Genomic DNA, 72089 nt, shown 5'->3' with positions numbered 1-72089 from the left:
ATTCATTTATTGAGTCAAATTGACATTATAGTATCAGTAAATTTCTAAATTCTATTAAAAAGTATTTTCACAAATAATTCTTCCTAAAAATTAAATATTCCTATGTATTACATACTATGTTGATTATCTAAATTACATGTTCCTATACATTATTCATTCTGTCAATTATCCAAATATTAACAGAAGTTGCAGTGTTATTTTGGTATACAGTTGGCCCTTAAACAACACAGGTTTGAACTGTGCAGGTGCACTTATATGCATATTTTTTTCAAAAGTAGGTACTACAGTACTACATTTGAATACATGGATGCAGATTGAAAACATGGAGGAACCGCTGGAGGAACCACTTAGATGGAGGGCTGACTGAAAGTTTTCTGCAGATTTTTTACTGCAAGGAGGGTGGGTGCCCCAACCCCCTCATTGTTCAATGGTCAACTATACATGAACAAACTTAAATTGATTCTTGAGCTATATCTGTCTCTAAAATTGTATGACTGGATTTTTCCATAAAAAACATAGTGTTCAAAATATTGTCTTATAGTTTTCAAATTTTTTTTCAAAAAATTTATTGATTGATTTCAAATTTGCATTTTAAATAATGTCCAATCGATTCTTTTTATAATTTGACAATAATATTTTTAATTCCTCTTTACAAGTGCTGAGATACCTTGTAAACTCAGCAAAGTCTGTAAAGTGGAGGATAGTATCAGTTCTAATATTGTGTTTTGAACTATTTAAACATCCCAGGCCAAATATTTTCACATGTACTGTCTTTTGCATCGCTGCCAGTACCCTTCAACAAATATTTTAACACAAATAACTCATTAAATAAACTGTCTTTATATCTAACATGAAATACTACAATATCATAGATCTAGTTCATTTTAAATGAATAACCTTAACAAAATAAAAATAGTAGTTCTATGAAAGAATGGAAAGAATCTGAAAATTCTTTCTACAAATAGAATTATCTCAAAGCAAATTTGTAGAATAGCATAATTTAAACTTTGATCTCTTAATTATTTATTTCATGCAGTTCTTCCCTCATGTTTGTAGTTATAAATTTTAGTTTATTGCTCTTTGGAAACTTTGTTTTCAATAATTGGAATTGGCAAAAAATTTTATTGCTGATTTAAAACATTTTTCTATTCATTGAATACTTTATAAATTTCTACTGATTTTGAGCCAAATGCTACCGAAATTTAGAAATCTAATTTACAAAAATGTCTAAGATCATTTGATTAACAATGCAGTTATTCAAGAGTAAAGCTAAAACATTTAAATAATCTAATTAATTATGTGAGAAAAACAGAAAGCACATGTTCATATCTTTCATGCTTAAGATTTTTAAAATTTATTCCATATCATGTCACTGTTATTTTAACTCTGTGATTAAGTACAAATATACATTTGCAATTTTAATAAGCACAGATTATATTTTTATTTCAACTAGACTGTCTCAGCTTATTTGGACATTTTTAATGAATAAAGTGTGTACCACAACTTATTCCAAGTATGTATTTATTAATTTAAAAATAACATATTTTTTACTATGATACTATACTATACTACAATTTACATCCATATTATCACTGCAAGCACAAAGATTAAATATTTTATCTTTAATGTTGGACAATTTGATTTTTACAAGAGCATTCACAGTAATGTCTCATGTTCCAGATTCAATAAAATAAACTTTCTAAAATTTTATTTTGGGGAAAAATTGAATTGGATAAAACTTTGAACCATTATTGGAATTAACTAATATCCTATTTGAAACTCTGTTAATTAAAATGTTCATCATTTTGCTTTTTAAGAAAAAATAAAAAAGATTAATTTAGAAACGTTATTTAATCTAAATGTGAAGTCATACTTCAGAGGGTGATATGTTAACTACAAATTGGCACTTGCCATCTGTCCCTAAAATGATTAAATCATGTGCTGCTGCAGCTGCTGATTTTCAACAACCCCCTGAAAGGAGTTCAGGGTGGAGAGCAGAAATGAAGCACTCTGTGCTCTGGAAAAAACTGACAGAACAGGTCTTCAGATAGATATTTTCAGGAGCCAATTTTATGAGCCCAATTCTTGTATCTCTTCATATCTAGAAAAGCACTAAAATCCTTCATGGTGACATGTACTCCTCATGACTAGCAGAAACCTTCTGCAAAAAATATGTGCTTGATTACAGGTACTCCCCCTTCACCAAAATCACATATATACTGACCTTCCCCTCTACCTCTATGGAGCAGTTTCTCAGAGCTATGTGAAATGCTGTCTTCAGGGCTATAGTCCTCATTTTGCCCCAAATAAAACTTTACACACAACTCTCACATTGTGCATTATTTTTAAGTTAACAGATATGTAAACATATTTTAAAGCTCCATGAAAGATGGTAATTTTTTCCTTAATTATTAATATTTATTAATTAGTTTATTTTTTGCTGCATTGGGTCTTCATTGTTGCACATGGGCTTTCTCTAGTTGTGGCAAGCGGGGGTTATTCTTCATTGCAGCATGTGGACTTCTCATTGTCGTGGCTTCTCTTGTTGCGGAGCACAGGCCCTAGGCGCACGGGTTTCAGTAGTTGTGGTACAGAGGTTCAGTAGTTGTGGAGCATGGGCTTAGTTGCTCCGTGGCATGTGGGGTCTTCCTGGACCATGGATCGAACCTGTGTCCCCTGCATTGGTAGGTGGATTCTTAACCACTGTGCCACCAGGGAAGTCCCAAAGATGGTAAATATTAACAAATATTTTGTGAATTAATCATTGTATACATTATTCAAATAGAGATTCAGTACTTTTTTTCATAAAAAAATGGACTATAGTTTTCTAGCTTATGCTTCTGAATTTATTATAAAGTCAAAATTATTCAAAACTGAAATAAGAATAAAAAGTTGAATATTTATTTTGTGTCATGGATTTGTATCAGTCATGCTAAAATGACATGGCAAAATTGTTCACTAAATAATGTGTCTTACAGCTGGTCTGCTCTCTCTCTCTCTTTCTTGGAATATATTTCCTCATGTTTCCTGCTAACTCAGTTAATTAAATGCAGGTGACTCCCTGCATTTCAGGCCACCATGGCATGAGCCTTAGGACATCAGATTGGTAAACAAGTCAACATCATCAAATACCTTGTCCACCACCACTCAATATGGCAAGAAGTTAGCTGTTTCTAGCCACGTGTTTCTGAGAAAATTTTGCTGTATCAAAGGACGTCTTGCATACTGTCCTTAAAAAGAAGTGTGACTTACTTTGTATATGGTAAAAATTACTGCTGGTAATCTTTCAGATTTTACTCTTACAGCAGGCAGGAGGTAGCTAGATATGAGCAGAGAAATGAGGGCAGGGGTCAGGTGGCAGGAAATCATGCATTTTGTAAACAGTGGGGGGCCATAGGCAGACAAAGAAAGTCAGGACCTCCAGACTGACAGTAAACCACACATTTTGGGTGATAAGTGTCTTGGAAGCCGAACAAAAAAAGTGGGGAAAGGCAGGAATCTCCTGCTTCTGAGTGTAACCTGTTGCTCATTATGCTCTCACATTAAAAGTAGCCTGACAGATAAGAAGTACCCATCACTTCTTTTCAAAGCTAAATAGGACAAAAATTCCTCTTCTCCTGGGGAAGACGGAGGTGGGATGAAAATCAGGGAATACAACCCCCAAACACCTCCTTCCTTAGTGAATATTCTGCCCTTTCATTTGTATATCCCTCATAACCAGCTTGCCGAAGAAACCCAGGGACGCAGTTCCTCACCTGTCTGCCTGCTCTCCCTCTACAAGAGTAGTCTTGCTTAAATGAACTCTCACTTTACTTTCTTAACGTCTCTGCTTCATCTCCAAATTCTTTCACAATAAAAAAAAGAACGTTACATTCACCAGGAACATTACCATATGTTAAGTTAAAAACTATTTTCATTGCATGCGTATTTCATGTAGTAATATATAAGACCATAGCAGAAATTTCAAAATCAATGTGGATTTACCAATCTCAGCTTATTTTAATACAATTAATATTAATAACATTCAATAAAAAATGAAAAATCCAGGGCAACTGCTAAACTAGTTGGAATTTGTAAAAATAGTGAAACTTGGATATGTAGTTACCATACCCTTAATACACCACAATATCACTTATTCTCATGTTTTTATTTTTATTTTTTTGCTTTTTATTTTTATTCAAACAGAAAGTCACAAAAATTATAATCATCCTCATCAGTTCACTCAGTCCCACGTAATTGATTTTTTTTAAATCTTGATCTTTTGTTAACACTTTTATGAATTCATTAGTTTTCCATTAGAGTTCTGAAAATGCTTATTCATTCAGTTCAGCAGTATAGTCAGTTACCAGAAAGCTGTATTGTCAGAGTCTTTTCCATGAATTACTTGAAGATGAAACCCTTTTATAGGAAACTTTTTGCAAAAGCATCCGAGTACACCCAGAACTGTCTGTAAATAAAAAAGACTTAAAAATGACCACGGTTAAAGATTTGATGAAAGGTCCTAATAATGCAATTGAGAAGGAATTTAGTTATTTCTGAGATATACATTTTAAAGTAATAACTAGAATTATGATATAACATTATATCAGAACATATAAGAATTTTAGAAATTTCATGTAATATCTGAAACATTTATATTAACATATTTCTGTACAAATAACCCAAAGAAAGATTAGTATTAGTTCTTTTATTGTTCTTTTTTTAATATACTACAGGTACTTATTAGTCATCAATTTTATACACATCAGTGTACACATCAATCCCAATCGCCCAATTCAGCACACCACCATCCCACCCCACCACGGTTTTCCCCCCTTGATGTCCATATGTTTGTTCTCTACATCTGTGTCTCAACTTCTGCCCTGCAAACTGGATCATCTGTATCATTTTTCTAGGTTCCACATACATGTGTCAATATATGATATTTGTTTTTCTCTTCCTGAATTATTTCACTCTGTATGACAGTCTCTGGATCCATCCACGTCTCAACAAATGACTCAATTGCATTCCTTTTCATGGCTGAGTAATACTCCATTGTATATATGTACCATAACTTCTGTATCCATTCATCTGTCGATAGACATTTAGGTTGCTTCCATGACCTGGCTATTGTAAATAGTGTTGCACTGAACATTGGGGTGCATGTATCTTTTGGAATTATGTTTCTCTCTGGGTATATGCCTTGTAGTGGGAATGCTGGATTATATGGTAATTCTATTTTTAGCTTTTTAAGGAATCTCCATACTGTTCTCCATAGTGGCTGTATCAATTTACATTCCCACCAACAGTGCAAGAGGGTTCCCTTTTCTCCACAAACTCTCTGGCATTTGTTGTTTGTAGATTTTCTCATGATGCCCATTCTAACTGGTGTGAGGTGATACCTCATTGTAGTTTTGATTTGCATTTCTCTAATAACTAGTGATGTTGAGCAGCTTTTCATGTCCTTCTTGGCCATCTCTATGTCTTCTTTGGAAAGATGTCTATTTAGGTCTTCTGCTCATTTTTAGATTGGGCTGTTTGTTTCTTTAATATTGAGCTGCATGAGCTATTTATATATTTTGGAGGTTAATCCTTGTCAGTTGATGCATTTGCAAATATTTTCTCCCATTCTGAGGGTTGTCTTTTCATTTTGTTTATGGTTTCCTTTGCTGTGCAAAAGCTTTGAACTTTCATTAGGTCCCATTTGTTTATTTTTATTTCCATTACTCTAGGAGGTGGATCAAAAAAGATCTTGCTGTGATTTATGTCAAAGAGTGTTCTTCCTATGTTTTCCTCTAAGAGCTTTATACTGTCCGGTTTTACACTTAGGGCTTTAATCCATTTTGAGTTTATTTTTGTGTATGGTGTTAGGAGGTTTTCTAATTCCATTCTTTTACATGTAACTGTCCAGTTTTCCCAGCACCACTTATTGAAGAGACTATCTTTTCTCCATTGTGTATGTTTGCCTCCTTGGTCATAGATTAGTTGACCATAGGTACGTGGGTTTATCTCTGGGCTTTCTATCTTGGTCCATTGATATGTATTTCTGTTTGGGGCCAGAACCATATTATCTTGATGACTGTAGCTTTGTAGTCTAGTCTGAAGTCAGGGAGTCTGATTCCTCCCGCTCCGTTTTTTTCCCTCAAGACTGCTTTGGCTTTTCGGGGTCTTTTGTGTATCCATACAAATTTTAAGATGATTTGTTCTAGTTCTGTAAAAAATGACATTGGTAATTTGATAGGGATTGCATTGAATCTGTAGATTGCTTTGGGTAGTAGAGTCATTTTCACAATATTGATTCTTCCAATCCAAGAACATGGTATATCTCTCCATCTGTTTGTGTCATTGTTAATTTCTTTCATCAGTGTCTTATAGTTTTCTGCATATGGTCTTTTGTCTACCTAGGGAGATTTATTCCTAGGTATTTTATTATTTTTGTTGCAGTGGTAAATGGGTGTTTCCTTAATTTCTCTTTCAGATTTTTCATCATTAGTTTATAGGAATGCAAGAGATTTCTGTGCATTAATTTTGTATCCTGCAACATTACCATATTCATTAATTAGCTCTAGAAGTTTTCTGGTGGCATTTTTAGGATTCTGTATATATAGTATCATGTCATCTGCAAACAATGACAGTTTTACTTCTTCTTTTCCAATTTGTATTCTTTTTATTTCTTTTTCTTTCCTCATTGCCATGGCTAGGACGTCCAAAACTATTTTGAATAATAGTGGTGAGAGTGGACATCCTTGTCCCATTCCTGATCTTAGAGGAAATGCTTTCAGATTTTCACCATTGAGAATGATGTTTGCTGTGGCTTTGTAGTATATCGCCTTTATTTTGTTCAGGTAGGTTCCCTCTAGGCCTACTTTCTGGAGAGATTTTGTCATAAATGGGTGTTGAATTTTGTCAAAAGTTGTTTTCTGCATCTATTGAGATGGTCATATGGTTCTTCTTCTTCAAATTTTTTAATCTGGCATATCACATTGATTGATTTGCATATACTGAAGAATCCTTGCATCGCTGGGAGAAATCCCACTTGATCATGGTGCATAATCCTTTAACTGTATTGTTGGATTCTGTTTGCTAGTATTTGGCTTAGGATTTCTGCATCTATACTCATCAGTGATATTGGTCTGTAATTTTCTTTTTTGTAGTATCTTTGTCTGGTTTTGATATCAGGGTGTTGCTGGCCTCATGGAATGAGTTTGGGAGTGTTCCTTCCTCTGTGATTTTTTGGAAGAGTTTGAAAAGGATGGGTGGTATCTGTTCTCTAAATGTTTGATAGAATTCACCTGTGATGTCATCTGGTCCTGGACTTTTATGTGTTGGAAGATTTTACATCACAGTTTCAATTTCATTACTTGTGATTGGTCTGTTCATATTTTCTATTTCTTCCTGGTTCAGTCTTGGAAGCTTCCCATTTCTTCCAGGTTGTCCATTTTATTGACATAGAGTTGCTTGTAGTAGTCTCTTAGGATGCTTTGTATTTCTGCAGTGTCTGTTGTAACTTCTCCTTTTTTATTTCTAATTTTATTGATTTGAGTCCTCTCCCTCTTTTTCTTGATGCATCTGGCTATTGGTTAATCTTCTCAAAGAACAAGCTTTTAGTTTTATTGATCTTTGCTATTGTTTCCTTTGTTTTTATTTCATGTGTTTCTGCTCTGATCTTTATGATTTCTTTCCTTCTGTTACTGTCTATTTCATCTTTTATAGCTGCTAGCATTTGCTTTTTGTATTGAAGTTCTCTGATGTTGGGTGCATATATATTTATAATTGTAATATCTTCTTCTTTGATTGATCCCTTGATCATTATGTAGTGTTCTTCCTTGTCTCTTGAAATATTCTTTATTTTAAAGTATATTTTATCTGATATGAGTATAACTACACCAGCTTTCTTTTGATTTACATTTGCATGGAATATATTTTTCCATCCCCTCGCTTTCGGTCTGTATGTGTCCCTAGGTGTGAATTGGGTCTCTTGTATACAGCGTATAGATGTGTCTTTTTTTGGTATCCATTCAGCAAGCCTGTGTCTTTTGGTTGGAGCATTCAATCCATTCATATTTAAGGTAATTATCAATATGTATGTTCCTATGACCATTTTCTTAATTGTTTTGTGTTTGTTTTTGTAGGTTCTTTTCTTCTCTTCTGTTTCCCTCTTAGAGAACTTCCTTTAGCATTTGTTGTAGAGCTGGTTTGGTGGTGCTGAATTCTCTTCGCTGTTACTTGTCTGTAAATCTTTTGATTTCTCCATTGAATCTGAATGAGATCCTTGTAGGGTAGAGTAATCTTGATTGTAGGTTCTTTCCTTTCATCACTTTAAGTATGTCATGCCACTCCCTTCTGGCTTGTAGAGTTTCTGCTGAGAAATCAGCTGTTAACCTTATGGGAGTTCCCTTGTATGTTATTTGTCATTTTTCCCTTGCTGCTTTCAAACATTTTTCTTTGTCTTTGATTTTTGTCAATTTGATTACTATGTGTCTTGGCATGTTTCTCCTTGGGTTTATCCTGTATAGGACTCACTGCACTTCGTTCACTTGGATGGCTATTTCCTTTCCCATGTTAGGGAAATTTTCAACTATAATCTCTTCAAATATTTTCTCTGGTCCTTTCTCTCTCTTTTCTCCTTCTGGGACCCCTATAATGTGAATATTGTTGTGTTTAATGTCATCACAGAGGTCTTTTAGGCTGTCTTCATTTCTTTTCATTCTTTTTTCTTTGTTCTGTTCTGCAACAGTGAATTCCACCATTCTGTCTTCCAGGTCACTTATCCGTTCTTCTGTCTCTGTTATCCTGCTATTGATTCCTTCTAGTGTAGTTTTCATTTCAGTTACTGTATTGTTCATCTCTGTTTGTTCTTTAATTCTTCTAGGTCTTTGTTAAACATTTCTTGGATCTTCTCTATCTTTGCCTCCATTCTTTTTCCGAGGTCCTGGATCATCTTCACTATCATTATTCTTAATTCTTTTTCTGGAAGGTTGCCTATCTCCACTTCATTTAGTTGTTTTTCTGGGGTTTTATCTTGTTCTTTCATCTGGTACATAGCCCTTTGCCTTTTCAACTTGTCTATCTTTCTGTGAATATGGGTTTTGTTCCACAGGTGAAGGATTGTATTTCTTGTTGCTTCTGCTGTCTGCCCTCTGGTGGATAAGGTTATCTAAGATCTCTTATTCTCATTTAAGCAGTAGCTCTCATAAGTTCCTGTGAATCATAAATGACATTTCCTTCTACTTTATGTGATGATTCTCCAGTTTAACTGTTAAGGCTTCCTGGCCATGTGACCTCTGCTTCTTGTATTGGTGGCCATTCTCTTACAGCAATTTCTGCTGCTGTCATTCCCTCTCAATGTACCCATGTTGACATTTCTGTAAGCAATCTTCTCTAGTTGCCCAGCTGAAATGAGGAACATATATCTTCCTCCAAATTATGTTAAAATTTATTATTAGACTGGTAAGCAGGGCAGACTCACACTCTCAATTTCTTACAGTGGTTTATTTTTGTAATACCATTCATTTCATTATACTGCTTCACTCTTTAGTAATCTGACACAAATTCCCTGGAGACATAAAGCAAGAGATTATTGGAATGATTCCACTTTCTTATTTTTAACCTGATTTCCATGTACTTGCTTTGGGATGGATACTTTCTTTTACATGAACACGTCCTGGAGATTAAGAGTTAGTTAATAGTTGAGAGAGCCATGAGTTAAGTTTTATTTGGGGCAAAATGAGGACTATAGCCCAGGGGACAGCATTTCAGATAGCCCTGAAAAACTATTCCAAAGAGGTAGTGGAGAGAGTTCAGTATATATGTGATTTTGGTGAAGTGGGAGTACCTGCTATCAAGTACATATTTTTTTTGCAGAAGGTTTCTGCTATTCTCGTGAAGGTACTGCTAGTCACAAGGAGCAGACGTCACCATGAAGGATTTTAGTTTTTTTACTAGACATGAGGAGATACAAGGACTGGGCTCACAGGTGCCCTGGGACTCAGACCCTCAATGTCAAGGGGGCTTGTTGGCCGCATCTGGGGCAGCAGCTGTGGACCCAGGTGGGTGCTTCCCCACCTCTTCTTCCTGCACTAGTCTTTCTCCTGAGCTGTCCCTCCCCAAGGGAGGCTGGCACAGTGAGCACAGAAGGTGCCACCAACAGGGACAACTGGGCCCTCTCCCTGGGGCCCCCTGTGTGATTTCATTGAAGGATGGGCTGAGGGAAGGAAGGTGGGTAGAAATTTGAGGGCCTCCAGGCACTGCTCTGCCCTGAAGTTCTGTACTCTGTGTACACAGGACATCGCAGCCATCATGTCTGGCCCTCTCGTTCCACTTCAGGGGCACAGAGGAGCTGCTCTCCTGGACCTCTAAGGATGATGGTGGTGCCTGGAACATAATCCCAGGAGCTCGTAACCCCACTCTCACCTGTCTGAGGCTCTGCAACTTCTTCCAGGGACAGTTGCATGCGCATGTGGGTTCATTTCTCCTGAGTCCACTCTCACCCCCATGGACCCCAGAGGATCTCAGAGCCTGCCTACCACGTCAGCATGTCTGTCTTGGCTATGATGAGGTCCCCCACTCCCCAGTCTCGGGAGGCCACACGGGCTGACAATTTTTATTATGTCAGAGCTTTTGATGCTCTCAGGGGAAGGTTTTGTATATGTAAAATACTTCCCAAAGGTTACAGTTATTTTTTTTTTTTTTTTTTCTTTTTGCGGTATGCGGGCCTCTCACTGTTGTGGCCTCTCCCGTTGCGGAGCACAGGCTCCGGATGCGCAGGCCCAGCGGCCATGGCTCACGGGCCCAGCCGCTCCGCGGCATATGGGATCCTCCCAGACCGGGGCACGAACCCGTATCCCCTGCATCGGCAGGCGGACTCTCAACCACTGCGCCACCAGGGAGGCCCTATTTTTTTTAATTAATAGTACACTGTTAAAAATCTAGGGAAAAAAAAAAAAAAGAATTAGGCTCATAAAATCGGGTCCTGAAAATATCTAACTATCTGAAGACATGTTCAACCAGTTTTTCCCAGAGCAGAGTGCCTCATTTCTGCTCTCCACCCTGAACTCCTTTCAGGGGGTGTTGAAAATCAGCAGCTGCAGCAGAACATGATTTAACTACCTTGTAGAGGTAGTTGGCAAGTGCCAATGGCAAGTGCCAATTTGTTGTTGACACTTCTCAATTCTTAATCCTGGGGAACAGCCATCCACAAAACATCTCATACTGGACTCTCCAATAAGAGCAATTGATGAATTATACGAATCAAATTTCATGGTAAGGAGACAAACATACCTTAGCAAGATTGAAGTTACAGGGGTTACATGGCTCGAATTGATGACCTGGAATAATCTACCATAAATAATGACAATTCAATATAAAAATGTTGCAATTCCTGTCTCTGTTTCAATGAGAATATAAAAAGTGAGTCAAAGAAAATTATACAGAAAAGATGACATTTGAAGTAGATCATGATAAATGAATAAGAATTATTTAAGTAAATAGAGGAAGGAAGCATATTTTAAGTAGAGAGAAACTACTTTTTAATAAATGTTAAAATTTGTGACTTATTTGAATATTAATGGATGTTTCTGACAAATAAATTGGAGATTTTTTGGCAGGAGGTAATAGGAGTTAAGATATAGTCAAAGAATTTACCAAACTAAGAAATCTGGAGTTTATTTGATTGAAGTAGCAGACAAACACAGATTTGTTAAATAGGTGAGTGGAATATATACTTAGATATAAAAAGAAATAACTTTTATTGCAGTTTAGTTAATGGGTAGAAAAGGGAATGAGTCAGAAACAGGTAATCTTACTAGGAAGAAATTAAAATATTCTAAAAAAACAGGCTTTTATTATGATTATAGATCTCCATGTGCCTGAAGATTCTATTCAGGGGACTGACCACATGTGTATATAACAAGAATATTGGTCAATATATAGTATAATATATAATTATACTAACCTTCCTAGTAAGAAGGTCAGAAAACTACATACTTACAGTATTCTGGGTGAGAAAACCAAGATATCTATCACTTCTTAGTTGGTTTGAAAGAGAGTAAAATGAGTCAAGGTCTAATGTCAGGAAAGGGTAGCAAGATAACTTTTGGGTAGAAAGAAATGAGACTACCAGTTCAACTTCTACAACAAATCAGGTAATCAAGTGGTCCTAGTTCTGAGTCAACAAATAATAGAATTTGCACTGACAGCCTTCTTGTGAAAGCCATAGGTAAGTAAACAAATAGATGTAAAATTTTATCCTGGACACCCTCAACATAATATCAAAGGAACACAGGGGATTTATCCTCCTTTCAACATAAAACAAACAAATTGATGATAAAGAGTCTAAGGACAAGACAGTAGCAAACATACTGACATTTTGGGGAAAAGAAAGCACCCTAAAAATTCTTGGATTATTTATTATAAGAAAGGTTAAGGTGGCATCCATGGAGAAGAGATTCTCCTGGTAACAGGTAAAACAGGGACTTGAACCCCAGGCTTGCAATTTTTTAAATAAATGTGACCTTAATTTTCCCACAGAAGACAAACTGATTATAATGATGACGATATGATAATGATAACAAGAGCTTAGGCACATAACATGGTTAATGTGTACCAGAAACTCTTCTAAGTGTTTAATAAGCATTATCCAATTCAATTTTTTGTCATTGCTTTGTGAATAAACACTCATTATCTTCATTTTATTGTGAAACATATTGATGCTAAAACAGATTACCTACATTAAACAAGTTTTTGGATAAGCAGTTAGATTTATTTTTTAATTAAATAAATCTAATTGATGCTGTTATGCTATATGCTGATGATGTGGTTTTATCTTTAAACCTAGTCAAGTATGGTAAAATAATGATTAGGCCAGCTGAGATCATGAGCTCTCCAGGGAAAATCAAAGCAATCCTTAAATGTGTATTCTCAAACATATGGGGCTTTACTAGCTCTTTGTTTATAGCTTAATTCCACTATGACCAAAGAACTACACTATATGGTGTCAGGCCTTTGGAATTTGTTGAACCTTGGTTTATGACCCAACATATGGACAATTTTTAGAAATGTTGTTTGTGTGCTTGAAAAGGCTGTTTAAATTGCTGTTTCCAATTGTTGTATGTATATACTAATTAGATCAACTTCTTTTTCATCAAGTCAACTATAACATTTTTGTCTGCTTGTTTTATCAAGTGATGAGTACATGAAAAACATCCCAGAGTATCTTGTTATCTTGTATTTGTATATTTTTTTCAGTTCTGCAAGTATATATGTATAATATATCTGTAAATACACATGCACACATATATAGTGAGGTTTGCAATTAATAATTGTTAGATATTCTTGATGAGTTCAACATCTAACATTATGAACTGCTTTTTTTTCTTACTGTAATTGTTTTTTTTGGCTTAAAGTCTACTTATTTTTTGGCTGTGTAGGCTTCCTTTTGGCTGTTGTTTATGTGATATAACTTTTCTCCATTTTTATTTTGTATCTATTTATTTAAGATATTCCTCATGTAAACTGCATATTGTTGTTTTAGCTAGTTGTTGCTTTTGTCTTTTAACTGGATTATTTAGTCAGATTATCTGTCATAGAGTTACAATTTATTTTGTCATTAAATTTATAATTTTATCATTAGCCTTCAATCTGTGTTCTTTATTTTTATTTCTCTCCTTCTGTTATGGCTTAGTGTTTTAAAACATTCCTCTCCAGTACTGGCTTGTTAGCTCTACATAATTTTACTCTAGACACTAAAGATTACAAAACACATTCAGGGCTTTAGAATAATTTCACTACACCTTTTTTCTTTCCACCTTTGATGTGATTACTGTTTATTAAGTCATTATGAGCTTGAAAGGAAGCTTCAATTCAAAACATTTTTGTATTCAAAATAATGGTTATGTGTTGATTTTTTTTTCAATTTATACTCACTGATTCTGTTTTGCTCTACATGTAATACAGTACAGTGAAGGATTATTCCCCTAGAACATAGTATTGACATACACAGTGCAAAGTGCCTGATAGTAAGAAGAGGAACATTGTTGGTTTTCTTTAACAGTCAGAGGGTTAAAGTGTATTTATTTGGAGCCTACTATGTGTTAGATACTATATTGGACTTTGAAGTTTCAATAGTAAGCAAGAGAAACATGTTCACTGCCTTCTATAATACTACATTCTAACCAGGATAAATATATAAATCAAGGAGATACATATGCAACATGATTCCAATTATTGTGAGTTTCATTTGCTTGTTTAAGGAAACAAGGGATACGGTGAACAGCAGAAGTATGGGCAATGTGGATGGGACTAAGGGTTACCACAGAAAGTGTCCCTGACTATAGAACACTTATATCCTTTTCTTAAGGATTAACCAAAGCTAACTATGCAGAAAGTAGGCAAAGTGTGGTCCATTTGAGGGAAGAGAGGAACTGTTGCTTGTATTTCAACCCATGTGCTTGATGATAATCATGTCAAATTTGGATATTGCATGTTAGAAGATGCCACAATTCAACATCGAGAGCTTGGGCTACTGAATAAACACTTGGAAAAGAGTCTTCTCTTTCCATTTGAAAACAAATGTTTTAGATATTAACTGAGCAAGAAATAAAATGCTCTTATACTTGGGCTATTATATATTATAAAGTTTGTTAAAGCTATTTGTAGGACTGTAGCTAATACTCATGGTGAAGAATGTTGATTTTATTCTAAGTGCAAAGCAAAACTATTGAAGACTTTGAGTAATTACATGATATGATCAGACTTATGATTTAACATTACTCTGATTGACACATGGAAAATAGATAGAAGGAGGGCTGGAATGGAAGCAAAAGAACATTTAAAATGTAGAAGAATGTTCCTGGCAAGAAATGATGATGTCCCAGACTAAATATGAGGCAGTGTATATAGGAAGAATGCACATATTTTATGCTATTATCAATAGTAATTTTTTGCTAAAATTTAATAGCTTTGTTTCTAAGGTTTAAGTATGTAGATTAAGTATGTAAAAGGTATTTTCCTTCTTAACACACACAAGAAAATGAACTATAATAGTGACCTGTTAATATGGACCTTTAATACTATTAATTGAAAGATGAGAGTTTCACACACACACGTAAAATTTAAGATGCACACAAACAAAAAGCCTCAGCATCTTCACCAGAACTTTGTATTGTCAGTTTTTTTTTAATTTTCATTTTAGCCATTCTAATGGGTGTATTGTAGCATCGCATTGTGGTTTTAAGTTACATTTATCTAATGGCTAATGAGGTTGAACAGCTTTCATGCACTTATTTGCCATTAGTATATTCTTTGGTGAATTGTCTGTTCAAACCATTTACACATTGTAATTGAGTTGCTTATTTTCTTATTATTTAATTCTGAATATTATTTAAATATTCTGGTTACAAGTCTTTTGTTGGATATATGCTATGCAAATATTTTCTCCCAGTTTGTAGCATGTCTCTTCATTCTCTTAACACTGTATTTCACAGAGAAGATGTTTTTAATATCAATGGATATTAAACTTATCAATGCAAATTAAAACAAAGTGAGATGCCAGTACACACTAACTAGAATGGAAAACAAAGTAAAACAAAACAAAAGTAACATGCTAAATGTTGGCAATGGTGTGGACCAACAAGAATCTTCATACATTTCTTGTGAAAATGCAAAATAGTACAATCACTCTGGAAAATAGTTCAGCAGTCTTTCTTGAAGTTAAGCTTACACTTACCATATAGAGCAACAATACTACACCTAGGTATTTATCCTAGAGAAATAGAAACTTCAGTCCCAAAATAAAAACCTGGGCATGAATATTTATGACATATTTATTCAAAATTGACCCAAACAAGTACCTATCCAAATGTCTCTATGTGAAAATAGATAAACAAACTCTAATAACAGCAATAAAAAGGGACAAACTATTAATATGCACAATAACACTGATCTCAAAGGCATTATGATGATAAAAGAACTTAGTCTCAAAAGATAACGAACTGTATTGTTCTATGTTATGACATTCTGGAAAAGACAAAACTAATGACAGAAACAGATTAATAGTAGGCAAGAGTTTTGAGTGGAGGAAGGTTTGACTGCAAAAGAGAGCATGGCTGTGTTTTTAGGAGTTGAACAAACTGTATCCTGATTGTGTTAGTGGCTACATGAATCTACACAAGTGTAAAAAATATATGTAAAGTAATTGCAACTCTACATTAAAAAATCAATTTTATATATGTAAATATATCAGTGAAAAATGTGCTTTCAAAAAAAAAAAAGAAAAAAACCGAAACCTCAAAATCATTGTCTTTAAGGAATAAAAATAATGGTCCATAAGATGAAATTCAATTTGTTTGTACAGACCCTAGTTCATACATCACTCAGGAGTCATAGACTGCCCTCTATGTTCTTGGATTTTAAAAATATAATTCTACAGAATATTGAACAAAACGATTTGAAAGTTGTATTTATTAATTGTTTATACACAATTTTTAAAAGAGGATATGAGAATTAACAAGAAATTAGAGTCAAAAGAATTTTTAACTATATAAACAAACTCATAATAATATATAGTAACTATAATAAAATTCTTCTTGTAGCTTCATGGGAAACAATTTACAGTCTCAATCAAGGCTCTCTACTGCTCAAATATATATTAAAATTGATTGAAATTTCTATCATATGTCATAATATAATCCATGAGATTAAGAAGAAACAATTATTTACTATCTTACCATACTGGTTAGGAATTTAAAGATGGTGCTAAAGCTAGTATCTCTGAGAGGGCATATATGTGAAGGTTTATATGCAGAGTTGAATGCTGATGTAGGAGTGGCCTTAGATAGGCTCTCATGCAACAAGACGATTTCATTTTCCTGCTTGACATGGCATACAACATAAAGATTGCAGATCTACAGACACATCTACATTGCAAATTATTATCTACATGTTATTCTCTGCTACTAGGTTGTGTGTTTCATGAAAGAGTATTGATTTTATCTGTTTCATTATCCTCAAGACTTCCAGGTATTTTATGTTTTCAATAAAAGTATATTTAACTGAAATAATGAGTGGAGAGGAGATAGATGAATAGATAGATTGACTAAAGAATTAATTGGTTAAAAGAGTAGTGGTTTTCCCCATATCTCACCTTTTGTTTAAAATACCAGCAAGTCAAAATTAATTTAGCTATATTAAATGACATAAACATTGAGATCTATATCTGTCTATCTATATATATACCTATTTATCTAGATAGACAGATATATCCCAGTGTGTATGGCCTATAAGAATGTAATAATTTAAGTCTTAACTTAAGAATAAATAATATTAGTAGGAGCCTTGGAAATATAATTTGTGTTTTCGAAGGCTCCTACTAATATTTATTTTTAAATATATTGATTAAGTCTATATAGGTCATCTTCTGGAACATATCAACAATATCTACAATGAAAGTTCTCTTTCCAAAGCTACTTTAGAGTCACTTCTCTATTTTTCTCTATTTTTTAGAGTATTTTTTTTAAATAAGTAATTTCTTCCCAGGTACAGGTTACTCAGTTTATCTGAATCCAAGTGATTTCAAGGTTCACTCCGGATTTTGCTGATGAGCCTGGCTTCAAACATTGAGTCATTCACTTTTTGGCAGAGGAGGCTCGCATAGTGCCAAGTAATTTAGAAAGCTAGAAGGGACTCCAGTGGGAAGTCAGGCAGGGCAGAATAAGTTGCCAAGTTTTTTCCTTTGCCATCAAATGATAAAGCTGGTAAATGAAAATAATTTTGCAGATCTTTTCCAGTAGGAACAAATGTAATTCAAAGACCCCAAACCAAAAGCTTCTCCCAGGCATCGGGCATAGCATTTTCATAATTCTTGTCCCTAACCTGGTTTGTGGCTTAGAGGAGGCATCTAGTTAGGGTGTGTTGTCCAACTCAGATGGTATGTGCCTCAGTAGGATATTTTATTTCTTTTGCCTCCACACATTAATCACCTTAGTTAAGTTACTTCTCAACTGAGCTCTATGTCTCTCCCTGTCATTTTCTCTTCAATTTGCTATATCTCTTTAAGCTCTCCTTGTCAGTAAGTATTTCTGGTTTAATTGGCAACAATTGTATTCTACAAGAGTCACATAAATTTGGAAAGTAACTAATTCCCAGTACATATACATCAGTGTGATTTTATTTAAAGGCAAATGAATAGCATCAAATCATCATGCTTTCTAGAATCACAAAATTAAATTACAAACCATGATTTAAATTTTGACAACAAACAAAACAAAAAAAAATGCAGTGCGATTCAATCCATTACATCATCTATGATTTTGCAGCCACAGCAATGTTGTTTGGATTTTAATAGAAAGGATATAGGTAAATTGCAGTTTATAATGGCTCCTGGCAATTTAAAGAGATGGTCTTATTTAATGGTTATGGAATTCAATCAGAACAAATGTAAACAACTGTTTTTTAGAAGAACTAATGCAGGCTATAACGATATCATGGGAGAGAACGGCCTAAGTTTCTCTTTTGAATAAAAGTATTCTGAGGCATGTGGCACTTCACAAGTTGAGCACACAAAAAATGTAGGATGCTCAAAAAACAACCACCTTGCTTAAAAACTATCAGATTCTTGGGCTATGAGCACCATATTTAATGGCAGTTCTAACCTGAAATTCGGCTTTACTTGGGCTTGATTCCAGAACTTTGTCTTAAAGCTAGCACACTTAGATGCCAAACTGCTAAGGGCCTTTTAAAATGCCCAACACCTTGCCAAATTGTGCAAATCACTTCTCAAGGAAAAGTATAAAGATTCAGCCTTCAATTATCATTGGTTCTGGAACATGCCATGTTCTATTCCAAGGCACATATTTTATTCATTCTGGGTTTACTACAAGGGGTTTACCACAAGGGATACCAAACATCCTCCTTTCAGAATATGTAAGCCAGACCAATATTCTGAGGGTCCACTTTTAGGTCAGCCTTTGCCTTGAAACTTCTCATGCAGAATTCATGCTTCCTGCTCTCAATAGTTCATTCATTTGAGGCTTAATGAACATATTGTCTGTGGTATATGTTGAATAGTGTCTTGGATCAGTTTTGAAGTTTTCTATAGTTACTGTGAAATGTGGTATTGAGAAATGATAATGGGCTTTATATAGGGAGTCATGGCTTTGGATCTCTTCTTCTAGTAGGCAATTTACTTAACTACTCGGACTTTTCAAAACCCTTCTAAATATGATTTTTGTGATACTTAAATGAATAATATAACAAAAACATTTAAAACAGTGTGGGTAGTTGTTGAGAGGTCCTGGTCTAGAGTCAGACTGCAAACATTTAGATCTTGGTTGTGCCATATAACAGCTGCACAGTGTAAGGGAGGTTATGTAACCTTTGTAAGGCTCAGGTTCTGCATCTATGATATAGAGGTGATCATAATATGTAGACCATTGGATGGTTTAAACAAATATCACGTTTAAATGTGTAAAGCATATATAATCACCATACCTAGCACTTAACATGTGTTCACAATTTCATAATTATTCTTATGACTTTGTGTGTGTGTGTGTGTGTGTGTGTGTGTGTGTGTGTCTATGGTCTTGCCTAGTCCACTTGCTTGTCTACTTCTTATGTGTAGCAGCCATAAAGTAATGTCAAATAGTGTAAAGAACTTGCAAGAACACAGGATTTAGCTGATGGGGGGGAGAATGTTCTCTGATTCTCTTTTCCTAGATAAGTGCTCTGCCTCTAGCATTATCATTACTGTAGTTAGCTCAATAAGAAGTCACAAATTTGGGTTTTTCACATTGCATTCATAGGGAGATACTCAACCAAATGGTTTTGTCAAAGGTTTTCTAAGACCTTCATTGAAACAGCTTCAAACCAGAATTTTTAGGAGATGAAGCACTCTTAGGGTAGACTTTTTTCATATAGAAAATCATTTAATTAGTGGCAGTCTGGCTCTCATTTGAGTAAACAAGAATTTGTGTGATTTTATTTCCAAGAAATCATCTCTGTTGGGTTTTTAGAGCACTTCCACCATAACTACCATCCTCCTTGAGACATGCCAATTGTATCTATCAAAGGAAGTCCAACAAAGGGTCAAGGTGAGCTGACTGCCCACCCTTTGGAGTGATAAAGGATGAAGTCCCTGGATTTTGTCAGTTCTAAAAGTGAATATTTTGCAGATCACTGCTTTACTGACCTCAATCCCATCCCTATTGTTTTTCTTTCAAAAAAATGTAATTGGCTTTAGATTTCCCACCGTAGACACAGCTTCAATGTTACATTACTTTGGAAATGAATATCACAGCGGTTAACACTCAAAAACATTTAGTTGACTAAGCAATTTAATAACTCTACTGTTAACTGGGTTTCTTAATCTTGATGCTGATGTAGGTCTAACATGATGTGTTTTGCTTCTTCTAGGATGTGAAAGTAGGCAACTGTTATAAAGGACTTTCTTCTCTTAGTGTCTTGTCCAGATATTTTAGCATTATACACATAGTGTAATTAATTGACTGTAAAAAAAATCAATAACCCTGTTTCCCTTAGAAAATCATGTCTCATGTACCTTGTTAAAATCTTTGCAAGCATCAATAGAGCCTCTGGAGTCAGAGTACTGGCTTTAAGTACTCATCTGTAAATATAGATGACAACAATAATACCAAGCTCACAAGGTGCTATCATGAATAGATAAGATGCAGATACCGAGCACTTAGAGAAGTGCTGGGCATATAGTAAAGCATACAGTACATGTTAGATATTATTGTTATCATTAACATTTATCCTGTAACATATTATATTATCATTATCTATACTATCCCATAATTATATCATATTATAAAATACTGTATTCAAATATATGCATATTTATATACACATATATATACATACACACATATATACACACATATATTACAAAATATTTCACTATAATACTAATTTTCTCCATTTCACAGATGAAGTAGTTGAGGCTTAGTGTAGTTAGGGAAATTGCTACTATCATAAGGGATGCACGTTTTGGACCTGTGACTCAAACCCAAGTAACTGACATGATACTATACCACTTTTGATCATGCACTCGTAGACTGTGAGTTTTTCCAGATGGATGTTCTTTCTCTAACAGGAAAATCTTATAATTTGAAGAATCTAGCAAATGAAGAAGATATGTCTGGTTTAATAAAGCCAGAGAATATAAAGAAAAAAGTGGGAAGCAAATATTATAAGCTTGGAGTTAAAAAACCAAAGCCCCAACCAAGTGGCTGGTAGATAAATTAGCATAAATGTCTAAAACAGAAATACACGTAAGAATGACGAGACTCATGGTTAACTAGAGAGTATGAACTTCAATCACTTTGATACTTATCATGTAGAAATACGAGCACACCATAACCAATTTCTCACCAAGAGCCTGATATCCAGATATTTATCTGATTTTTAAAATGGGAATTATTTCAAAATAGTTTAAGTCACTGTAAAGTCTAAATAAAGCAGTTTCACAGATTGAATTTGGCCACCAGGCCACCAGGGTACAATCTCTATAAAATAAACTGTGAAACACAGACTGTTGAGTGATGAATTTCTGATAAGCAGTTGCATTCCTAAAGAACTGAATAATTTTGAAAAGCATCTGCCCAAATAAGTTTCTCATACATGAGGAGTTGCACTTACTGAAGAAATTCCACTTCGAGACTCAGCCTCACTTGGGTAGTGAGTTCACTGCAGTCAAACTAGGAAATGGAAAAAGAATTCCAGCTGACCTCAGTTGTGAATGCTCACGTAGTCTTGCTTTTTCAAGTCGACATAAGACACTCTGGAGTAAGGTCCTCAACATTCACTTATTGTATATTCCTCAATTTCATCCCCCAAAACATTCCCATCAATATTTGGTACTCTATTTTGTCCTGATTTCTTTTCTTTTTTTTTTTTTTTTTTTTTTTTTTTTTTTGTGGTATGCAGGCCTCTCACTGTTGTGGCCTCTCCCGTTGTGGAGCACAGGCTCTGGATGCGCAGGCTCAGCAGCCATGTCTCACGGGACCAGCCACTCCACAGCATGTGGGATCTTCTCAGACCGGGGCATGAACCCATTTCCCCTGCATCTGCAGACGGACTCTCAACCACTGCGCCACCAGGGAAGCCCCTGATTTCTTGATTTACCTGGACTGGAATACTGCAATGAACATCTCTCTATTTAGTTGAAATCCTGAGAAAAATGTTAATCCTTGCTCGGTCTTCTGTCTACTGTCTCTAGTTATTTAGAATCCTACTTCATCCTCTACAGAGTTCCCTGAGGAAAAATTGCACTACCTCCCAGCTCACAGACATTGATTCTGCCTGGAGACTTCTATAGTTGAACCTCAGTCATCTGATTGAGGTTCATCTCAATGCTGCCAGTAACATACTGACTCAGTCTGACACACTTAGAATATATTTAACACTAACATTATTATTACTATCATACATTTTTGTTTTTATTGTCATATAGGTGTAGTCTTGAGATATCTACTTAAATTTAGACTTTTTATGCATAGGGGCTGTTACACCATGTCATACAAAACAAAGCATTTGTTTTAGAACATTTTTTTTTAGAATTTAGCTAAAAAATTACTTTTCTTGATAAGTGCTCTGCCTCTATTTTGTCATTTATAATAATTACCATAGTTTTCTCACTAAGAAATTAACATACAGAGAATTCTGATTGCATTTAGAATGCTGGGAAATTTCCCTTCTTCTAAAAGTATTCACTCCTAAAGTGTGATTAGTACCTTTAATTATTTGCACCACTCCAGTTTTCAGCCCCCACATTAGGACCTAGTTTATACTCGTTTCCCTAAGGTTAAAATTTTTGCATGTTTTGCAACCAAAGCCAGGAGATTTATAGCAATATCAAGAGAAGAAAGTGAAATCACATCATTTTAAGCTTGAAATGAAAATTAAACAAACTGGACCACATAAAGTAGACTATAGAGCTAGATCTTACCATATTATGTCCTCTAGTTAATCTAATGTAATGGACTTAAAATGCTTCAAAAGACAGCTTAAGGAATGTAAAGGATTTGGCAATATATACAAAGACTCTTTTTTACTTCCTAAGGGAAAATGAAATGATTATAGGCCAAGATGGAAAACATTTTAATCATGGTAAAACATCAATTTTCTTACCAGGACGATCAGCAACACAGCTCGAATGAGGAACTGAATTAAATTTATCTTCACATGTCAGCCTTTATGCCAAATACCTTCAAATGTGCGGGACAAAATAATGAGCTAACATTCATTCAGGATTTGAAGTGAAATTTTCAACCTTTGTGTGTCTCAGTGTGAAACAGGCTGGGACCTGGGACCCTTTGCTGCAGTGTTGCAATGCTTGTACCTGGGCCCTCCTCTCCTTGAGCAATAAAATACAAAGAAACTCTATGGGACAAAAAGTAACTGCATGCATGCACAGTTGGGGCAAATTCTGGACAAAAGATGAAAAGAGACCTAAAAACCCAACTGCCAATTTTGATGATCCTGGAGCAAAAGCAGTGTACTGCATATGTCCCCTGCACATACCACTACCTAGGGAGTGGGCAAAACACCTAAGCCAGCCCTCCGACCCAACCCCTGGACACACCCCTACCCTCACCCCATATCAGGAACAAGCTTGCTCCCTTCAGGGAGAAAGCAAGCAAGGGAACCTGTTGCTTGTTCTAGCTACCCCCTGCTGCAGCAGTGGTCCCAATATAGTCTTGCCTGAATTTCTTGTCTTGCCTTTAGTCAATTTATATTGATTGGGGAAGGCAAAGAACCCTGGTCGGTATCAAGTGGATTGATCTGTGATTTCTGTAAAAAGCCAACAAAGTAGATAAAGTTTATTCTGTCTTATTTTCTTCCTTTTCACTTCTCATTTTTCTTTTCATTTTCAATCACACAGAATTTGTCACAAGAAAAGCAAAGCAATGCAAGAAAAGAAAGACGGCAATCAGGGTGTGTGTGGTCAGGGAGTGATTGCAGATCTGTTAGTTACAACCGGGGACTAAAATCCAAGAATTCAATTCCGGTATTTAATTCACTGAAGGCTGACAGTGACACTGAGAGAAAACTAAGGCTTTGTGAGTGTCTGGATGGATCTCTGGAAAAGTAGTAAAGTTATTTTCTAGTTTTTAAAGTACTGACAGATCAAAGGGGGAAAGTAAATACTTTTACCTCTTTTTAATGTCCAAGTTCAGAATACATGACACTGTGGAATCCTTCAAAGTGTGATAAAGAATTTCTTGTAATACACTAGCAAGGCCAGTCGAGTTACTGATAGCCCATTGTGGGGAATTTTGCATTAGTTCAGAGTGCACAGATAAATGATAAATTTTGTAGTCTGTCACTAGGAAATGTGAATGTCTCTAAATGTTTAGCTGGTAACTGATTGACAATTTTCAATATCATACTCCCCTCCCCCAACCCCCTGACACCACTACCACAGTGAGTGGTTTGAGAATGAGAAAAAAAGAATGAGAAATGAAAAATAAGAAAATGAGAATAAAAAGATCTCAAATTTTTGGAGCTCAACAACCACATTAAAACACAGTTATTACATGTAACATGATAGCTATTACTTATTCTAAAAATACAAATCATCTTGTAAAGAACATAGTGAACACTCTTTTATCAACACATTTTGTTTTGTGATTAAATATTAGACATAGGATATTTTAGCATTTATGTCCTTGTAAATATTGCTTTCACCTTTGATCTAATACTGAGTTTGCAGAGCATTTTTCCTTAAAATCAAGTAGCTTGAAATTGTACATATACTGTCAGTACAATCAGGGAAGGAAAAATGGAGAATTGACCACTTATATGCTTCAAAAACACCACCTAAGTGTCATAAGTATAGTAAACTTTTCCTCAAGATTCCTTCAAATATTATTGTAAATCAAGTCATGTAGTTAAATATTTGCTATTTATTCCATGTACCTTTAAAATATATTATTTGTGTAGTACTAAACTCAAGTCATGTCTAGAATTCTTTCTCCTAATGAGTGCTTCAAAAATAACTACTGAAAAACTACTTTTATGAAACTCTAAGGATCAAATCTCAGAAGCCATTATTTATATGATGAACCTATGACTTTCAAAATTGCCTTGAAGTGCTGTACAGAAACTCTCTTTTTGCCTTTTGTATTTGCTTTATTGTTGCATGGCAAGTTGCTATTTACTGTAAAAAAAAACAAATCTCAAAGCAAAAAAAATAGGGAGTGTTATTAGGTATCTCTGTTCACATCCAAGATTGTACTTAATGATTAAACAGCAATATCTTAGATGAAGTTATTAGTGAATGGACTTAGTAACAAAGGCATTTAAACTGTTAGAAATACTTTTATTTATTTATTTTTTAAAGATTTTTACTAATTTATTTGGTAGGAATGGACTCTACTTAAAGAGTCTCAAATGTACAACACACACTCTCAGAAAGATTTTAAATATTGACTTTTATCACAATGTAGAGTAAAATACACAGAAAGTGACTTACCCAGCATACCCATCTCAGAGTATATTGAGAATGTAATTGGCATGCTTCTCACTTCTAGCAATTAGCTGCCTTAAGTGAGTACAAGGTAGATTTACACATGGTGGAAATATAATGACCAGATGGCTTAAGCCAATTACTGTATATGGAAATGCTATATGACATAACGTTTTACCATAGGAAAACACATTTGAAATAAGACTGGTGCTGAGATATCTAGAATAACCTTAGTGTATATAAACAACATCATATCATCATTAAAATCCAGTGAGAAGTACAAAGGTTTACATAGTTTTTCAGTTTGAAACATAACTTAATCTTAAATATTCTATTCATGTTTAGAATAGGAAATTTATTTTTCAAATAACCAATTGCATTTATTTTCAACATTGACATATAAATCCATTATTTTACAATCATAAATTATATATATAAATTTATAGTATACATACACCATCTGTGTGTGTGTATGTGTGTGTATACATAAAAGGCATATGTTTAAATATCGATTGAAAAGTGTATATGCAGCCTATTCTATGTGTAAGAAATTGTACTGGACTTAATGAAGAAAAAATATATACAAGACAGAGTTTCTCTCCTCCAGTGGTTCACAGCATAGACTAGTTTTGAAGAAAATATATATATATATATATATATATGATTACTCTAACAATATAGGGCTGCCTGTAGTTATTTTATTTTTATTTTTATTTATTTTTATTTTTTTATTTTTTATTTTTTGCTTTATAACAAATTTAATCAGTTATACATATACATATGTTCCCATATCCCCTCCCTTTTGCGTCTCCCTCCCACCCTCCCTATCCCACCCCTCCAGGCGGGCACAAAGCACCGAGCTGATCTCCCTGTGCTATGCGGCTGCTTCCCACTAGCTATCTACCTTACGTTTGGTAGTGTATATATGTCCATGCCGCTCTTTCACTTTGTCACAGCTTACCCTTCCCCCTCCCCATATCCTCAAGTCCATTCTCTAGTAGGTCTGTGTCTTTATTCCTGTCTTACCCCTATGTTCTTCATGACATTTTTTTTTCTTAAATTCCATATTTTTGTGTCAGCATACGGTATTTGTCTTTCTCTTTCTGACTTACTTCACTCTGTATGACAGACTCTAGGTCCATCCACCTCATTACAAATAGCTCAATTTCATTTCTTTTTATGGCTGAGTAATATTCCATTGTATATATGTGCCACATCTTCTTTACCCATTCATCTGATGATGGACACTTAGGTTGTTTCCATCTCCGGGCTACTGTAAATAGGGCTGCTATGAACATTTTGGTACATGTCTCTTTTTGAATTATGGTTTTCTCAGGGTATATGCCCAGTAGTGGGATTGCTGGGTCATATGGTAGTTCTATTTCTAGTTTTTTAAGGAACCTCCATACCGTTCTCCATAGTGGCTGTACCAATTCACATTCCCACAAGCAGTGCAAGAGTGTTCCTTTTTTTCCACACCCTCTCCAGCATTTATTGTTTCTAGATTTTTTGATGATGGCCATTCTGACTGGTGTGAGATGATATCTCACTGTAGTTTTGATTTGCATTTCTCTAATGAGCAAAGATGTTGAGCATCCTTTCATGTGTTTGTTGGCAGTCTGTATATCTACTGTGGAGAAATGTCTGTTTAGGTCTTCTGCCCATTTTTGGATTGGGTTGTTTGTTTTTTTGCTATTGAGCTGCATGAGCTGCTTGTAAATTCTGGAGATTAATCCTTTGTCAGTTGCTTCATTTACAAATATTTTCTCCCATTCTGAGGGTTGTCTTTTGGTCTTGTTTATGGTTTCCTTTGCTGTGCAAAAGCCTTTAAGTTTCATTAGGTGCCATGTGTTTACTTTTGTCTTTATTTCCATTTCTCTAGGAGGTGGATCAAAAAGGATCTTGCTGTGATTTATGTCATAGAGTGTTCTGCCTATGTTTTCCTCTAAGAGTTTGATAGTGTCTGGCCTTACATTTAGGTCTTTAATCCATTTTGAGCTTATTTTTGTGTATGGTGTTAGGGAGTGTTCTAACCTCATACTTTTACATGTACCTGTTTTCCCAGCACCACTTATTGAAGAGGCTGTCCTTTCTCCACTGTACATTCCTGCCTCCTTTATCAAAGATAAGGTGACCATATGTGCGTGGGTTTATCTCTGGGCTTTCTATCCTGTTCCATTGATCTATCTTTCTGTTTTTGTGCCAGTACCATACTGTATCTTTGTAGTATAGTCTGAAGTCAGGGAGCCTGATTCCTCCAGCTCCATTTTTCGTTCTCAAGATTACTTTGGCTATTCGGGGTCTTTTGTGTTTCCATACAAATTGTGAAATTTTTTGCTCTAGTTCTGTGAAAAATGCCAGTGGTAGTTTGATAGGGATTGCATTGAATCTGTAGATTGCTTTGGGTAGTAGAGTCATTTTCACAATGTTGATTCTTCCAATCCAAGAACATGGTACATCTCTCCATCTATTTGTATCATCTTTAATTTCTTTCATCAGTGTCTTATAATTTTCTGCATACAGGTCTTTTGTCTCCTTAGGTAGGTTTATTCCTAGATATTTTATTCTTTTTGTTGCAATGGTAAATGGGAGTGTTTCCTTGATTTCACTTTCAGATTTTTCATCATTAGTGTATAGGAATGCCAGAGATTTCTGTGCATTAATTTTGTATCCTGCTACTTTACCAAATTCATTGATTAGCTCTAGTAGTTTTCTGGTAGCATCTTTAGGATTCTCTATGTATAGTATCATGTCATGTGCAAACAGTGACAGCTTTACTTCTTCTTTTCCGATTTGGATTCCTTTTATTTCCTTTTCTTCTCTGATTCCTGTGGCTAAAACTTCCAAAACTATGTTGAATAAGAGTGGTGAGAGTGGGCAACCTTGTCTTGTTCCTGATCTTAGTGGAAATGGTTTCAGTTTTTCACCATTGAGGATGATGCTGGCTATGGGTTTGTCATACATGGCCTTTATTATGTTGAGGAAAGTTCCCTCTATGCCTACTTTCTGCAGGGTTTTTTATCATAAATGGGTGTTGAATTTTGTCAAAAGCTTTCTCTGCATCTATTGAGATGATCATATGGTTTTTCTCCTTCAATTTGTTAATATGGTGTATCACGTTGAGTCATTTGTGTATATTGAAGAATCCTTGCATTCCTGGAATAAACCTCACTTGATCATGGTGTATGATCCTTTTAATGTGCTGTTGGATTCTGTTTGCTAGTATTTTGTTAAGGATTTTTGCATCTATGTTCATCAGTGATATTGGCCTGTAGTTTTCTTTCTTTGTGACATCCTTGTCTGGTTTTGGTATCAAGGTGATGGTGGCCTTGTAGAATGAGTTTGGGAGTGTTCCTCCCTCTGCTATATTTTGGAAGAGTTTGAGAAGGATAGGTGTTAGCTCTTCTCTAAATGCTTGATAGAATTCCCCTGTGAAGCCATCTGGTCCTGGGCTTTTGTTTGTTGGAAGATTTTTTATCACAGTTTCAATTTCAGTGCTTGTGATTGGTCTGTTCATATTTTCTATTTCTTCCTGATTCAGTCTTGGCAGGTTGTGCATTTCTAAGAATTTGTCCATTTCTTCCAGGTTGTCCATTTTATTGGCATAGAGTTGCTTGTAGTAATCTCTCATGATCTTTTGTATTTCTGTAGTGTCAGTTGTTACTTCTCCTTTTTCATTTCTAATTCTATTGATTTGAGTCTTCTCCCTTTTTTTCTTGATGAGTCTGGCTAATGGTTTATCAATTTTGTTTATCTTCTCAAAGAACCAGCTTTTAGTTTTATTGATCTTTGCTATCGTTTCCTTCATTTCTTTTTCATTTATTTCTGATCTGATTTTTATGATTTATTTCCTTCTGCTAACTTTGGGATGTTTTTGTTCTTCTTTCTCTAATTGCTTTAGGTGCAAGGTTAGGTTGTTTATTCGAGATGTTTCCTGTTTCTTAAGGTGGGATTGTATTGCTATAAACTTCCCTCTTAGAACTGCTTTTGCTGCATCCCATAGGTTTTGGGTTGTCGTGTCTCCATTGTCATTTGTTTCTAGGTATTTTTAATTTCCCCTTTGATTTCTTCAGTGATCACTTTGTTATTAAGTAGTGTATTGTTTAGCCTCCATGTGTTTGTATTTTTTACAGATCTTTTCCTGTAATTGATATCTAGTCTCATAGCATTGTGGTCAGAAAAGATACTTGATACAATTTCAATTTTCTTAAATTTACCAAGGCTTGATTTGTGACCCAAGATATGATCTATCCTGGAGAATGTTCCATGAGCACTTGAGAAAAATGTGTATTCTGTTGTTTTTGGATGGAATGTCCTATAAATATCAACTAAGTCCATCTTGTTTAATGTATCATTTAAAGCTTGTGTTTCCTTATTTATTTTCATTTTGGATGATCTGTCCATTGGTGAAAGTGGGGTGTTAAAGTCCCCTCCTATGATTGTGTTACTGTCGATTTCCCCTTTTATGGCTGTTAGTATTTGCCTTATTTATTGAGGTGCTCCTATGTTGGGTGCATAAATATTTAAATTTGTTATATCTTCTTCTTGGATCGATCCCTTGATCATTATGTAGTGTCCTTCTTTGTCTCTTCTAGTAGTCTTTATTTTAAAGTCTATTTTCTCTGATATGAGAATTGCTACTCCAGCTTTCTTTTGGTTTCCATTTGCATGGAATATCTTTTTCCATCTCCTTACTTTCAGTCTGTATGTGTCTCTAGGTCTGAAGTGGGTCTTTTGTAGACAGCATATATATGGGTCTTGTTTTTGTATCCATTCAGCCAATCTGTGTCTTTTGGTGGGAGCATTTAATCCATTTACATTTAAGGTAAATATCGATATGTATGTTCCTATTCCCATTTTCTTAATTGTTTTGGGTTCGTTATTGTAGGTATTTTCCTTCTGTTGTGTTTCTTGCCTAGAGAAGTTCCTTTAGCATTTGTTGTAAAGCTGGTTTGGTGGTGCTGAACTCTCTCAGCTTTTGCTTGTCTGTAAAGGTTTTAATTTCTCCATCAAATCTGAATGAGATCCTTGCTGGGTAGAGTAATCTTGGTTGCAGGTTTTTCTCCTTCATCACTTTAATTATGTCCTGCCACTCCCTTCTGGCTTGTAGAGTTTCTGCTGAGAGATCAGCTGTTATCCTGATGGGGATTCCCTTGTGTGTTATTTGTTGTTTTTGCCTTGCTGCTTTTAATATGATTTCTTTGTGTTTAATTTTTGACAGTTTGATTAATATGTGTCTTGGCGTATTTCTCCTTGGATTTATTCTGTATGGGACTCTCTGTGCCTCCTGGACTTGATTAACTATTTCCTTTCCTATATTAGGGAAGTTTTCAACTATAATCTCTTCAAATATTTTCTCAGTCCCTTTCTTTTTCTCTTCTTCTTCTGGGACCCCTATAATTCGAATGTTGGTGCGTTTAATGTTGTCCCAGAGGTCTCTGAGACTGTCCTCTGTTCTTTTCATTCTTTTTTCTTTATTTTGCTCTGCAGCAGTTATTTCCACTATTTTATCTTCCACCTCACTTATCCGTTCTTCTACCTCAGTTATTCTGCTATTGATCCCATCTAGAGTATTTTTTATTTCATTTATTGTGTTTTTAATTGATGCTTGATTCATCTTTAGTTCTTCTAGGTCCTTGTTAACTGTTTCTTGCATTTTGTCTATTCTATTTCCAAGATTTTGGATCTGGGAAATAGAATCTTGGATCATCTTTACCATCATTATTCTGAATTCTTTTTCAGGTAGACTGCCTATTACCTCTTCATTTGTTAGGTCTGGTGGGTTTTTATCTTGCTCCTGCTCCTGCTGTGTGTTTTTCTGTCTTCTCATTTTGCTTATGTTACTGTGTTTGGGGTCTCCTTTTTGCAGGCTGCAGGTTCGTAGTTCCCGTTGTTTTTGGTGTCTGTCCCCAGTGGCTAAGGTTGGTTTAGTGGGTTGTGTAGGCTTCCTGGTGGAGGGGACTAGTGCCTGTGTTCTGGTGGGTGAGGCTGGATCTTGTCTTTCTGGTGGGCAGGTCCATGTCTGGTGGTGTGTTTTGGGGTGTCTGCAGACTTTTTATGATTTTAGGCAGCCTCTCTGCTAATGGGCGGCATTGTGTTCCTGTCTTGCTAGTTGTTTGGCATAGGGTGTCCAGCACTGGAGCTTGCTGGTCGTTGAGTGAAGCTGGGTGCTGGTGTTGAGATGGAGATCTCTGGAAGATTTTCGCCGTTTGATATTATGTGGAGCTGGGAGGTCTCTTGTGGACCAGTGTCCTGAAGTTGGCTCTCCCACCTCAGAGGCACAGCACTGACTCCTGGCTCCTCAATTTGGGATGATTTGTTGTCCATTCACGTATTCCACAGATGCAGGGTACATCAAGTTGATTGTGGAGCTTTAATCCGCTGCTTCTCAGGCTGCTGGGAGAGGTTTCCCTTTCTCTTCTTTGTTCTCACAGCTCCTGGGTCTCAGCTTTGGATTTGGCCCTGCCTCTGTGTGTAGGTCACCGGAGGGTGTCTGTTCTTCGCTCAGACAGGACAGGGTTAAAGGAGCAGCCTCTTCGGGGACTCTGGCTCACTCAGGCTGGGCGGGAGGGAGGGGCACGGAGTGCGGGGCACGCCTGCAGCGGCAGAGGTCGGCATGACGTTGCACCAGCCCGAGGCGCGCCATGCGTTCTCCCAGGGAAGCCGCCCCTGGATCCTGGGACCCCGGCAGTGGCGGGCTGCACAGGCTCCCGGAAGGGCAGTGTGGACAGTGACCTGCGCTCGCACACAGGCTTCTTGGCGGCGGCAGCAGCAGCCCCAGCATCCCACGCCCGTCACTGGGCTCCACGCTTTCAGTCATGACTCGCGCCTGTCTGTGGAGCCCCTTTAAGCAGTGTTCTTAATCCCCTCTCCCCGCGCACCAGGAAACCAAGAGGGAAGAAAAAGTCTCTTGCCTCTTTGGCAGCTCCAGAGTTTTCCTGGACTCCCTGCCGGCTAGCTGTGGCTCATTAACCCCTTTCCGGCTGAGTTCTCGCCGCCAGCCCCAGTCCTCTCCCTGCGCTCTGACCGAAGCCCGAGCCTCAGCTTCCAGTGCCGCCAGGGCGAGCAGACAAGCCTCTCGGGCTGGTGAGTGCTGCTCGGCACCGTTCCTCTGTGCGGGAATCTCTCCGCTTTGCCCTACCCAGGTATGTGGGGAGTTCCTTGCCTTTTGGGGGGTCTGGGGTCTTCTGCCAGCGTTCAGTAAGTGTTCTGTAGGAGTTGTTCCACGTGTAGCTGTATTTCTGGTGTATCCGTGGGGAGGACGGTGATCTCCGCGTCTTACTCTTCCGCCATCTTACCCGGAAGTCCGCCTGTAGTTATTTTAAATATTATGTTCCCAAGTATTTTATTCCCCACACCCAATCAACTGATTAACAACCATATATTTTCTATTCAACAGTGCCTAGTTCAACTCACATCAAAATAAATAATGACCATCCACAACTATAAAGGACAAACTTGATCACTAATAATGATATCACTTATATTCATTGGTTCAACAAACTTACTAGGTATCTTTACACATTACTTTAAACTCATCCCACAACTTTCAATAAATCTGAGTGTAATGATCCCTTTATGAGCAAGAACTATAATTACCAGCTTCCACCATAAAACAAAAGAATTTCTAGCCCATTTCTACCATAAGGTACACCAATCCCCCTTATTTCCATGCTTGTAATTATTGAAAATATTAGCTTATTTATCCAACCAATAGCCCTAGCCTTATGGCTCATTAAACATATTAATTAAGCTCAAACAAGGCAGGCCATACTGTGTGTCAAAAGAGTTAAGACAAAGTGCTCTGAGGATATAAACGATAGATAAAGATTTTGGTTGAGGAGATTAAGGAAGCACCACTCATCCAAACACATGTAACCTCTATTTATTTTGCCTAAATATGTACATGAGTCACATGGACCAATTGACAGTATGTTTGTGTTCACAAAACCCTGATATGTTTTTTTTAAATTATCTGGTTTCTTACCTTGATAATAAGCAAATTCACCTATGAATTCAATGTGTAAAATAAGTAAACTAGATTTTTATTCTAGGTATCTTCCAGCCTGTAGAGTCTTTAAAAACTAGACATTCCTGCAAATTATTTGACATGAGTTATTTATGCACTTAGACCCTTAAGAAAACTTTTTTCTAAAATATAATGAAAAAAATTCCAGCCTTATTTTTATATAAAATTCTAAGAATTATTACTCTGTATATTAAGAAAATCAATTATCTTTAGAAAAATCATTAGTACATGGAGATAAGATGTGATTATCATAAAGCAATAAAGATAATTAAGATAACTAGTATATGGAAAATAAACCTGCTTTTATTGTTTTTAGAATTATTAGTACAAAAATTAATGCAAACATGCATTTATAAGATTTTTTTGTAAAGGAAACCACTAAATAAATTTAGGTAAATAAATGACTTGCCTAAGGACAACTAGATAATAAACACTGCAGTCACAACCAGGAATTCATATTTTTGACTCCAACTGTCATGCTATTTCCACTTCCCTATGCTACTGCTTCATTTGTATTCATGCTCTAAGTCTGAAAATAAACTCAATCATATGTTAGTTCTTAGTCAACTGATACTAACCTTTTACTAAAATACAACTATTTCCCCTGTCATCAAAACCAACCAGTAATCAGTATTTAACAAACATCAATTATGTGTCAGTCAACTGGGAAAAATAATTAGAAAACATCATCTAACTAGCACACAAGCCTTCATGAAATTCAAGGGAGGCAAGAATGGAGGAAAAAGCATATAAAAATCAGAAGATTGCCAAAAGTATATGAATTAAAACCCTTCACAAAATCCTTCACTTATTTCTTACTTAGTCTTCAAATCAGGATGTTGACTCATTTATGAAACCTAAAAAAAGTTTAGATAAACAAATTACAAATGTAAAATGAGGCTAAACTAAAGGTGAGCATCTTTAAAACAAAATAAATTTAAAAAGCAACAGCTAACACTGCTGCTGTTAGAATTCCATTAAACTAACTTTAACTAAATTGAGGCTGAAATGAAATACAAAACAGGAATAGTAATTTTAAAAGTATAGCAACCATGGACCATTTTGAATAAGATAGTATAAGTGTGTATGTTTATTTTTAAAAAACTGCTAAATCACTTGAAAATATTGCCTAATAATTTTCAAATGTGTCATGAAGAAACATATTTTAGATAGTTGGTACTTTACATCTCCAGTGAAATTAAAGGGAATGCAGTTTCTAAAATAATTTTTAAATTATTAACAAATATAGTATGGAAAAAATAAAACAGTAACTTTACAGATGGAGAGAAATCTAGCAGATATCACCCTAACCAAGTGATCAAGCTTAACAAGGTTAAAATCACCAGTCATCATGCTGATATTAAAGGAATCCCTGACATGTTGTCATGAGAACACTATTTTACCTCTGTGGTTTCCTCCAACCTGCCCCCAAATCATAACACTAGCCTAAGTATAAGAAAAGATCAGATAAATCCAAATTGAGGGACATTTCTATAACATACTTGACCAAGTGTTTTTAAAAGTGTTAAACTAGTAGGAGCTTCAAGATGGTGGAAGAGTAAGATGTGGAGATTACCTTCCTCCCCACAAATACATCAGAAATACATCTGCATGTGGAGCAACTCCTACAGAACACTTACTGAATGCTGGCAGAAGACCTCAGACCTCCCAAAAGACAAGAAACTGCCTACGTACCTGGGTAGGGCAAAAGAAAATAAAAATAAAAGAGAGACAAAAGAATAGGGATGGAACCTGCACCAGTGGGAGGGAGCTGTGAAGGAGGAAATGTTTCCACACACTAGGAAGCCCCTTCACAGGCAGAGACTGCGAGTGGTGGAGGGGGAATCTTTGGAGCCATGGAGGAGAGTGCAACAATAAGGGTGCAGAGGGCAAAGCGGAGAGGTTCCCACACAGAGGATCAATGCCAACAAACACTCACCAGCCTGAGAGGCTTGTCTGCTCACCCACCAGGATGGGTGGGAGCTGGGAGCTGAGGCTCGGGCTTTGGAGATCAGATCCCAGGTAGAAAACTGGGGTTGGCTGCATGAACACAGCCTGAAGGGGGCTAGTGCGCCACAGCTAGCTGAGAGGGAGTCCAGGAAAAGTCTGGAGCTGCTTAAAACGCAAGAGACTTTTTCTTGCCTCTTTGTTTCCTGATGTGTGAGGAGAGGGGATTAAGACCTCAGCTTAATGGAGCTCCAGAGACGGTCACAAGCCACAGCTTTAACCTGGACCCCAGAGACGGGCATGAGATGCTAAGACTGCTGCTGCAGCAACCAAGAAACCTGTGTGCAAGCACAGGTCACAATCCACACCTCCCCTCCCAGGAGCCTGTACAGCCTGCCACTGTCAGGGTCCAGTGATATAGGGACAATTTCCTGGAAGAACACACGGTTGCCTCATGTTAGTTCCACATCATGTGGGCCTCTGCTGATGCACGCTAGCCCTGAATTCCATACCCCTAACTCCCCACTGGCCTGAGTGAGCCAGAGCCTCCAAATCCTGTGCTCCTTTAATCCCGTCCTGTCTGGGTGAAGAAAAGATGCCCTCAGGCGACCTACACACAGAGGCTAGGCCAAATCCAGCACTGAACCCCAGGAGCTGTGCAAACAACGAAGAGAAAGGGAAATTTCTCCCAGCAGCCTCAGGATCAGCAGATTAAATCTCCACAATCAACTTGATGTACCCTGCAACTGTGGAACACTTGAATAGAAAAAGAATCATCCCAAATTGAGCATATTTCCCTTTTTCTCTTTTTGTGAGTGTATATGTGTATGCTTGTTTGTGTGATTTTTTCTGTATAGCTTTGCTTTTACCGTTTGTCCTACAGTTCTGTCAGTTGTTTTTGTTTTTGTTTTTTTGTATAGTTTTTAGCACTTGTTAACGTGGGTGGATGTGTTTTTTGGTTTGGTTTCTCTCTTCCTTCTTTCTTTTTTTATTAATTAATTTTTTAAATAATTATTTTAATAACTTTTTAATTTAATTTAATTTTATTTTATTTTATCTCCTATCTTTCTTTTTTTCTCCCTTTTTTTCTGAGCCATGTGGATGACAGGCTCTTGGTGCCCCAGCCAGGTGTCAGGGCTGTGCCTCTGAGGTGGGAGAGCCAAGTTCAGGACATTGGTCGACAAGCAACCTCCCAGCTCCACATAGTATCAAGCAGCGAAAATCTCCCAGAGATCTCCATGTCAACACCAAGACCGAGCTCCAATCAACGACCAGCAAGCTACAGTGTTGGAAACCCTATGCCAAACAACTAGCAAGACAGGAACACAACCCCACCCTTTAGTACAGAGGCTGCCTAAAATCATAATAAGGCCACAAACACCCCAAAACACACCACCAGACATGGACCTGCCCAACAGAAAGACAAGATCCAGCCTCATCCACCAGAAGAGTCACTACTCCCCTCCATCAGGAAGCCTACACAACTCACTGAACCAACCTTAGCTACTGGGGGCAGACACCAAAAACAATGGGAACTACGAACCTGCAGCCTGAGAAAAGGAGACCCCAAACACAGTAAGTTAAACAAAATGAGAGACAGAGAAACACACAGCAGATGAAGGAGTAGGGCAAAAACCAACCAGACCTAACAAATGAAGAGGAAATAGGCAGTCTACCTGAAAAAGAATTCAGAGTAATAATAGTAAAGATGATCCAAAATCTTGGAAATAGAATGGAGAAAACACAAGACACATTTAACAAGGACCTAGAAGAACTAAAGAGCAAACAAAGAGTGATGCACAACACAATAAATGAAATTAAGAATTCTGTAGAAGAGGTCAAAAGCAGAATAACTGAGGCAGAAAAATGGATAAGTGACTGGGAAATAAAATAGTGGAAATAACTACTGCACAGCAGAATAAAGAAAAAAGAATGAAAAGAATTGAGGACAGCCTCAGAGACATCTGGGACAACATTAAATGCATCAATATTCGAATTATAGGGGTCCCAGAAGAAGAAGAGAAAAAGAAAGGGATGGAGAAAATATTTTAAGAGATTATAGTTGAAAACTACCCTAATATGGGTAAGGAAATAGTTAAGCAAGTCTGGGAAGCACAGGGAGTCCCATACAGGAGAAATCCAATGAGAAAGATGCCAAGACATATATTAATCAAACTATCAAAACTTAAATAAAAAGAAAATATATTAAAAGAAGATGGGGAAAAAAACAAATAACATACAAGGGAATCCTCATAAGGTTAAAAGCTGATCTTTCAGCAGAAACTCTGCAGGAGAGAAGGGAGTGGCAGGACATATTGTAAGTGATGAAGGGGAAAAATCTACAACCAAGATTACTCTACCCAGCAAGGATCTCATTCAGATTTGATAGAGAAATTAAAAGCTTTACAGACAAGCAAAAGCCAATAGAATTCAGCACCATTAAACCAGCTTTACAACAAATGCTAAAGGAACTTTTCTAGGCAGGAAACAGAAGAGAAGTAAAAGGCCTAAAATAATAAACACAAAACAATTAAGAAAATGGTAATAGGCACATACGTATCGAAAATTGCCTTAACTGTAATGGATGAAATGCTCCAAACAAAAGACACAAAGTGGCTGAATGGTTACAGAAACAAGACCCGTATATATGCTGTCTACAAGAAACCCACTTCAGACCTAAGGATACATACAGACTGAAAGTGAAGGGATGGAGAAAGATATTCTTTCAAATCAAAAGAAATCAAAAGAAAGCTTGAGTAGCAATTCTTATATCAGAAAAAATAGACTTTAAAACAGACTATTACAAGAGACAAAGAAAGACAATACATAATGATCAAGGGATCAATCCATGAAGAAGATATAACAATTGTAAATATTTATGCATCCAACATAGAAGCAGCTCAATATATAAGGCAAATACTAAGAGCCATGAAAGGGTAAATCAACCATAACACAATCATAGTAAGGGACTTTAACACCCTACTGTCACCAATGGACAGATCATCCAAAGTGAAAATAAATAAGGAAACACAATCTTTAAAAGAAACACAAGATTTAAATGATACATTTTAAAAAGATGGATTTACTTGACATTTACAGGACATTCCATCCAAAAACAACAAAATACACTTTCTTCTCAAGTGCTCATGGAAAATTCTTCAGGATAGACCATATCTTGGGTCACAAATCAAGCATTGGTAAATTTAAGAAAATTGAAATTGTATCAAGTATCTTTTCTGACCACAACACTATGAGACTAGATATCAATTACAGGAAAAAACCTGTAAAAAATACAAACATATGGAGGCTAAACAATACACTACTTAATAACAAAGAGATCACTGAAGAAATCAAAGAGGAAATCTAAAACTACCTAGAAACAAATGACAATGAAAACACGACCACCCAATACTTACGGGATGCAGCAAAAGCAGTTCTAAGAGGGAAATTTATAGCAATACAATATTACCTACAGAAACAAGAAATATCTCAAATAAACAACCTAACCTTACACCTAAAGCAACTAGAGAAAGAAGAACAAAAATTTTCCAAAGTTAGCAGAAGGAAAGAAGTCATAAAGATCAGATCAGAAATAAATGAAAAAGAAATGAAGGAAACAATAGCAAAAATCAATAAAACTAAAAGCTGGTTCTTTAAGAAGATAAACAAAACTGAAAAACCCATTAACCACACTCATCAAGAAAAAAGAGAAAAGACTCAAATCAATAGAATTAGAAACGTAAAAGGAGAAGTAACAATTGACACTACAGAAATATAAAGGACCATGAGAGATTACTACAAGAAACTATATGCCAATTAAATGGACAACCTGGAAGAAATGGAGAAATTATTAGAAATACACAACCTTCTGAGACTGAACCAGGAAGAAAGAGAAAACATGAACAGACAAATCACAAGCACTGAAATTGAAACTGTGATTAAAATCTTCCAACAAACAAAAGCCAAGGACCAGATGGCCTCACAAGGTAATTCTATCAATCATTTAGAAAAGAACTAACATCTAACCTCTCAAACTCTTCTAAAATACAGCAGAGGGAGGAACACTCTCAAACCCAATTTAAGGCAACCATAACCCTGATACCAAAAGCAGACAAAGGTGTCACAAAGAAAGAAAATTGCAGGCCAATAATACTGATCAACTTAGATGCAAAAATCCTGAACAAAATACTAGCAAACAGAATCCAACAGCACATTAAAAGGATCATACACCATGATCAAGTGGGGTTTATTCCAGGAATGCAAGGATTCTTCAACAAATGCAAATCAATCAACGTGATACACCATATTAACAAATTGAAGGAGCAAAACCATATGGTCTTCTCAATAGATGCAGAGAAAGCTTTCAACCAAATTCAATACCCATTTATGATAAAAACCCTCCAGAGTGTAGGCATAGAGGGAACTTACCTCAACATAATAAAGGCCGTATATGACAAACACATAGCCAACATCATCCTCAATGGTGAAAAACTAAAAGCATTTCCACTTAGATCAAGAACAAGACAAGGTTGCCCACTCTCACCACTGATATTCAACATAGTTTTTGAAGTTTTAGTCACAGCAATCAGAGAAGGAAAAGAAATAAAGGGAATGTAGTCAGAAAAGAAGAAGGAAAGTTGTCACTGCTTGCAGATGACATGACATTATACATAGAGAATCCTAAAGATGCTACCAGAACATGACTAGAGCTAATCAATGAATTTGGTAAAGTAGCAGCATACAAAATGTATGCACAGAAACCTCCTGCATTCCTATACACTAATGATTAAAAATCTGAAAGTGAAATTTAGAAAACACTCCCATTTACCATTGCAACAAAAGGAATAAAATATCTAGGGATAAACTATGTAAGGAGACAAGGGTTTCCCTAGTGGTGCAGTGGTTGAGAGTCCACCTGCCAATGCAGGGGACATGGGTTCATGCCCCGGTCTGGGAAGATCCCACATGCTGTGAAGCAGCTTGGCCCGTGTGCCATGGCTGCTGAGCCTGTGCGTCCGGAGTCTGTGCTCCACAATGGAAGAGGCCACAACAGAGAGAGGCCCGTGTACTGCAAAAAACAAAAAAACAAAAAGAAAAAAAAAAAAAAACTATGTAAGGAGACAAAAGACCTGTATGCAGAAAATTCTAAAACACTGATGAAAGAAATTAAAGATGATACAAGTAGATGGAGAGATATACCATATTCTTGGATTGGTAGAATCAACATTGTGAAAATGACAATACCACCCAAAGCAATCTACAGATTCAATGCAATCCCTATCAAACTGCCACTGGCATTTTTCACAGAACTAGAACAAAATATTTCACAATTTGTATGGAAACACAAAAGACCCCAAATAGCCAAAGCAATTTTGAGAAAGAAAAATGGAGCTGGAGGAATCAGGCTCCCTGACTTCAGACTATACTACAAAGCTACAGTAATCAAGACAGTATGGTACTGGCACATAAACAGAAATATAGATCAATGGAACAAGATAGAAAGCCCAGAGATAAGCCCACACACATATGGTCACCTTATCTTTGATAAAGGAGGCAGGAATATACAGTGGAGAAAAGACAGCCTCTTCAATAAGTGGTGCTGGGAAAACTGGAAAGCTACATGTAAAGGAATGAATTTAGAACACTCCCTAACACTATACACAAAAATAAACTCAAAATGGATTAAATACCTAAATGTTAGGCCGGACACTATCAAACTCTTAGAGGAAAACATAGGAAGAACACTCTGTTACAAAAACCACAGCAAGATCTTTTCTGAGCCACCTCCTAGAGAAATGGAAAAAAAAAAAAAGAATAAATAAATGGGACCTAATGAAACTTAAAATCTTTTACACAGGAAAGGAAACCATAAGGGAGGTGAAAAGAGACCCCTCAGAATGGAAGAAAACATTTGCAAATGAAGCAACTGACAAAGGATTTATCTCCAAAACTTACAAGCAGCTCATGCAACTCAATATAAAAAAATAAACAACCCAATCCAAAAATGGGCAGAAGACCTAAATAAACATTTCTCTGAAGAAGATATATAGATTGCCAACAAACACATGAAAGAATGCTGAACATTATTAATCATTAGACATATGCAAATAAAAACTACAAGAGGTATCACCTCACACCTGTCACAATGGCCATAATCAAAAATCTACAAACAATAAATGCTGGACAGGGTTTGGAGAAAAGAGAACCCTCTTGCACTGTTGGTGGGAATGTAAATTGATACAGCTACTATGGAGAACACTATGGAGGTTCCTTAAAAAACTAAAAAGAGAACTACCATACAACCCAGCAATCCCAGTACTGGCATATACCCTGAGAAAACCATAATTCAAAGGCGTCATGTACCACAGTGTTCACTGCAGCTCTATTTACAATAGCCAGGACATGGAAGCAACCTAAGTGTCCATAAACAGACAAGTGGATAAAGAAGATGTGGCACATATATACAGTGGAATATTACTGAGCCATAAAATGAAACGAAACTGAGTTATTTGTAGTGAGTTGGATGAACCTAGAGTCTGTCATACAGAGTGAAGTAAGTCAGAAAGAGAAAAACAAATACCATATGGTAACACGTATAGATGGCATCTAAGGAAAAAAAAATGGTCATGAAGAATAGAGGGGCAAGACACGAAGAAAGATACAGACCTATTGGAGAACGGACTTGAGGATATGGGGAGGGGGGAGGGTAAACTGGGGCAAAGTGAGTGTGGCATGGACATATATACTCTACTAAATGTAAAATTGATAGCTAGTGGGGAGGAGCTGCACAGCACTGGGAGATCAGCTCGCTGATTTGTGACCACATAGAGGGATGGGATACGGAGGGTGGGAGGGAGGGAGATGCAAGAGGGGAGAGATATGGGGATATATGTATAGGTATAACTGATTCACTTTGTTATAAAGCATAAACTAATGCACCATTGTAAAGCAATTATACTCCAATAAAGATGTTTTTTAAAAGTGTCAAAATAATGAAAAACAAGGAAAGAATGAGAAATGATTAAGATTGGAGCAGACTAAGGAACTGTTACAACTAAATTTAAGCCTGAATTAGATACTGGAATAGATAAAAAGTACTTAGTAAAAACCAAACAAACAAAACCTAAACTTTAGTGGAAAAACTGGTAAAATCTAAATAAAGTCCTTAGTTTGCTTAGCAGTGTTATACCAATGTTAATTTCTGAATTTAGGTTTATGAATCATGATCATGTTCACTCTCTACAGTATCTTTACAACTTTTCTGTAAACTTTAAATGTTTGCAAGATAATAGTAAAATATTTATATGGATATGACATGGAGTAAAATATTGTGTTACTGCGTTAGGCAATTTGTGGACACCAAAGCCCAAAGCCCAAAAACAAAAGGAAAATAATGATGAAATTGAATTTATCAAGTTTAAACAATTTTCTCTTAAAAACTTAGTTAAAAAAATCCATAGACTTGGAAAAACTTGTAAAACATAAATCAAAACTTTACAGAATAAATTAGGATTTTGGGATTAACAAATACATACTATTGTATATAAAATACATTAACAAGTACCTACTGTATAACACAGGGAATTATATTCAATATCTTGTAATAACCTATAATGGAAAAGAATCTGAAAAGTTATATATATATATATATATATATATATATATATATATATATATATATATATATATCTGTGTGTGTGTATATATATATATAAAACAATTACCTTGTTGTACACTTGATACTTATGCCATATTGTAAATTAACTATACTTCAATAAAAACAATTGTACACAATATATGACTCTCTTATGATGGAAAATATATATGTGTGTATTCAAAATCATTTAAACACACACTTCACAAAAGAAGATATACAGATATACAAATAATTAATGAGCCCATGTAAAGATGCTCAACAACACTAGTCATAAAGGAAATGCAGATTAAATGACATGGGATGCTACTAATACTAAAATGACTAAAGTGAAAAAGACTAGTAATGCCAAGAATAGGCTAGGATGTGGCAAAATTAGAACTCATATATTGCTGGTGGGAATGCAAGTGGCACACTCACTTTGGAAAATAGTTTGGAAGTACTTAGTGAAAATTGTCACACATTTTTCATATGACCAAGCATTACCACTCAACAGAAATGAAATTATATTTTCACACAAAGAAGTGGATGTGGATGTTCATTACAACATTACTTATTACTGCTGTAAATTGGAAAAAAAATAAACGTTTTTCAACTGTTGAATGGGTAAGCAAAGTGTGGTTTATTTCTGCAATGAATTGCTACTCAATAATAAAAATAAAATACTTATGCAGAAAATACCATGAAAAATCTCAAAAACATTTTGCTACCTGAAAGAAAAACACAAAAGAATGTGTGTGTGTGGATCAACTTACATGGAATTGTAGAAAACATAAAACTATCGTGGCAGAAAGTAGATCAGTGTTTTGGGCTTGGGAGAGGAAAGAGATTTTAGTATAAACTTTCAAGGACAAAGGGACTTTTCCACAGCTTAAGTTTGGTAGTGTTTACACAATTATATACAATTACCAAAATATATCAAGCTGTATATTTTTTTATTTTCTTGAATTTTTGAATTTAATTTTATTTATTTTTTATACAGCTGGTTCTTATTAGTTATCTATTTTATACAAATTAGTGTATATATGTCAATCTCAATCTTCTAATTCATTCCACCACCACTAGCCCCCTGCCACTTTACCCCTTGGTGTTCATACGTTTGTTCTCTACATTTATGTCTCTATTTGTGCCCTACAAACTTGTTCACCTGTACCATTTTTCTAGGTTCCACATATATGCATTAATATATGATATTTGTTTTTCTCTTCCTGACTTACTTCACTCTGTATGACAGTCTCTAGATCCATCCACGTCTCTACAAGTGACCCAATTTCGTTCCTTTTTATGGCTGAGTAATATTCCATTGTATATATGTACCACATCTTCTTTATCCAATCATCTGTTGATGGACATTAAGTTGCTTCCATGACCTGGCTACTGTAAGTTGTGTTGCAATGAACATTGGGATGCATGTGTCTTTTTGAATTGTGGTTTTCTCAGGATATATTCCCAATAGTGGGATTGCTGGGTCATATGGTAATTCTATTTTTAGTTTTTTAAGGGACCTCCATACTGTTCTCCACAGTGGCTGTATCAATTTACATTCCCACCAACAGTGCAAGAGGGTTCCATTTTCTCCACACTTTCTCCAGCATTTGTTGTTTGTCGATTTTCTGATGATGCCCATTCTAACTGGTGTGTGGTGATAACTCATTGTAGTATTGATGCACATTTCTCTCATAATTAGTGATGTTGAGCAGCTTTTCTTGTGTTTCTTGGCCATCTGTATGGCTTCTTTGAAGAAATGCCTATTTAGGTCTTCTGCCCATTTTTTGATGGGGTTGTTTGTTTTTTTAATATTGAGCTGCATGTGTTGTTTATATAATTTGGAGATTAATCCTTTGTCCATTGATTCATTTGCAAATATTTTCTCCATTCTGAGGGTTGTCTTTCCATCTTGTTTGTACTTTCCTTTGCTTTGCAAAAGCTTTTAAGTGTCATTAGGGTCACACTTTTTTACTTTTGTGTTTATTTCCATTAGTCTAGGAGGTGGACCAAAAAATTCTTGATGTGATTTATGTCACAGAGTGTTCTTCCTATGTTTTTCTCTAAGAGTTTTATAGTATCTGGCCTTACATTTAGGTCTATAATCCATTTGGAGTTTATTTTTGCATATGATGTTAGGGAGTGTTTTAATTTCATTCTTTATCATGTAGCTGCCCAGTTTTCCCAGGACACTTTTTGAAGAAACTGTTTTTTCTCTATTGTATATCATTGCCTCCTTTGTCATAGATTAGTTGACCACAGTTGAGTGGGTTTACCTCTGGGCTTTCTATCATATTCCATTTATATATTTCTGTTTTTGTGCCAGTTCCATATTTTCTTGATAACTGTAGCTTTGTAGTATAGTCTGAAGCTAAGGAGTCTGATTTCCCCAGCTCCGTTTTTCCCCTTAATTCTACTTTGGCTATTTGGGGTCTTTTGTGTCTCCATAAAAATTTTAAGATTTTCTGTTCTAGTTCTGTAAAAAATTACACTGGTAATTTGATAGGGATTGCATTGAATCTGTAGATTGCTTTGGGTACTATAATCATATTCAAAATATTGATTCTTCCAATCCAAGAACATGATATATTTCTCCATCTGTTTGTGTCATCTATGATTTCTTTCATCAGTGTCTTATAGTTTTTTTGTGTACATGTCTTTTAAATCCTTAGGTAGGTTTATTCCTAGGTATTTTGTTATTTTACTTGCAATGGTGAATGGAACTGTTTCCTTAATTTCTCTTTCTGATCTTTTGTTGTTAGTATATAGGAATGCAAGTGATTTCTGTGAATTAATTTTCTTTCCTGCGGCTTTACAAACATTTAGCTCTTGTGGTTTTCTGGTGGCATCTTTAGGATTCTCTATGTATAGTATCATGTCATCTGCAGACAGTGACAATTTTACTTCTTTTCTAATTTGGATTACTTTTATTTCTTTTTCTTCTCTGATTGCAGTGGCTAGGACTTCCAAAACTATGTTGAATAATAGTGGTGAGAGTGGACATCCTTCTCTTGTTCCTGATCTTAGAGGAAATGCTTTCAGTTTTTCACCACACAGAATGATGTTTGCTGTGGGTTTGTCGTATATGGCCTTTATTATGTTGAGGTAGGTTCCCTCTAGGCCCACTTTCTGGAGAGTTTTTATCATAAATGGGTGTCGAATTTTGTCAAAAGCTTTTCCTGCATCTATTGAGTTGACCATATCATTTTTATTATTTAATTTGTTTATATAGTGTATCACATTGATTGATTTGTGTATGTTGAAGAATCCTTGCATTCCCTGGGATAAATCCCACTTGATCATGGTGTATGATAATTTTAACATGTTGTTTGGTTCTGTTTGCTGGTATTTTGTTGAGGATTTTTGCATCTATATTCATCAGTGATGTTGGTGTGTAACTTTCTTTTTTTGTAGTATCTTTGTCTGGTTTTGGTATCAGGGTGATGGTGGCCTCATAGAATGAGTTTGAGAGTGCTCCTTCCTCTGCACATTTTTGGAAGTGTTTGAGAAGGATGGGTGTTAGCTCTTCTCTAAATGTTTGATAGAATTCACCTGTGAAGCCATCTGGTCCTAGACTTTTGTTTGTTGGAAGATTTTTAATCACAGTTTCAATTTCATTACTTGTGATTGGTGTGCTCATATTTTCTATTTCTTCCTGGTTCAGTCTTGGATGTTTATACCTTTCAATGAATTTGTGCATTTCTTCCAGATTGTGCATTTTATTGGCATAGAGTTGCTTGTAGTATTCTCTTAGGATGCTCTAGATTTCTGCAGTGTCCATTGTAACTTCTCCTTTTTCATTTCTAATTTTATTGAATTGAGTCCTCTTCCTCTTTTCCTTGATGAGTCTGGCTGAAGGTTTATCAATTTTATTTATCTTCTCAAAGAACCAGCTTTTAGTTTTATTGATTTTTGCTATTGTTTTGTTGGTTATATCTCATTTATTTCTTCTCTGATCTTTATGATTTGTCTCCTTCACTAACATTGGGTTTTGTTTGTTCTTCTTCTAGTTGCTTTAGGTGTAAGCTTAGGTTGTTTATTTGAGATTTTTTTTTTCTTGAGGTAGGCTTCCCTCTTAGAACTGTTTTTCTGTATCCCACAGGTTTTAAATGGTCGTGTTTTCAGTGTCTTTTGTCTCTAAGTATTTTTTGATTTCTTCAGTGGTCTCTTGGTTATTTGGTAATGTATTGTTTAGCCTCCATGTGTTTGTGTTTTTTACGTTTTCCCTCTCTAATTGATTTCAAATCTCATAGCATTGTGGTTGGAAAAGATGCTTGATATGATTTCAATTTTCTTAAATTTACCAAGGCTTGATTTGTGACCCAAGGTGTGATCTATCCTGGAGAATGTTCTGTATGCACTTGAGAAGAAAGTGTAATCTGCTGTTTTGGGATGGAATGTCCTATAAATATCAATTAAATCTATCTGGTCTATTGTGTCATTTAAAGCTTGTGTTTCTTTATTAATTTTCTCTCTGGATGATATGTCCATTGGTGTAAGTGAGGTGTTAATGTCCCCCACTATTATTGTGCTACTGTCATTTTCCTTTTTTACATCTGTTAGCAGTTGCCTTATGTATTGAGGTGCTCCTAGGTTGGTGCATATATATTTATAATTGTTATATCTTCTTCTTGGATTGATCCCTTGATCATTATGTAGTGTCCTTGCTTGTCTCTTGTAACATTCTTTATTTTAAAATCTATTTTATCTCATATGAGTATTGCTACTCCAGCTTTTCTTTGATTTCCTTTTGCATGGAATATCTTTTTCCATCCCCTCCTTTTCAGTATGTAGGTGTCCCTAGGTCTGAAGCGGGTCTCCTGTGGACAGCATATATATGGGTCTTGTTTTTGTATCCATTCAGTGTGCCTGTGTCTTTTGGTTGGAGCATGTAATCCATTTATATTTAAGGTAATTATTGATATGTATGTTTCTATTACCATTTTCTTAATTGTTATGTGTTTGTTTTTGTAGTTCCTTTTCTTCTCTTTTGTTTCCCATTTAGAGAAGTTCCTTTAGCCTTTGTTGTAGAGCTGGTTTGGTGGTGCTGAATTCTATTAGCTTTTGCTTGTCTGTAAAGCTTTGATTTCTCCATTGAATCTGAATGAGATCCTTGCTGGTTAGTGTAATCTTGGTTGTAGGTTCTTTCCTTTTATCAGTTTAATATCATGCTACTCCCTTCTGGCTTATATAATTTCTGCTGTGAAATCAGCTGTTAAGCTTATGGGAGTTCCCTTGTATATTATTTGTCATTTTTCCCTTGTTGCTTTCAGTAATTTTTCATTGTCTTTATTTTTTGTCAATTTGATTACTATGTGTCTCGGCATGTTTCTCCTTGGGTTTATGTTCCCTGGGCTCTCTGCACTTCCTGGACTTGGGTGACTATTTCCTTTCCCATGTTAGGGAAGTTTTCAACCATAATCTCTTCAAATATTTTCTCGGGTACTTTCTCTCTCTCTACTCCTTCAGGGAACCCCATAATGTAAATGTTGTTGCATTTAATTTTGTCCCAGATGTTTCTTAGGCTGTCTTCATTTCCTTTCATTCTTTTTTCTTTATTCTGTTCCACAGCAGTGAATTACACCATTGTGTCTTCCAGGTCACTTATCCATTCTTCTGCCTTAGTTATTCTACTATTGATTGCTTGTACTGTATTTTTCATTTCAGTTATTGTATTGTTTATCTCTGTTTCTTTGTTCTTTAATTCTTCTAGTTGTTCTTTCTTTAGTTTTTCTAGGTATTTCTTTGTTGAACATTTTTCATCTTCTCGATCTTTGCCTCCATTTTTTTTTTTTTCTGAGGTCCTGGATCTTCTTCACTATCATTATTCTGATTTTTTTTTTTTCTGGAAGGTTTCCTATCTCCACTTCATTTAGTTGTTTTTCTGGGGATTTATCTTGTTCCTTCACGTGGTACAAAGTTCTCTGCCTTTTCATTTTGTGTGTTTTTCTCTGAATGTGGTTTTTGTTCCACAGACTGCAGAATTAAAGTTCTTGTTTCTGCTCTCTGCCCTCTGGTGTCAAGCTGTATACTTCTGACAAAAATTTATTGTATATAAATAAAAACCTAATAATCAGAAAAGAGGAATAATAATGTAAAAAGAACTTCCAAGAAAATCAATAAATCATAAGATATCAAACAAGAAGAAAATAGGAACAGAGATCATAAAAATATTTGCTATTTCCATAAGGAAAAAGGCAATTGCAAGTAAGCAATTTCAGGATTGTTTTAGCAAATCCATTATTTCAGGTTCTTATCTCTGCAATTCTTTTGACATCAGGAAAGTTGTGGACATTAAACATCATAATCTTATGCAGTTCTATAAAATGCATGTTCTCTTGCAGGGAGGGGGGAGTATATAAGTGTCTTATTGCTGCCATAAGAAATAATTACAAATCTAGTAATCTAAACAACACAAATTATTTTTTGGTTCTGTAGATCAGAAATCTGACATCGATTTGACTATGCTAAAATCAAAATGTTGGCAGGGCTGCTTTCCTCCTGGAGGTTTGTGAGGATCCTTTTATTTGCCTTTTCCAGCTTCTGGAGGCTGCCTGCATTCTTTGCCTCTTGATCACTTACTCTATCTTCAAAACCAACAATGGCTCGATGAGTCCTTCTCACTTCATACCTCAAGACCCTTCTTTACCATCACATCACTCTCTGACAACAGTTAGGAATGTTTTTTCTGATTTTAAAGACTCTTGTGAGTAGATTGGATCTTCCTGGATAATCCATATAAAAGGCATACCTTTGATTACATCTGCAGATTACCTTTTGTCATTTAAAGTAACATATTCATAAGTTCCAGAGATTAGGGCAGGGTCACCTTTGGGGGATCATTATTCTAAGTACTATGGAGAGGTTGAAAGTTGATGAGAAAGCCCTTTTAAACTGCCTGTCTCCTTTCATCAGAGAGGAGACATATTTCCTAAAAGCCTCAGGCAGACTTTCCCTTATAACCCATTTACCAGAATGAGTAAATGCAAAGGGAATAAAGTAATTATCTAGCTTTTCCATCTTCTGCAGAGGGAGAAAAACCACATGACTCTTAGACCACCAGGATCACTTACATACTGCTTTTCCATGGTTTTCCTTCCAAGAAGAAAATGGCAGAAAAATGTTTTAAAATGTCCGTATAGCCAAACTCTCCTTTAACTCTGTGGCATTATGTAGATACAGTAACATATGAAATATCTCAGGAAATAAAATGTATAAAATTTTCCTTTGAATCAAATTTTTAACGATGTACTCCAACCAACTGAAAGGTAAATGATGATGGCTAACAATTGAGGTTGAGACCTTACTCTGTGCCAGCACTTTTCAAAGCAACATTAGTTAATTCTCACCATACTCTTGTGAAGGAAATACTGTAATTAACCTCATATACAAATGAAAAACCAGCACAGAAAGATTAAATAATTTGTTCAATGTCACATAGCTATTCAATAGTAAAGATTCAACCTAGCAATTCCAACTCTAGAATTCACTCTTCATCATAAAATAATAATTTTACATAAAAAATCGTGGTGCCTATGAGATTATAAAATGAAAACTTCTAGAAGACGGTTTAAAATATTCAGTCTAAACCTCAGAAGTGAGGTCTAGATTGGAGATATAGGTTTCAAAACATGGAATTCAAATGAAACTTCAAAACATACATTTAAAAATATGTCTGTTGGGGAAGCTGGTAGCAAGAGTTTGGAAGCAACATAATAAGCCATGAGGGGGGCAGTAGAAGCATGGTATTCGGATCACAGAAAACCGAGGGATAGTCTGAGCAAGTGTCTAGTCAGAATCTAGATTGTTCCAGAAGAGTACCAAAAACCATATTCCATGGTTTGACAAGTCCAGAAACCCACAGGGTGCCTTTGGTAACCCAAGAAATGTCTGAAAAATCAGGGGGAAAAAAGGCACAGAATAAAAACTAATACCAGTAATTGCACCACCTTATATTCATGTAGTACTTTAAGTGTTTTACAATTTCTGATTCTCTTACATTTTTTCCTCATCTAAATGAGCATGAAATGTGATGTAAAAGCAAGTGTTTCATCGTTTATTCTAGGAATTTGTATCTGCTTCTTATAAGGCAGGAGCCTGATGTTTGCAGGAAGAGATGATTGAAAACATTCATCTCTACTGCCAAAATAGTGGCTAAACAAGAACAGTTCCAGAAATTGGGAAGGGATGACTACCTATATAACTTTCTGCTGAAAAAGTCCCTGGAGCTTCTCGAACTTGTTATTGCTGTTTCTGTTTTAACTCAATATTATTTTGAATAAAGGTCAAAACCAACCTTTTGGTTCACTTAAAAATATAACATGATCATTTTTCCCCATATCAATCCATATAATGTTCTTTCTTCTTAACAGAATCAGCATTCCTAATTACTTCCAAAAATACTGTAGGAAAGCCTCTTTCATATTCTGATTTATGCATGAAGAACTGTAAGAACCATTCAGTTCTCAATGGGCTTGCATTTGGAACATTTCAGAAACTCTCTGGACTTCTCTGCTCTGTTTTATAGCATTGACTCCTGGCATTATATTAGAATAGATTTTATTTTCTCTTTATGTCAATTACATTGACTGACAGTCTGCAATGAGTTTCCTAGTAACACCTAGGGGGTGCTTAGGTTTCCTACTTTACTTCATAATATTGAAAACTTGTCACTAAAAAGTCACCTTTCTTTTCTGCTGATGAAGACAATTTACTCTTAACCTCATATATAATTTATGAAATACAATAAGGCTTTAGATTATGCAAGCACCTGACAGCTTGGATTTTTAAAAGGTTTCTTCCTCCCCACCCCAAGTAATAATCTTGAATTCTCTGTGGGAGACAGTTAAGATTTATCTCTTAATTGAATCATGGCTATTTGTTCTGTCTATATAAAACCAAATAAGTTTTTAAAGCATAAATACTAAATGATTAATTACTGCATTGCACCAAAAATATAAACTTTGAGCTTAGATTTGGGTTTCCTGAACATATAATTAAGCATAGATAATTGATCTGTACAAATCTATACATATTTAAATTGGAGGTAAGTGGAGTAGATCAGTACACTAAGAATTTACTTTGTAAATAATTTGACAGTTAAACTGCACATTTGTCCCCTGGTAGCCTTGAATGTTCCAAGTAGGTATTAACTTAGCCCTTTTCTCTTGCTCTTAAGATCTTCTCCTGCATGACCAACCATCCCAATATCACTTTTCAGAACTTATATGGGTTTCATTTTTGTGTTGTATTAATATATATGTCTCTAGGATTTTTTTCTTCCGACCTACACTATGCACCCTTTTGTTTGTTAAATATGGCCATCATTGTGGTTGAGAAACCTCAAGTCTTAGCCTAAAAGGAGGAAAAGATATCTGGAAAGGAAAGAAAAGATTATAGAGAAATAAAACTCTTAAGGAGGTGTATTTTCAAATATTTTTATATTGGAAATATATAGTACCCTTTGCAGTGCTAAAAGAAATTATTGCTTAATCAATGCTCTTTCCCCTCACATTTTAGTTTGTCTAATTGTATAGAGCACAACTCTGAAACCAGACCACAGAGTTTAAGCTTTATAATCTGTGTGAATTTAGGCAAATTACTATAACTGATCTGTGACTCACTTTCCTCATCTAAAAGAGAGAATAAGAATTGTGTATTAAGTCCATAGTTTTTTTTTATGAGAAATAATATAGACTAGAATACTATATGCAAAACACTTACGACTGTTCCAACCATATAGTAAGCACTTATTTAATCCTTACTGCAAGCAGTTAACATAATTGTTTTTATCAGCTTAAACTTCCAGAATAATTTTCTTTTTAAGTTTCCATCCATATTATTTCAAACTTAGTTTGACATTTTTGACAAAAGGAGATATGCCCTCTACTTATTTAATAATTACAAAATGCTGGATTTATACAATGGTCCTGTTTTTGTTTTCCATTTCTCACCTCTGTCTCTCAACAATATTCTTCATCCTTCTCTGTCTTGCATTATGCAAAATGATATTGAACACTGTGAACACATCACCAGAACTCCCTCACAAGCTGGCTTCTACCAGCGTTTGGCCAGTGGAAGTCACCAACAGCATATCAGAAAAAGGGAGGAGAGAGGGTTTGGGATATTTCCTCTCTCTCCTTAACATTGTCTTTGACAAAGAGTGGCCCAATCAAGAATAGAACCTAACACCTCTTCCACAGCCTCAGCTCTCACTGGTTTCTCTGACACTATTACTCTTGCTGTATTTCTTGCCCTACAGGAGAAATCAGCTTCTCACAGTTTGTTTCACAGACCTTCAATATTCACAGCAATGCCCATATGAAGTAGTCTCTTTAAATTTTCTTCATTTAAGTTATCTGGGACAAATTATATGACTAATAGTCTATTTTAATATAGCATGACTTGTGTCTCTACTTTCATATAATACTATCAAAACTTATAGGTAAGTGATTTTTAAATTTGTGAACAAATATGCTTTCAAATTTCCAGTTACTGTCTTAAAGAACTTAAAGTGTCATGTCCTGTTCCAGCCATCACAGCTGGAAGATGTGTTTGCAATCAAACACGTCCCTCAAGTACAAGTGTTGAATTAAAAATATTTATTATGATTTACAGTTATGCATTCAGGGGATGTGCCCAAGAGTCACAACTGGTCACTGTAATGGCATATAATAAGAACATAAATCCAATTACAGAAATGGAAAAAAAGGCTCATCAATTGAAGAGAATACAGCAGGCATAGTATTCCATACATGATAATCCAGATAGAGAGTTGGTATCTGGGAAAATATATATGCATTATAGATAAAAAGTGGTCAAAGCCTAGGAAGGGTGATAACATTCAACATGGATAATATTTTGTTAAATAGGATATAGGAAAATAACCTGAGAAAAATCTCTCAGCAGCTTTCAGAAGTTCACCTACCAAGGGACCAAGAACTGAGTTCTAGCCTCTGGAATGGGGTAGGGGGGGATTGTCAAAGGGAGGGCAAACACCTTAGCATGTATGAAATATTCATATTCCAAAGCAAGGAAGATGGAGAGCATAAACAATCCTGGGATCCACTTTCCAGAGTGGGATTTAGGTGGCAAGCTTGATGAAAACTATGTAAAGTTTCGATTTAACTGTGTGTAACATGTTTCTTTTTTTCTCTTATTATTTTATATTAATGCATATGACAAAGAAAAATTGTCACACATTATGTGTGAAGTGAAATAAATGATCAGAAGTGAATACTTCCTACTAACTCCCACCCAAATTAGAAAATAGAACATTTTCAGAACCCAAGAAACCTCTTCTTCTTCTCACTGATCACTACCCACTACGAGTATTCTAATTTCTAATCATAATTACAGCTGTCCTTTTTTAAACCTTACATAAATGGTTTCCTGAAGTATATGTTATGTTCTGGCTTCTTTTATTAAATATTACATTTGTGATATTCATCTTTGGCATTGCATACAGCTGCAGTTCATTTATATTTGGTATTGCAGAGTGTTCCATTTTATGACTATACTACAATTTATTTATACATTTTTAATGCATTCTACTGCTGATGGATACTTTTGTTCAGTTTGGGGCTTGTTAAGAATATAAAGTTTTTATGAAATTATATGTATTCTGTTCTAATTACACTTGAACATCTATTGAGTATATACATATAAAATGGTTGGGTCATAGCATATATACATATTCAACCACAGTAGATAAACCAAACATTTCCCAAGAGGATGTATTAATGTCCTTTCTCACCAACAATACATGAATACTGGGAATGGCATGATATATTCAAAGTGCTGAAAGGGAAAAACGTTTGATTTAGGATACTCTGTGCAACAAGATTATCATTAAGAAATGAAGGAGATATAAATAATATCTCAGACAAGCAAAAACTAAAAGAGATCATCAATACTAAACCTACCCTAAAAGAAATGTTATAGATTATTTTCTAAGTGGAAAAGGAAAGGCTATCACAAGAGTAAGTATCTATAGGATAGGAAACATTTCACTACTAAAGGCAAATATTTAGTAAAGTTGAGAATCAACCTCTTAAATGAGCTAGTATGAAGATTAAAGGACAAAATATTGTAAAATCAACTATAAATACAACAATCAGTAAAGGGATAAACATGAAGATGTAAAATACAACATCAAAACTAGGGGAGAGGGGTATAAAAATATAGATCTTTTAGAATGTGTTTGAACCTAAGAGACTTCCTGTTTAAAATAAGTGTAGTTATAGATCAACAAGTATGAACCCCATGGTAACCAAAAATCAAAAACGTACAATAGATACTCAAAAACTTTAGAGAAAGGAACACAGGAATACCATTAAAGAAAATCATCAACCTACAAGGTAAGAAAGAAAAAGAAGAAAACAACATAGAAGAACTACAAAAACAACCAGAAAACAAGTAACAAAATGGTGATAAATTCATACCTATCAATAATTACTTTAAATGATAATGGAATAAATGCTCCAATCAAAAGACATGAGTGCCTGATTGGATTAAAACAATAAGACCCTTTAAAATGTTGTTTGCAAGAGACTCACTTCTGAGCTAAAGACACACACAGACTGAAAGTGAGGAGATGGTAAAGGGTTTTATGCAAATAGAAATGACAAGAAAGTGGGGCTAACTACACTTACATCAGACAAAATACGTTTTAAAAGAAAGGCTACACTACAAAACAAAGAAGGGCATTTTATAGTGACAGTGATACAAGAAGAGGATATTACATTTGTTAACATATAAGCGCCCAACACAGGAACACCTAAATGTATAAAGGAAATATTAATAGATATGAAGGGAGAAATTGACAACAATACAATAACAGTAGGGACCTTTAACACCACATTTACATCAATGGAAAGATGGCAGATAATCAATAAGGCAACAGTGGTCTCATAAAACACAGTAGACTGGTTGGACTTAATAGTTATCAACAGGAAATTACAACTCCAAACAGCAGAATACACATTCTTTTCAAGTTCATGTGGAACATTCTCCAGGAGCAATCACATGCTAGGCCACAAAACAAGCCTCAACAAATTTAAGAGGATAAAAATTATATCAAACATTATTTTTTTCCCAACCACAACAGTATAAAGCTAGAAATCAATTACAGGAAGATATTTTGGAAAAGCACAAACTTGTGGAGAATAAACAACATGCTACTAAAAAAAGAAAAGATTCATGAAAAAATCAGAGAGGAAATGAGAAGATACCTTGAGACAAAAGAAAATGGAAACACAACTTTCCAAAATATATGGAATGCAGCAAAAGCAGTTCTAAGAGGAAACTAATAGCTATACAGGCCAACCTCAAGAAACAAGAAAAATCTGAAATAAAAAATCTAAACATTCATCTAAAGGAATTAGAAAAAGAGGAACAAACAAAGACCAAATTCAGCAGAGGGAAAGAAATAGTGAAGATAATAAAAATAAAGTAAATTAAAAAATAGAGACCAAGGAAACTGTAGAAAGGATCAATAAAACTAAGAGCTGGTTTATTTGAAAAGATAAACAAAATTGATAAATTGATAAACATTCAGACAGGTCATTAAGGAGAAAATAGAGTTGACTCTAATAAACAAAATATACAAATAATATATTTGTAGATTAATATATTTGTATATAATAAACAAAATAAAGAGTAGAAATAACAGCTGATACCAGAGAGATACAAAAAATTGTAAGAGAATAACACAAACATTTATATGCCAACAAATTGGAAAACCTAGAAGAAATGGACACATTTCTAGGAATATACAACCTGCCAAGACTGAATCAGGAAGAAATAAATAGACAATCTGAGTAGAGTGATCATTAATAGTGAAATTGAATTTGTGTAAAACAAAAACAAAAACCTCCTATCATACAAAAGCCCAGAACCAGACAACTTCACAGGAAAATTCTACCAAACATATAAAGAACAGCTTATACCTTACTTTCTTACACTATTCCAAAAATTTGAAGAAAATGGAACACTCTCAAATCCATACTATGAGGCCACAATTTCCCTCACACCAAAACTAAACAAGGCAACTACAAGAAAGGAAAATTACAGGCCCACATCTCTGACTAACACAGACACAAAAATCCTTAGGAAAATGTTAGCAAACTGAATTCAACAATAATAAAAAAAAAGGTCATATACCATAATCAAGCAGGATCACTTCCAGAGATGCAAGGATGGTTTGGTATTTGCAAATCAATGAATGTGATACTCCACATTAACAAAAGGAAGAATAAAAATCACATATCTCAATAGATTTGGAAAAACTGTTTGACAAAGTTCAACATACGTTCATGATATGAATATTCAACTCTCAAAAATGTTGGTGTTAAAGGAACATATCTCAACATAATAAAGGTTGTTTATGACTATACCACAGCTAAGATCATACTCAACAGTGAAAAGATGAAAGCCTTTCCTCTAAAGCCAGCACAAGATAAGGATGCCAAATTTTGACACATCTATTTAACATAGCATTGGAAGTCCTAGTCACAGCAATCAGAAAAGATAAAGAAAAAACAGGCATCCAAATTGTAAGGAAAACAATAATACTGTTACTATTTACACATGACATGATAACATATATGGAAAACCCTAAGTCTTCACACACACACAAAAAAAACTATTAGAACTAATACATGAATTCAGTAAAACTGCAGGATACAAGATTAAGGTAAGAAATATATTTATTCTTTATATACTAACAAATACTTAGAAATAAACTTAACCAAGTAGATGAAAAACCTATACTCTGAGAACTATAAAACACTGAGGAAGAAATTTGAAATGATACAATGAAATGGAAAGTTATCCCATGTTCTTGGAATGGAAGAATTAATATTTTTAAAATGTCCATGCTACCCATAGCTATCTACAAATTTAATGCAATCCCTGTCAAAATACCTATGATATTTTTCACAGAACTAGAAAAATTATCTGAAAATTTATATAGGACCACAAAAGACTCTGAATTGCCCAAGGAATCTTGACAGAAAAAACAAAGCTAGAGATAGCACACTTCCTGACTTCACAATATTCTACAAAGCTACAGTAATCAAAACAGCATGATACTGGCAAAAAACAGACACATAGGTGAATGCAACAGGAGTAGACAGTCTAGAAATATGATCAAGAAGATCAATTAATCTTTGACAAAGTTGGCAAGAATGTACAATGGACAAAAGACAGTCTCTTCAATAAGTGGTGTTTGGAAACTGGACAGCTATAATACATGAAAAGAATGAGATTAGAACAGTTTCTCACAATTACATAAAATAGTAAACTCAAAATGGATTAAGGACCTAAATTTAAGACTTGAAACCATCAAACCTCTAGAAGAGAACATAGACAGAACACTTTTTGACATAAATCATAGCATTTTTTTCTTTTTTTAGATTTGTCTCCTAAGACAAAATTAGTAAAAGCAAAAATAAACAAATGCAACCTAGTTAAACTAAAAGCTTTGGCACTAAAAACAAAGGAAGTCATTGACAAAATAAAAAGAGAAGCAAGCTACTGAATGAGAGAAAATATTTCCCAATGATCTGATTGATAATGGGTTAATATCCAAAAATACATAAACACCTCACACAACTCAATAACAACAACAACAACAAAAAACTGATTAAAAAATGAGAAGACCTGAATAGACATTTTTCCAAAAAAGACACACAGATGGTCAACAGGCAATGAAAAGATGCTCAACTTCATTAATAATCAGAGAAAAGTAAATCAAAAACCTGATGAGATATTACCTCACCTCTGTCGGATTGGATTTCATCAAAAAGACCACAAATAACAAATGTTGACGAGGATGCAGTGTAAAGGGAATTTTTGTGCACTATTGCTGGAATGTAAATTGGTGCAACCACCATAAAAAACAGTATGGAGATTCCTTAAAATACTAAAAGTATAACTATCATATGATCCAGCAATTCCACTCCTGGGAATATATGTAAAGAAAACAAAACCAGTAATTTAAAAAGATACATACATCCCGATGTTCATGGCAGCATTATTTACAATAGCCAAGATATGGAAGCAACCTAAGTGTTCATCAACAGATGAATGGAGAAAGAAGATGTGACATACACACAATTAAATATTATTCAGCTATAAAAACGAATACAATTCTTCCATTTTCAACAACATGATTGGATATATAGAGAGTATTATGCTTAGTGAAATGTCAGACAATGTATTCTATGATTTATGTGAGGAATCTAAAAATATAAATGTAATGAATGTAACAAAACAGAAACAGACTCACTAATATAGAAAACAAAATAGTGGTTACCTGTGGGGAGAAGGAAGGGAGAGGTTCAAGATAGGGGTATGGAATTAAAAGATACAAACTACTATGTGTAAGGTAGATAATCACAGGATAGATTTTACAGCAGAGGGAAAAATAGCAATTATTTTATAATAACTTTAAATGGAGTATTTTTGGGAAAACTAATAAAGTGTCTTGTTCAGGCTTCAGATGCAGAAGCAGGCCTCTGACTGACCTGTGACCCTGCATGGACTGCTCTCTTGATTACACACCTAACAATTGCTGCTAGCAAATCAAAGGCACTTATGATAAGAAAGGGAGTGAGTCTTGGCATTTCTTGAGCCCTGGGGACATGGCCAGTCCCCTGGGGTCTGGAAAATCTTGGGACCCACATGGTAAAACCAAAAACATTGATAGAGTGAATACAGAGAGTTAGAGTGAATCCATTTTGCACACAGAATGATATCAGTTTGCAGCCTAGAATTATAAATGGAAGCCCCCAGAACTCCAATAGGAAGTCTCACCCATGTGCTGGATGCACTGCCTGGGACCCTTCCCAAATGGGGTTCTAGAATGCTGTCACTCAGGACTTCCCAGCTGGTGTTTGGATCTGGAAGTAGTTGTCTGCCGAATTCTGTGATGTATACCCAGTTATGTTTCTCTAATATCCTTATTCCTTTCCTTCTAATGATTGTATATTAAAATTAAGTCAAATCACCTTTCATTAAACAATTGATTAAAGCTGTTTGTTTGTGTGAGATGAGTGGTTAATTTGCCAGTGAATCCAATGAAACTTAAAACCAAAAGAAGGTTTTTGGCAAAACAAGTATAATTTATAAAAATGTTGAATCACTATGTTATACACCTAAAACAAATATACTCTTGTAAATCAAGTATACTTCAATACAAAGAAAGGAAAATAAAAAGATAAGGCACAAATGAGAGAGAAAATTTCCAAAACACATATTTGAAAAAGGACTTTTGTCCAGTATATATCAAAAACTCTTAAAATTCAATGAGAAGAAGAAAACCCAATAAAAAATTGATTTAGAAAATGTGGGGGCAGGCAGCAGGGGGCCAGGATGCAGAGAACAAGCTTAGCAACAGGGATCTCCCTGGTGATGGGGCCATAACAAGATGTTGGATGACAGAGAGGGAAGGCACAGCCGTGTGGCTGACAGGGACTTGGTGCTACAGCCCGGTGTCAGGCCTGTGCCTCAGAGGTGGGAGAGCCAAGTACAGGACATTGGATGACCAGAGAACTCCCAGCTCCACGTAATATAAAATGGCAAAAGATCTCCCAGAGATCTTCATCTCACCACTAAGACCCAGCTCCACTCAATGACAAGCAAGCTACAGTGCTGGACACCCTATGTCAAACAACTAGCAAGACAGGAACAGAAAGCCACCCATTAGCAGAGAGGCTGCCTAAAATCATAATAAGGTCACAGACATGCCAAAACATACCACCAGATATGGTCCTGCCCATCAGAAAGAAGGATCCAGCCTCATCCACCAGAACACAGGAACTAGTCCCCTCCACCAGGAAGTCTACACAACACACTGAACCAAACTTAGCCACTCGGGGCAGATACCAAAAACAATGGGAACTACAACCCTGCAGCCTGCGAAAAGGAGACCCCAAACACAGTAAGTTAAGTAAAATGAGAAGACAGAGAACCACACAGCAGATGGAGGAGCAGGGCAAAAACCCACCAGACCAAACAAATGAATAGGAATTAAGCAGTCTACCTGAAAAATAATTCAGAATAATGATAGTAAAGATGATCCAAATTTTGGAAGTAGAGTGGAGTAAATACAAGAAACATTTAACAAGAACCTAGAAGAACTAAAGAGCAAACAAACAATGATGAACAACACAATAAATGAAATTAAAAATTCTCTAGATGGAATCAATAGCAGAATAACTGAGGCAGAAGAACAGATAAGTGACCTGAAAGATAAAATAGTGGAAATAACTATTGCAGAGCAGAATAAAGAAAAAAAGAAAGAAAGAAAAGAATTGAGGACAGTCTCAGAGACCTGGGGGAAAACATTAAATGCACCAACATTCGAATTATAGGGGTTCCAGAAGAGGAAGAGAAAAAGAAAGGGACTGAGAAAATATTTGAAGAGATTATAGTTGAAAACGTCCCTAATATGGGGAAGGAAATAGTTAATCAAGTCCAGGAAACACAAAGAGTCCCATCCAAGATAAATCAAAGGAGAAACACGCAAAGACACATATTAATCAAACTATCAAAAATTAGGTACAAAGAAAAAGATATTAAAAGCAGCAAGGGAAAAACAAAAATAACATACAAGGGAATTGCCATAAGGTTAAGAGCTGACCTTTCAGCAGCAACTCTGCAAGTCAGAAGGGTGTGCCAGGACATATTTAAAGTGATGAAAGGGAAACACCTACAACCAAGATTACTCTACTCAGAAAGGATGTCATTGAGATTCAATGGAAAATTCAAAACCTTTACAGACAAGCAAAAGCGAAGATAATTCAGCACCAACATATCAGCTTTACAACAAATGCTAAAGGAACTTCTCTAGGCAGGAAGCACAAGAGAATAAAAAGACTTACAATAACAAACCCAAAACAATTAGGAAAATGGTAATAGGGACATACATATTGATAATTACCTTAAATGTAAATGGATTCAAGGCTCCCACCAAAAGACATAGACTGGCTGAATGGATACAAAAACAAGACCCATATACATGCTGTCTACAGGAGACCCACTTCAGACCTAGGGACACATAGAGACTGTAAGTGAGGGGATGGAAAAAGATATTCCATGCAAAGGGAAATCAAAAGAAAGCTGGAGTAGCAGTTCCCATATCAGTCAAAATAGACTTTAAAATAAACATGATTACAACAGACAAAGAAGGACACTAAATAATGATGAAGGGATCAATCCAAGATGAAGTATAAGAATTGTTAATCTTTATGCACCCAGCATAGGAAAACCTCAATACATAAGGTAAATGCTAACAGCCATAAAAAGGGAAATCAACAGTAACACAATCATAGTATGGGACTGTAACACCAACTTTCACCAATGGACAGATCATCCAAAATGAAAATAAATAAGGAAAAACAGCTTTAAATGATTCATTAAATGAGATGGACCTAATTGATATTTATATGACATTCCATCCAAAAGCAACAGAATACACTTTTTTTCTCAAGTGCTTATGGAACATTCTCCAGGATAGATCATATCTTGGGTCACAAATCAAGCATTGGTATATTGAAGAAAATTGAAATCATATCAAGTATCTTTTCTGACCACAACACTATGAGACTAGATATCAATTACAGGGAAAAATCTGTAAAAAATAAAAACACATGGAGGCTAAACAATACACTACTTAATAACCAAGAAATCACTGAGAAAATCAAAGAGGAAATCAAAACATACCTAGAAACAAATGACAATGAAAGCACGATGACCCAAAACCTATGAAATGCAGCAAAAGCAGTTCTAAGAGGGAAATTTATAGCAATACAATCCTACCCGAAGAAACAAGAAAAATCTCAAATAAACAACCTAACCTTACACCTAAAGCAATTAGAGAAAGAAGAAGAACAACAAAAAAAAACCCCAAAGTTAGCAGAAGGAAGGAAATCATAAAAATCAGATCAGAAACAACTGAAAAATAAATGAAGGAAACAATACCAAAGATCAATAAAACCAAAGCTGGCTCTTTGAAAAGATAAACAAAATTGATAAACCATTAGCCAGACTAATCAAGAAAAAAAAAAGGGAGAAGATTCAAATCAATAGAATTAGAAATGAAAAAGGAGAAGTAAAAACTGACACTGCAGAAATAAAAAGGATCATGAGAGATTACTAAAAGCAACTACATGCCAATAAAATGACAAACTGGAAGAAATGGAAAAAAATTCTTAGAAAAACACAACCTTCTGAGACTGAACCAGGAAGAAACAGCAAATATAGACAGACCAATCGCAGCACTGAAATTGAGACTGTCATTAAAAACCTCTGACAACAACAACAACAAAACCCAGGACCAGATGGCTTCACAAGGGAATTCTATCAATTATATAGAGAAGAGCTAACACCTATCCTTCTCAAACCCTTTCAAAATATAGCAGAGGGAGGAACACAGCCAAACTCATTCTATGAGGCCTCCATCACCCTGACACCAAAATCAGAAAATGATATCACAGGGCTTCCCTGGTGGCGCAGTGGTTGAGAGTCCGCCTGCCGATGCAGGGGACACGGGTGCGTGCTCCAGTCCAGGAAGATCCCACATGCCATGGAGAGGCTAGGCCCGTGAGCCATGGCTGCTGAGCCTGTGCATCCAGAGCCTGTGCTCTGTAATGGGAGAGGCCACAACAGTGAGAGGCCCGTGTCACAGACAAAGATGTCACAGAGAAAGAAAACTACAGGCCAATAGTAAAGATGAACATAGATGCAAAAATCCTCAACAAAATACTAGCAAACAGAATCCAACAGCATGTTAAAAGGATCATGCACCATGATCAAGAGGCGTTTATCCCAGGAATGGAAGGATTCTTCAATATACAAAAATCAATGAATGTGGCACAACTTATTAACAAATTGAAACATAAAAATCATATAATCATTTCAATAGATACAGAAAAACTTTAAAAAAATTTCAACACCCATTAATCATAAAAACCCTCCAGAAAGTAAGCATAGAGAGAACTTACCTCAACATCCTAAAGGCTTTATATGACAAACCCACAGTCAAATCATTCTCAATAGTGAAAACTAAAACCATTTCCTACTAAGATGAAGAAGAAGACAAGGTTTCCTACTCTCAGCACTATTATTCAACATAGTTTTGGAAGTTTTAGCCACAGTCATTAGAGAAGAAAAAGAAATAAAAGGAATCCAAATCAGAATAGAAGAATTAAGCTGTCGCTGTTTGGAGGTGACATGATACTATACAGAGAGAATCCTAAAGTTGCTACTATAAAAACTACTAAAGCTAATCAATGAATTTTTAAAGTAGCAGGATACAAAATTAATGCACAGAAACCTCTTGTATCCCTATACACTAATGATGAAAAATCTGAAAGAGAAATTAAGGAAACACTCCCATTTACCATTGCAACAAAAAGAACAAAATACTTAGGAATAAACCTACCTAAGGAGACAAAAGACCTGTATGCAGAAAACTATAAGACACTGATGAAAGAAATTCAAGATGATACAAACAGATGGGAGGATATACCATGTTCTTGGATTGGAAGAATCAACATTGTGAAAATGACTATACTGCCCAAAGCTATCTACAGATTAAATGCAATCCCTATCAAACTATCAATGGCATTTTTCACAGAAGTAGAACAAAAAATTTCACAATTTGTATGGAAGCACAAAAGACCCTGAATAGAAAAAACAATCTTGAGAAAGAAAAACGCAGCAAGAGGAATCAGGTTCCCAGACCTCAGACTATACTACAGAGCTACAGTAATCAAGATAGTATGGTACTTACACAAAAACAGAAATAAAAATCAATGGAACAGGATAGACAGCCCAGAGATAAACCCACGCACATATGGTCACTTTATTTTTGACAAAGGAGGCAAAGATATACAATGGAAAAAAAGACAGTCTCTTCAATATGTGGTGCTGGGAAAACGGGACAGCTACATGTAAAAGAATGAAATTAGAACACTCCCTAACACCATACACAAAAATAAACTCAAAATAGATTAAAGACTTATATGTAAGACCAGACACTATAAAACTCTTAGAGAAAAACATAGGCAGACACTTTTTGACATAATCACAACAAGATCCTTTTTGACCAACCTCCTAGAGAAATGGAAATAAAAACAAAAATAAACAAATGGACCTAATGAAACTTAAAAGGTTTTGCACAACAAAGGAAACCATAAAGAAAGTGAAGACAACCCTCAGAGTGGAAAAAAGTATTTGCACATGAAGCAACTGACAAAGGATTAGTCTCCAAAATTTACAAGTGTCTCATGCAGCTCAATATCAAAAACAAACAAACAACAAAAACAACCCAATCAAAAAATGGGCAGGGCTTCCTTGGTGGTGCAGTGCTTGAGAGTCTGTTTGCCACTGCAGGGGACACGGGTTCATTCCCCGGACCGGGAATATCCCAAATGCCATGGAGCGGCTGGGCCCATGAGCCATGGCTGCTGAGCCTGCGCGTCCGGAGCATGTGCTCCACAACGGGAGAGGCCACAACAGTGAGAGGCCCATGTACCACAAAAAAGAAAAGAAAAGAAAAGAAAAGGGCAGAACACCTAAATAGATATTTCTTCAAAGAAGATATACTGGTTGCCAATAAACACATGAAAGAATGCTCAACATCACTAATCATTAGAGAAATGCAAATAAAAACTACAATGAGGTATTACCTCACACCAGTCAGAATGGCCACCATCAAAAAATCTAGAAACAATAAATACTGGAGAGGGTGTGGAGAAAAGGGAGCCCTCTTGCACTGTTGGTGTGAATGTAAATTGATACAGCCACTATGGAGAACAGTATGGATGTTCCTTAAAAAACTAAAAAGAGAACTACCATACAACCCAGTAATCCCAATACTGGCATATACACTGAGAAAACCATAATTCAAAAAGAGTCATGTACCACAATGTTCATTGCAGCTCTATTTACAATAAACAGGACATGAAAGCAACCTGTGTCTATTGACAGATGAATGGATAAAGAAGATGTGGCACATATATGCAATGGAATATTTCTCAGCCATAAAAAGAAATGAAATTGAGTTATTTGTAGTGAGGTGGATGGATCTAGATTCTGTCATACAAAGTGAAGTAAGTCAGAAACAGGAAATCAAATACTGTATGGTAACACATGTACATGGAATCTAAAAACTAAAAATGTTAATGGAGAACCTAGAGGCAGGGCAGGAACAAGGACATAGACATACAGAATGGACTTGAGGACACAGTGAGTGAAAGTGTTAAGCTGGGATGAAGTGAGAGAGTGGCATGAACTTATATATACTACCATATATAAAATAGATAACTAGTGGGAAGCAGCCACATAGCACAGGGAGATCAACTCCATGCTTTGTGACCACCTAGAGGTGTGGGTTAGGGAGGGTGGGAGGGAGACACAAGAGGGAGGAGTTACAGTGATATATGTATAGCTGATTCACTTTGTTTTAAAGCAGAAACTACCACACCAGTATAAAGCAATTATACTCCAATAAAGATGTTTAAAAAAATGTGAAGAAACAGTTCACCAAGGAAAGAGAAATGGCAAATAAGCACATGGAAATAATTTTCAGCCTCAGTAGTCATTAGGGATGAGCAAATTAAAATTGCAATGAGATTTCACTGCACATATACTGGAAAGGTAGAATTTAAACAAAATTAAACAGGCTGTACTAAGTTTTGGGAAGGTTGTGACACAACTGAACTCCCACACACTGCTGGGAGAATTCAAAATATATTTAACAATAAAAATGGAACTAACTACTGATGTATCCTCCAATATGAATTAAGTCCAAAAATGCTAAAGAAATGAGGCCAGAACCCAAAAGCTACAGTGTTTCCATTAACATGTTATTTTGGAAAATGCGAGGTATAGGAACAGATATCAGATCATCAGTTGCCAGGGACTGGGTGTGGGGTGAAGGGGTCTGACTACAAAGGGGAATAGGGTAATTTTGGTGGGTATTGGAAATATTTTATATTTTAATTATGTTGGTTGTTATGCAACTGATTGCCTTTCTCAAACCTCATGGAGTTTGGTGCATTTTTCAAACCACACACACACAATTTTCACAGATATAAATTAAATATCATTAAGCCTGAATTGATAAAAATACATGTTGTGACAACTGCTTTAGGGAATGTCCTTCTTCATCTCTTGATGTATCTTACTTCATAATCTTAAATTGTATTTTTATTTATTTATCTGTTTATTGGTCAGTCTCCCTACTAGAATACATGCTTCTCCAGCTCACTCCTTGTTCGATATGATATTTCTGATGTTTAGACTAGTACATGATGTCCAGGATCTGCTTCTGTGCTAAGTTTCTTGTTCAACAATGAATACTTTAAAGATACTTTACACTGTTCAGTTCTTTTTTCAATAGCTACAAAAAGAGTAGTGTTTTTGTTTGTTTATTTGTTTGTTTTTTTGCTTCTAACATTGTTTCTACTCCAGAACATATATATATATATATATATATATATATATATATATATATATATATATAAAATAAATTAACTTTCCAGGGTGGAGTGGGGGGTTTCTTCTCCCGTCTAGTCCCTCCTGTCATACTGTATTGTGAAATGGGGTCCCTGAAGAAACTTACCTTCCTTTTCTATGGCCAAACTTATTCTAGTTGCATGTCTCTCCAATAAGGGAACTCCTGGGACCTTATGCAGTTTCTTACTTTTGGAGAAATCAGCATTGTTTTAAAGACCTGAAAAGCGTGTTCTCAAGATTCGGTTTCTCATTTGAACAATGTGTCTAATATTACCTACTCTTCAGGTTTGTGGTAAGGATTAAAAAAAAATGGGTATATAATGTGTCAGGTCCAATGCTGGGTGAAAATTATTATTCAATACATATATTTCTTCAAAAAACATTCAATATACATTTTCCACTTCTGGACTAAACAAAATAATGCCATTAAATTTTATAAGAGGAAATCCAGTACTTTCTGTGTAGATTTCCAAACATATAGAAAATACTTCTATTTCTTTTCCCATGACTTTAGTGAACACAAAGTTCAGTGTTATCTTTATATCCTATGAAATCCAAGACAGATTTTCTGTACTGGTTAATTGATATTTTTGGTTTTTTCCTGTATTATTGCTGGTGCTTTCCTACATATATATATAGAAAATTCTATGTCCAGCTAACTGCCCCACCCCCTACTTCATTCTATATGCACCTCAAGGGCAAGAACTCTGCTTTATACTTCTTTGGATCTTGACCTTAATACACTGTATATTGTAGGTTTTCCAAAATATGTTATCTTGCTGAATAAGCTGTGGGAAGCAGCTCAGTTATACATTCAGAAATTGATGATCAAAAAAAGATGAGCATTAAATATCCCCATAAAACAAACTAACAAAAACAGCAACAAAAGACTCCCACTATATTTGAAGTTTTCTCCAAAATTTAGCTGGGTTAATTCATTTCTAAGATCATTTAGTAAGCATATCTAGGAAATTTCCCCTGTAGTCAATATAATGTGTAAGTCCGTTGACATTGTGAACAATTACTTGTGCAGTAAAGAAAGGTCTACCAGTTGATCAAAGGGCATCTAGCTCATTTTTCTTTCTTGCCTAGTCTAATTATACTTTAAGCTCAGGGAATGAAGAATACTATTTTACAAAGAATGGAGCACTGTACATTCCCCTAAGCACTACTATTTAAAAGTCCAAAGATTTTTTTAAAAACTTTTATTTCATATTGAAACATAGTTGATTAAAAATGTTGTGTTAGTTTCAGGTGTACAGCAAAGTGATTCAGTTATACATACACATATATCTCTTATTTTTCAAATTCTTTTCTCATTTATGTTATTACAGAATATTGAACAGAGTTTCCTGTGCTACACAGTAGGTCCTTGCTAGTTATCTATTTTAAATATAGCAGTGTGTATGTGTGAACCCCAAATTCCCAATCTATCCCTCCCCCAAACCCTTCCCCTCAGTAACCATAAGCTTCTTCTCCAAGTCTGTGTGTCTGTTTCTGTTTTGTAGCTAAATTCATTTGTATATATTTTTATATTTCACATATAAGTGATATCATATGATATTTTTCTTTCTCTGTCTGACTTACTTCACATAGTATGATAGTCTGTAAGGCTATCCAGGTTGCTGCAAATGGCATTATTTCATTCTTTTCAATGGCTGAGTAACACTCCATTGTATGTATGTACCACATCTTCTTATCCATTCATCTATCAATGGACATTTAGGTTGTTTCAATGTCTTGGCTATTGTAAGAGTGCTGCAATGAACATGGGCATGCATGTATCATTTTGAATCACGTTATTCCCAGGATATATGCCCAGAAGTGGGATTGCTGAATCATATGGTAACTCTATAATTAGATTTTTAAGGAACCTACATACTGTGCTCCATAGTGGCTGTACCAATTTACATTCCCACCAACAGTGTAGGAGGGTTCCCTTTTCTCCACACCCTCTCCACCATTTATGGTTTATAGATTTTTTGATGATGGTCATTCTGAGTGGTGTGAGGTGATATCTCATTGTAGTTTTGGTTTGTATTTCTCTAATAATTAGTGATGTTGAGAATCGTTTCATGTGCCTCTAGGCCATCTGTAATGTCTTCTCTGGAGAAATGTCTGTTTAGGTCTTCTGCCCATTTTTTTTTGATTGGGTTGTTCATTTTTTTGATATTAAGCTGCAGGGGCTGTTTGTAAATTTTGGAGAGTAATCCCTTGTTGGTCGTATGGTTTACATATATTTTCTCTGATTCTGTGGGTTGCCTGTTCATTTTGTCTATGGTTTCCTTTGCTGTGTAAAAGTTTATGAATTTAATTAGATTCTCTTTGTTTATTTTTGCTTTTATTTCCATTCTTCTAGGAAACAGCCCAAAAAAGATACTGTTGCAACTTATGTCAAACAGTGTTCTGCCTATGACTGCCTCTAAGATGTTTATAGTATCTGGTCTTATATTTAGGTTTTTGATCTGTTTTGAGATTATTTTTGTGTATGGTGTAAAAGAATGTTCTAATTTCTTATTTTTACATGTAGCTGTTCAGTTTTCTCAGCACCATTTAATGAAGAGACTGTCTTTTCTCCATTGTATATTCTTGCCTCCTTTTTCATAGATTAGGTGACCATAGGGGCGTAGGTTTATCTCTGGGCTTTCTATCCTGTTCCATTGATCATTATTTCTGTTTTTGTGCCAGTACTATATTGTCTTCATTACTGTAGCTTTGTAGTATAGTCTGAAGTCAGGGATCCTGATACCTACAACTCTGTTTTTCTTTCTCAAGATTGCTTTGGCTATTCAGGGTCTTTTGTGTTTCCATACAAATTGTAATTTTTGTTTTTGCTTTAATTCTGGGAAAATACCATTTGTAATTTAATAGAGATTACATTGAATATGTACACTGCCTTGGGTACTATAGTTATTTTGAAAATATTGATTCTTCCAATCCCAGAACATGGTATATCTTTCCATCTGTTTGTCTCATCTTCTATTCCTTTCATCAGAGTTGTATAGTTTTTTAGACAACAGGTATTTAGTCTTCTTAGGTAGGTTTATTCCTAGGTATTTTATTATTTTGGATGTGATGGTAAATGGGGTTGTTTCTTTAATTTCTTTTGTTGCTAACAAATAAAAGTGCAATAGATTTCTGTGTATTAGTTTGGTATCCTGTAACTTTACTGAGTTCATTGGTAAGCTCTAGTAGTTTTCTGGTGGTATCTTTAGTATTTTTTTATGTATAGTATTATGTCATCTGCAAACAGGGACAGTTTTACTTCTTCTTTTCCAATTTGTATTATTTTATTTCTTTTTCTTCTCTGATTGCCATGGCTAAAGACTTCCAAAACTATGTTAAATAAAAGTGGAGTCAGTGAACATCCTTGTTTTGTTCCTCATCTTAGAGGAAATGCTTTCATCTTTTCATGGTTGAGTATAGTGTTAGCTGCAGGTTTGTCATATATGGCCTCTATTATGTTGAGGTATATTCCCTCTATGCCCACATTCTGTAGAGTTTTTATCATAAGTGGGTGTGGACTTTTGTCAAAATCTTTTTCTGCATCTATTCAGATGATCATACAGTTTTTATTCTTCAATCTGTTAATGTGGTGTGCCACATTGTTTGATCTGCATGTATTGAAGAGTCCTTGCATCCCTCAGATAAATCCAACTTGATAATCGTATATGATACTTTTAATGTATTTTTGGATTTGGTTTGCTAGTATTTTGTCAAGGATTTTTTGTGTCTATGTTCATCAGTGACATGGGCCTCTACTTTTTTTGTGTGTGGTATCTTTGGTTTTGGTATCAGGGTGATGGTGCCCTCATTGAATGAGTTTGGGAGTTTCCTTCTTCTGCAATTTTGTGGAATAATTTCAGAAGTATAGGTGTTAATTCTTCTCTAAATGTTCGATAGAATTCACCTGTGAAACCATCTGGTCCTGAATTCTTTTGTTGGTTTTAAACCACAGTTTCAATTTCAGTACTTGTTATTGGTCTGGTTATATATTCTATTTCTTCCTGGGTCAGTCTTGGGAGAGTGTACCTTTCTAAAAAAATTGTCCCTTTCTTCCAAGTTGTCCATTTTACTGGCATATAGTGCTTGTAGTAATCTCTTATGATTCTTTGTATTTCTGTGGTGTCCATATTTTATTTCTAATTGTATAGATTTGCACCCTCTCCCTTTTTTTCTTGATGAGTCTGGCTAAAGTTTTATCAATTTTGTTTATCTTTTTAAAGAACAAGCTTTTATTTTCATTGAACTTTTCTATTGTTTTCTTCTCTCTTCCATTTATTTCTGCTCTTATTTTATGATTTCTTTCCTTCTACTAACTTTGGGCTTTGTTTGTTCTTCTTTCTCTAGTTGTTTTATGTATAAGGTAAGGTAGTTTATTTGAGGTTTTACTTGTTTCTTGAGGTATGATTTTAGTGCTATAAACTTTCCCTTTAGAACTGCTTTTGCTGCTTCCCATAGATTTTGGATCACCATGCTTTCAT

The sequence above is a fragment of the Mesoplodon mirus genome (assembly GCF_964341445.2).
Source record: "Mesoplodon mirus genome assembly, chromosome: 18".
In the NCBI taxonomy this organism is placed as follows: domain Eukaryota; kingdom Metazoa; phylum Chordata; class Mammalia; order Artiodactyla; family Ziphiidae; genus Mesoplodon; species Mesoplodon mirus.
This window is presented reverse-complemented; position numbering follows the sequence as displayed.